Source organism: Pungitius pungitius, chromosome 20 (genome assembly GCF_949316345.1).
Source record: "Pungitius pungitius chromosome 20, fPunPun2.1, whole genome shotgun sequence".
In the NCBI taxonomy this organism is placed as follows: domain Eukaryota; kingdom Metazoa; phylum Chordata; class Actinopteri; order Perciformes; family Gasterosteidae; genus Pungitius; species Pungitius pungitius.
In genome coordinates this window covers 13723400-13795036 of record NC_084919.1, presented here as the reverse complement: position 1 = coordinate 13795036, position 71637 = coordinate 13723400, and the positions used below count along the sequence as shown (strand labels likewise).

General features: G+C 42.7%; 4 protein-coding genes across 4 annotated transcripts; 3 read left to right on the top strand and 1 right to left on the bottom strand.

Moving 5' to 3' along the window:
- The first annotated feature begins 36440 nt into the window (after positions 1-36440).
- zgc:153383 (uncharacterized protein LOC751751 homolog) lies at positions 36441-39372 on the top strand. The gene is made up of 5 exons (XM_037450228.2): positions 36441-36642; positions 36841-36990; positions 37089-37155; positions 37978-38075; positions 38154-39372. The coding sequence occupies exons 1-5, from the start codon at positions 36574-36576 to the stop codon at positions 38364-38366; spliced, it is 597 nt and encodes a 198-aa protein (XP_037306125.2). The 5' UTR covers positions 36441-36573; the 3' UTR covers positions 38367-39372.
- A 10294-nt stretch (positions 39373-49666) lies between these two features.
- LOC119195271 (proteasome subunit alpha type-6) lies at positions 49667-54209 on the top strand. Its single transcript, XM_037450089.2, has 7 exons — positions 49667-49836; positions 50571-50665; positions 51286-51367; positions 51887-52042; positions 52136-52314; positions 52491-52585; positions 54054-54209. The coding sequence occupies exons 1-7, from the start codon at positions 49761-49763 to the stop codon at positions 54109-54111; spliced, it is 741 nt and encodes a 246-aa protein (XP_037305986.1). The 5' UTR covers positions 49667-49760; the 3' UTR covers positions 54112-54209.
- A 1007-nt stretch (positions 54210-55216) lies between these two features.
- On the bottom strand, positions 55217-57513 carry LOC119195336 (NF-kappa-B inhibitor alpha). The gene is made up of 6 exons (XM_037450175.2): positions 57204-57513; positions 56554-56659; positions 56251-56458; positions 56052-56140; positions 55685-55945; positions 55217-55592 (listed from the first exon to the last, which is right to left on the bottom strand). Exons 1-6 carry the CDS (start codon positions 57434-57436, stop codon positions 55563-55565), a joined length of 927 nt encoding a protein of 308 aa, XP_037306072.1. The 5' UTR covers positions 57437-57513; the 3' UTR covers positions 55217-55562.
- A 7996-nt stretch (positions 57514-65509) lies between these two features.
- Positions 65510-71359, top strand: LOC119195226 (breast cancer metastasis-suppressor 1-like protein-A). The gene is made up of 10 exons (XM_037449997.2): positions 65510-65782; positions 65992-66082; positions 66736-66863; positions 67129-67208; positions 67308-67404; positions 67711-67800; positions 67910-67974; positions 68064-68103; positions 68274-68394; positions 69427-71359. The coding sequence occupies exons 1-10, from the start codon at positions 65647-65649 to the stop codon at positions 69542-69544; spliced, it is 966 nt and encodes a 321-aa protein (XP_037305894.1). The 5' UTR covers positions 65510-65646; the 3' UTR covers positions 69545-71359.
- Positions 71360-71637: the final 278 nt, after the last annotated feature.

The window sequence follows — 71637 nt, the reverse complement described above, 5'->3', positions numbered from 1 at the left end:
ATGTTATAATGTATCATTCAATGTTTTTTGTGGCAAAAAAGGACAATTGTATGACAGGCTTTACAATTGATTAACTATTTTGTAGCAAGCCAAGAGTCCCTGTTTGTTTTTTTCTCCCTGCATGGAATTTTCACGATCATAAATGAAAGTGACTTTCAGAGCAAACAAACAAACAAAGCTTAAGTGAATCAAGAGAAAGAGGCATGTGGCAGGCAGGCAGTTGATGGATGGTGGCGCTTAGGAGCTGTGACATTGGGGTAAGTGACAATGACACACATAAAAGGCCACCATTACCCATTTTAAGATGTGGTTAAAATCCTTATCGACCAACCTGCCTCGCTTGCCAATATGCCAGAGCAGGACGCCAGCTGGAGCTGGATGGAAGGCAGGGAACGATTTGCATTGACAAGAACAGGCCCCATCCTTTCCCTATAGCATTAACACACACGCACGTACACATTCTCATGTCAGCAGGCTTTAAAACCAAAAGAGAAAGGCCCCAGTAGTAGCAAATTGTTGCTTGATTTCAAATGCATCAGTCTGCAATTTACCACAGATGCACTATAGACTGAAGTGTGATGCAGGGTCAAATTAATGCCTGACACCAATTTGGATGAGGACACCTTCTTTCATGTCTCCTAATACTGCCTGAGCCACTCACCTGTGCCAAATAATTGCATGAAATCATAGCTCCTTCCTCACTTTTAGAATTTTCCCTGGAGTGAAGTTCAAACATTATGAAAGAAATGGCCATAGCCGACTAAGTTCAATTAGGTCTGGACCTTGGTAATTTCATAGAAAGCCCACTCTTTCTGCGTTTTAAACTATGTGGAACCAGTTGAGGGGCACATCCATAATAAGAAAGCGATCTGTGGGGAAGGACTGGAGGAGGTAGCTTGTGTGACAACAAAAGGCATGTGTTGACTGCAGTACTTTTACACAAAATGAACCCAAAAGCAAGACTCAGACACAGATGAAAGAGACAGATAGCACAAGGACAGTGAGGGTTGGAACAAGGATGAGACTAAGGCAGGTGTGACGAAGCTTTAGGGAAGAAACCAACAACGCCACCTGGCGACTTACACCCCAAGAAATCGGGAGCCTTCCAGCATTGGTCAGAGTTGTCTTTCCGGGTGCGGCTTCTTTGTTGCCCAGGAAGGCCTCAACCGTATGGATTGGATTGGCCCGGTGCCAACGTAATGGTGGCCCAAATACCTCTGGTTGGGTTGTTTGAAGAGCGGCAGGAGAAAGCAGAGTTGAGGAAACAACATGTTCAGGAACCAGCACAAACCATTCACCACCCAGAAAGGCCTCATCCACAAGAAGGGGTTCAGTCTCTTGGGTTGCCTCACTAGGACAGTTAGTTACATGAGTAAAAACAATGGACATGGTTTACCTTGTGAGGGTCGTTGATCGGGCAATGGTGTACATTGATCTTCTAACTGCTGTGGCCCTCAGCACTTTGTACTCTACAAAGCTCCAGATGTCTTGGATCTTGTAGCGGCCTCTGACGCCAACATCCTTAAGGTCGACCAACTGACCTTCTGGCAGAGGAACATCTCTCACAGGTTTGTCGTAGTGTGTCTTACGAAGAGCAACTGTAGCCTCAAGGTGCTTGGTAGTGCCCTCAAAAGCATGTCGTAACCGGGTTTGGTGTTCCAGAATCCGGTTACAGGTTCCTTAACTCTGCCCAGAAAGGAAATCTACAGGTTACTGAGGATCTTGCCCAAACAGCAAGAAAAATGGAAACTCACCGGTGGACTGGTGTGCTGTGGTAACACAACCAATCTCTATTCTTGGTGATTGGCAGAGTGTGTAGGGTACGGTTAAACCCCTTGCATTGGCCATTACCAGCTGGATGATAGAGAGTGGTGTGGCTTTTTTCAATGTTATACATACCGCAAAGCTGTTGGATGAGCTGGTTCTCAAAGTTCCTGCCCTGGTCAGAGTGGATACGACATGGCGCTCAAAATTTGAAAAAACACTCCTTGACCAGCACTTTGGGCACTGTTGAAGCCCATTGGAACTGCCTGAGTAGTTCAAAAATATATTCGTGATAACTGGCAGTGTAAAGTTGTTGATTTTGGCAAGAAGCCAAAGCTAGCTACCTGACAACGTTCACACTCCAGACACTATTGCTTAATGTCATGGTGCATTCCAGGCAGGTAGCACCGGTGATGGACCAAATCAGTAGTCCGCTCTACACCTTGATGTCGATGTTCATGATGTAGTTTGTACAGTAACTTGCTCTTGAGAGACATGGGTAACATAAGATGTAAAACGTCTTCTCCCTTAGGGCAGCAGATGTTGCGATAAAGCACTCCATCTCTTTCCACTATCCTGTCCCACTGCCTTAGAGCTTACAAGAACTTCCTTTGAGGCCTGGTGTCTGCTGCATCGGGCCCCTTCCCTTAAGTAATGGTAGTTATTTTGCCTCATTCGCGTCCCATTTTTTTTGTTTCATTCTTGCCTGAAAGGGGGGTGTGGCTTATCTCTGGCTTATTTTTCCATAGACACCGTTATGGTTTCCCCTATCCACCATGGAATTAAATAACCACTACTTCTCCACTTTCTTCAGTCAGGCCCGCAAACGGTGTTGTTTTCGGGTTCACAACATCAAACGTTGCCGCACACAACTTCAATATATATATATATTTCAGTATTCAACTGTATTTATTAACAGTTGAGAATTTTTCTGTAATTTTATAGCAATTTGTTAGTGATATGCAAGACACAAAACTCAAATTGCCTCTTTTTTAGTTTCCGCAACAGGTAGTCTGCGCTTTTACCGCAGTTCGTTGTACATACCTCGCCATGCTTTTACGCGCAATATAGCAACTATAGCAATTAGATGACTCCTCACTTTTTTATAGGATGACAAATAAAATGTTTTAGTGGATCCAAGATATCCTACAGTTGAACATTGTTAAAAATAATGAGAACAATTACAACTATTCCATCTTTTGAAGCGTGAGATTTGGTGCTACTCTACTCTTTCACCTTATATTACCAGCCAACATTATTGCTGGCTCCTGAAAGCTTAAATTTCTGCAAATGGCCTACATAGCAACCTGCACTTTGGCTGAGACTATGAATAGAGTCATCTTACCCCAAATGAGGACACAAACAAAGCTATGAGAAAAATCAATAAATGAAAATAATGTGTTTATGTGGTAGTTGCTAAACAATAGAATCTTCATATTGAAGTACAATAAGCTGACTCCTAATGCACAGTCTAGAGGGTTTCAAAATTGATTTCTAAAACATGCCCTTGTAGCTGATGTTCTCTGCTTTTAGGTATTTGCCTACACATACAACTTCATATAAAATAGTTATTTATTTGATTTCCTCTTATTTGACACCTATTCTGAATAATAAATATATCTAACTTATAAAATTCATTAGAACATGTTTGCTTGTGTGTTATGTTATACCTGTAAATAATTGGTGTGCTAGTCATTGATGATGTTGCAGTCAGCTTACTCGCTCTTATACAAGCAATGTTCTATCTCTCAACTGTGTTTTATGTAATGCATCATCAGTGACATAATAGTGGTTGATGAGCTGATTAGGCACTAGTGCAGTTTTTCTACCATATGACGGAATTTGTCATTTTTGTGTATTTAGTTAACACTTTTAATAGGTGAAATCAATACCAAACAAAAACAACTTAATATCTCCTGTGATTCGCTTTAAGAAAATGAAATCAATGTGTCTGCAGCTTAGAAATGTGGAAAAGAGGTGCTCAGGCAAATGTAAATTCTTCGAAAAGTATATACAGTATGTGTGAGTATATCCATTCAACAACACAGTCATGAATTAAGAACCATTTATTATCACACTATATGAAAAACATTTAGAACCATCTATTAGATAAACTGGTTCTTTAGCAGGTGATGGTTATTTGTAACCTTTTTTTACTGTGTGTGGGTTGGAAAACACCAAAGTAGCAATGACGTGCGGTGATGTAAGAGGGTAGGCACTGAGCTATTAAAGCCAGATTACCCGATTAGTTGTAAAATCAGCAGAGGTGGAAAGAGTTTTGTACTCAAAGTACTGTTACTTAAGTAAAATTTTACTGAAGTACAGGTAAAGTTACCAGTCTAAAAATTTACTCAGGTTAAAGTAAAAAGTAGCTCATTAAAATTGTACTCGGAGTAAAAGTTACTGAGTTACTTTTTTAACAGCTGGGTGGGGTGTGGGATTCTAGTATAGTTAAAAAAAGACAAGGGAAAATAAATCTCAATCTAGTTGTTTTTAATTGAAGGAAGACCTTTACAAATTAAAGTGTAATAGCAAAAATAATAAAATAAAAATAAGAGATGATTTTAGTGCATCATCATCCAATAAAACATTAAACATTACTACAAGCACTAAACATGGCATGAACTGTGAATTCAGTAAAGCAAGCAAACTCATTTCAGGTCCGGGCCAGATACTGCCGATTTTGGCCGAACGCGGGCCACTGACGATCGGGGGGTAGCGTCGCTGACGGAGGGTGGCTTCGCTGACGGGGTGGGGGGATGGCGCTGGCGGTCCGACCGACGGTTCGGGACGTATGCACTCCAGTGGCGGACCGCTTACTCTGCGATCTCCTTAAACTGTCTCTGCTCTGCTCACTGAAGCAAAACAATACGTGGACAATAAATATCAGAGCCAAGAGCAGCGAGTGTAGTCACCTACTGCTGCTAACACATCCCGTCAGAACAGCATTATTTATTTATATCTGTTAATAAACTTTTCTCCTCTTGTTACCCTGGTAACCGCTGTCATTACAGACGGTTGTGTCGATTCTTACTGTGAAAATCTACGTACCTCCGGTTTAGCGGCTACGCTTCGTATTTTCATTCGATTTCAGCTGGGTTTGCATCTGTTTTGTCCGTCTCGATCATTTCTGTTTAGGGCATTCGTTCTCCCGCTCATCACTCAATCAGTCCAGTAACCTGGGCTCGATTTGCTTTTTTCTTTGCATAATTTTTTACTCAGTAACAGATAAGATTTAAAATGTAGCGAAGTACAATACTTCAAACAAAAAAACTACTCAATTACAGTAACGTGAGTAAATGTAATTCGTTACTTTCCACCTCTGAAAAATAGTAAACGTTACACACAAGCGTGACACACACACACGCTACTGCTTACACCGTAGAGGATGTAGAAACGTCAGCTGCGCAAATCTCCAGTAATATCTCAATTTCAATTTCAATGTTTTACACGTAAAGCAGATGATTACTGGCATAACCTATTTACGTGCAAGCTGTAGAAAGAGAACGTTGCCCAAACCTCAAACCGAAACACAACCTTCATCACATTCCTCCATGCAGTAACTCCCAGCGCAGGCCCATTTCTTTGGACAAGAGGGAAAAGAAACTGCTATCAAGAGGTGAGTGACCTTGTGCTGAAAACCAAACTACAACAGCATGCCAGCGCCGTTCATCTGATTTACTGACTCAAGATCCATCAATATTGATCAACAATGCTTTGATGTATGACAGCACCTCATGCCGGAAACCTTGGGTTGCTTGAGTTATAACTGCATCCAGTAGTGGTTCTAAGATAGTTACCCCAAAATTGATAGGACGGAATTGAGATCTGAAGGCAAGCGCACACACTCTCACAAAAATATTTGCACCCTCATTTTTTCTCTCTTGACTTTCTTATGAAGAGAAGTCCATGTAGGTCTGTCAATAACATAGCTACCAGCATTGTAAGAGACTACACTTTGGGCTACTACTGAATAGCAGTTTATGAAGACAAAACATTACTTTACGTTTTGCAAAATGGATTATCATGAGTGGGAGCGTGAGCAAAACCAGATGTAAAAATCCTGAACCAGTTTAATACATTTTGGGTTTTCACCCTGACACTTAAATTTAACTGAATGTTTTTCATTTAAATCAGAAGAAGAATGAAAAAATAAAATAAAACATTTGAGACACACATAGAGGTTACGCTTTGACAAAATAATGGCAAGTATGCCAAAATAATGGCATACTTTCAATCAAATAATTTTCCTTAATTTTTAAAACCACAATATCAACATGAATCTCAAAATTTCTCAAATTTACAGAGTTCATTATTTGTTGCTTTTTTCTCTCCCAGATCCAATTATGTCATAATACAAATTACCACCGGGGGACAGTGTTCAAAATGTGTCTCAAATTTAGGTATTCCATAAAGGGTACGTTTTTAGAACCACTAATGGCGCGTTTCCACCGAGCGGTACGGTACGGGTCGGTACCCTTTTGTTTGTGTCTCCACTGCCAAAAGTTGAGAAAAGTACTAAAAATCCGAACAGTACCGTACACCGTTGGGGTACCTGACACAGTTGTTTGGTACTAAAGGGTGGAGCTAGACTCACTGCAGAACGTTGATTGGTTGAAAGAGTGTCATCATTTGCACGTGCCGCAAGGGGAAAGACAACACACGAGGTGCCATTTTTAAACTACAACACCGTCGCAACAATGTCGCCGGGCAGCATTTACTTTTAACAGCCACAGAAGCAAGAACAGGATCGGCTGTATGTCCTTCATTGTTGTTTGCGGTTAATTTCAGTTTTCGCGCAATCAAATGACGTCAATCTACTTTCCGTCCAATACCACGCCTATCAAGTGACGTTACCACTACTTTCTGGAATACACCGTTGGAGGTGGAAACGCTCGCCAAATCGTGGTTAACAGACCCGACCCGTACCGACCCGACCCGACCCGCACCGTACCGCTCGGTGGAAACACACTATAAGAAGTTTTTATTTTTTAGAAACCCATACTTTATACCAGTGTTTCTCAACTGGTGGGTCCCGACCCACTAGTGGGTCGCGGGCCTTGCATGCATCGGGTTTTTTTCGGCTCGCCCATCCATGTTTTCAGTCAGCGCGGCAATTAGAACGCGAAGGCACCACCCGTCAACGTCGCTAGCCCCCCCCGCTAGAGATTTGGGTCGCGGCTTGTCACTAAGGGGTGATGGGTGGGTCCCGGAGCCAGACAAGTTGAGAACCACTGCTTTATATGGTCACCATTAAATGTTGTAAACCTAAATGCTAAAATTTTATTTACCTAAAATTTGTGTTTATATTATACTGGGCCTAGTGCCATGTATCAGAATAGCGACCCTGTTATTGTGCATTCAATACTAAGATATTCAAATAATACACAGGTCCATATATTCATTAACATTTTAACATGTTCATGGTACAGGGTGGCAGTGCCACTACCATTTATTAACATACATCTTGCATTCAACACTGAACCAACAACTTATTAAAATAACTCAGATTTATTCATATATTTTTATCGGATTTTGAAAATTAAATTTGTGGAAAAGAGATTGGTTGAAAAAAAAATTAAATAAATATTTAAAAAATGTCTTATCAACTAAAAATGTTGCGTCCTCCCCCTGCAGTACCACCCCTGCTGAAGACCCAGGCTCTACATAATATTTCAATACTCAACTGTCTAGGGCCTGAAAATGTTTGTGTCTCAAATATTTAACAAAGGAATATATGTATATTGCATTAAATATCATTTAGCTGACGCTTTTATCCAAAGCGACTTACAATAAGTGCATTTCCACTGTCCTTCCACCAAACTCAGAAGAACAAGTAAAATTTTCATCAAATAAGCAGTTTTCAAAACATGTTATTGAAAAGTGCCATGATTTGTTAGTGCTACAGTTTGTTGCCGGTGAGGTCCTCATTTTAGTCCCCACGGTGACACAAGTCCCCACAGTTTTGTGTGCATTCAGGTTAAAATGCAGAATATAAGAACAAGAGCACACATTCTCACATGACCACTACATGGGAGCCCTGGTAGCCACGGAAAGGTACCTGTGGCTAAGTCAATCCAGCCTGAGGGGAGGGACCCTTGGTTCTTATCCCAAGGGCCTGTGTTAGGAGCGATCTGTCGCCGAGTCACACTCTCCACAGACGCTTCCCTCACGGGCTGGGGAGCGATCGTGAGCGGTCGCTCAGCCTGGGGGCTGTGGCAACATCATCACCAGTCCTGGCATATAAATTGTCTGGAGATGTTGGCAGTGTTTTAGGCATTGAAACACTTCTGCCCAGCCTTGATGTACCAGCATGTTCTTGTCCAATCAGACAACACATGGGTGGTCTCGTACATCAATCATCAGGCCTGCGCTCACGGCAGCTATACAAGCTAGCCCGCCAGATCCTCCTGTGGTCCCTCGGGAAACTCCGCTCAGTGAGAGTAGTATATATCCCAGGGTACCAAAACCAGGGGGCAGACGCCCTGTCGAGACAGGGGCCGAGGCCCGGGGACTGGAGACTCCGGCCCGGGGACTGGAGACTCCATCCCGAGGTGGAGTTCCTGTGGAGACACTTTGGTTGTGCCGAGGTAGACCTGATTGCCTCTAGAGAGACGACACACTGTCCTCTCTGGTTCCCCCAGACCCATCCCGCCCCGCTAGGGGTGGATGCAATGGTGCAAGCGTGGCCGAGGTCACGCCTGTACGCCTTTCCCCCAGTTGCTCTGCTCCCAGGGGTTCTTGAGAGGGTCCGTCAGGACGGTGTCAGTCTGTTAGTAGCCCCGTGCTGGCCGGCCCGAGAATGGTTTGCGGACTTGTTATCACTGCTCGTAGATCCTCCCTTGGAGATTCCTATCAGGGCGGACTTACTGTCGCAGGCGTCGGGGTCCATCGTTCACCTCCACCCGGAGCTATGGAAACTATGGGCGTGGCCCGAGGGGGCCCACCTCTTATAATCTGGTCTCTCGACAGAGGTCGTTGAGACCATCTTCCACTCCAGAGCCCCCGCTACCAGGAAGGCGTACGCCGGTAGGTCGATGCTCTTTGTCACTTGGTGTGGGGAACGGAAGCTAGACCCAGTTAACTGCCCGGTGGTTTCAGTACTGGAGTTCCTGCAGGAACGATTCTCTGCAGGTTTATCCCCGTCTACGATCAAAGTATACGTGGCGGCCCTGTCGGCAACTCATGCCCCACTGGATGGGCGTTCTCTGGGGAAACACCCACTAGTATCTTGCTTCCTTCGTGGCACCCTGAGGCTGAGGCCAGCAGCCCGCACAAGAGTACTGTCTTGGGACCTTGCCATCGTGCTAGTACAGTGTTTCTCAACTTGTCTGGCTCCGGGACCCACATTGAGTAAGTTCTTCACATTACATTGTACAACGTCTGTTTCCTTCTCCTACAGCCAGATTGGTAGCCCGTAACTTAAATGCTAAATCATATGCATTCCTACGTATATTTTCCATGACGAGTGTTTGAATATAATGCGCCAAATTATCATTAGCGGCACCATTGTATAAGCCGCAGGGTTCAAAGCATGAGGAGTCGCACTAACGAGCCAAGAGACCAATCCGTTGAGAGGATTCATAAAGGACAACATATATATTTTACATATTTTCCGGGAATTGGTATTTTCTCAATTTTGGGGGGGGACAAGACCCCTGGAGACTGGAGGGATGTGATCAACTTTCTTGGTCTTAGTGAGGAATTTTTACAGAACTCTTTGAATAAACCGTTACCAAAGTCCTGGCTACTCATGATGAATGCTTTGACAGGTTTTTCCAAATCCTCTTCAGACATAAGGCCTCAGATTTTTGATATATTCTTTAGGTGATTTTGTACTGGTTTTACGAGAGGGAGGTCTGAATCAATAACTATGCTTAGATTTCTGCCTTAGTTTGCAGTTTCTAACATCAGTGATTGAAGCTGACTGTCAACCGCTGATTGTCAATCGTTTGCCCAAAAATAATTATTTCTGTTTTTAGATGTTAAATTTGTAGATTTGTGTAATTTGTTTCTTTCCATAATCAGATCTAGTGGAAGTATGAAGATTGAACTAGACCCATTGTTGCCTTATTACAAATAGTCATGCTTTTTTTAGTGTTTCACTGAAGACTTTTGTCTTTGCTACAGCTCTTAAACCAAATAAACTGTTTACATGTTGGATTAAGTTATTTTAGTAAATGGTAAACACTCTGCTGTTTGTGCCCCAACGTTCCATCCGTCTTTCTGTTTTACTGTCTTATCTACTGTAGATCAAAAACAAAAGGAACCACAAACTCTTTGGAAAGGTAATCAGGATTTCTGTACTGATTGTCTAATTTCATTTTATTTTCAAAGGGCCAGCTCTACAGCACCTTGATTCAGTAATTGTTACCCTCGGAGAGCTGCCAAGAGGTTTGATGGTGTGCCAGATTAGCTGTGTGTGGTTTGTGTCTAACTCAAGCTCACCTTGTATCCGGCCTCTCGCTCAGGCCTACGCTGGCACTGGCCCCTACCATCTGTCGGAACCCAGGCTTTGAACCGCTCGCCCCTCTGCCATGAATAAAAAATAAACTCTTCCAGCACATAGATGTCACAGGAGATTGCTGGTGCAGGAGGAAGGCAGGACTCAGATGCAGGATTCTCCCAACTGTGCTCTTTATTCGGAACAGAACTCAAACGGAACGTGCACCAACGAGGACTGACAAGGACAATGACGCGACAAAGGACAACAGGCACACAGGGCTTAAATACACAAGGCATGTGCAGGTGATTGGACACAGGTGGAGACAATCACAAGACAAGGCAGGAAGTGAAGTGGACACAGGTGGAGACAATCACAAGACAAGGCAGGAAGTGAAGTTAACCCAGGACCACAAGGAACATGAAACTTCAAACTAAAACAGGAAGAGGTACCAAACCGTGACAGAACCCCCCCTTAAGGACCGAATTGCAGACGGTCCTAAAGGAGGGTGGAACCTAGAAAAACAGACATGGAGGGCGGGGAACCCGACAACCCCCGGCCGCCCAGGGGACTCCAAGAGTCGGCGGCACGGTGTCTGGTCCCTCCGGCCGGGATGACGGCCGGACCTCAGGAGCTCGGGGGGCCGGCCGCTACGGCGGCCCGAACTTTGTGGCGGGGGGCGCCGGGCGGTGCGGCTCCGTCGTGGCGGGGGGCGCCGAGCTTTGCGGCTTCGGCGGGGGCCGCCGGGCTCTGCGGCGGACCAGCCCCTGCCCCCACCCCCCCCTCAAGGGCCGGATCCCAGACGGGGCCGTGGGGACGGGGCTGGAGACGGGACGGGCGGAGACAGGCGTCTGGGGGCTGGAGACTGGAGTCTTGGGACGGGCGGAGACTGGAGTCTTGGGGCAGGGACGGGCGGAGACTGGAGTCTTGGGGCAGGGACGGGCGGAGGCGAGACTCTGGGGGCCGGAACGGGCGGAGGCGAGACTCTGGGGGCCCACTAGGGCTGGGACGGGCGTCTGGGGACCGAGTCAGGTGCCGGGACGGGCGTCTGGGGACCGAGTAAGGTGCCGGGACTGGGGGGGCTTGTCGTGTCCTCCCTCCCGGGCTCCTTCTCCTCGGATTGAGGAGATCCCGGAGCCTGAAGCATTCCTCCTGGTAGCTCCTGGGGCCAACAACGACATTTGTTTTCCATTGAAAAAATGGGCTTCTCAAGTCGAGGCAGTCGGGCCCCAGGTCGCTCCAGGAGTCCGCTGGCCAGCCGGTGTTGGTGTTGCACCGGGCAGCCTGCTGCACATTGCGTGGACCCCCACGTGCCAGGCGAGTTCCCCAAAAAGGGCTGTCAGAACCGAAACCTGCTGAGTCCTTCTGTGGTCGCGTCATTCTGTCACAGGAGATTGCTGGTGCAGGCGGAAGGCAGGACTCAGATGCAGGATTCTCCCAACTCTTTATTCGGAACAGAACTCAAACAGAACGTGCACCAACGAGGACTGACAATGACGGGACAAAGGACAACAGGCACACAGGGCTTAAATACACAAGGGAGGTGCAGGTGATTGGACACAGGTGGAGACAATCACGCAATCACAAGACAAGGCAGGAAGTGAAGTTAACCCAGGACCACAAGGAACATGAAACTTCAAACTAAAACAGGAAGAGGGACCAAACCGTGACAATAGAAATGTTAAAAGACCCAAACCAGACATTCAGCTACAATGTGCTCTGGCTATCTTGGAGGATCTCAGAATGTAAGAATGCAAAAACGCAGAATATTGTTTATATATATACTGAAACTGATTGGCTTAAAGTATCTTTTAAAACTAAACTAAAAATCAACACTAAACCGGCCAGCAGTGGACCTTTGCTAACCTGTTTTTACATCGCTCAGAAGCTTTTATCAGAACTTCTAATTTTCAAATGTGCCAAAGTACTTAAAGTATTTAGTCTGTGTGAATAGCATGCTACAGACAAATCAAGAAAAAAATGGTGTTTGTATGTATTAGTTTGTTTGTATAAGTCTACCATTAAAATGTGTCATTGTACAATGTAATACAATAGAAAAATGGATGGAGTTTTTTGGCTTTTTAACAAATAAATCTTGTTAATTCAATATTCAATACATCATGGCTGTTAACCTATTTACTTTCAGCCTAACACTGACTTTGTCTCTGGTCAGCAGTCTGGAGCCAGAGTTCTCCGGGGGGGTTCAAAAGTGTCAATAATACCCCCCACAACAGCCACACACACACACACGCACACACACACTTCAATAGATACTCAACCTCCTACCCACATCTCCTACAATTCACAAAAAGAGCACTTTTCAAAAGGAGCCACATCTGGTTGTCAAAGCCTTGGAATTTTGAAACCACCTGATCACTGCTTGGTAAAAGGGAGAAAGAAAGCAGAGTGAAGCAGAGATGGGTGAGAGAGTGTCCTGATGTAAATGCTGTAGCTCCGCCCCTCAGAGGACTATGTCACACCTTGGTTCTACAGCAAGAGCCACACCTAACAAAGCCTGGTTGATATGATTCATTTAATTTGCCATGCACTCTCACAGCTACCCCAGCTCCTAATTGTGTGCATCAAATCCAGGATTGTTTTTGTTATCCATGTCTAACCAATAGTTAACCATGTGACTTGTGTGTTTGTGCATTAAAAGCAGAAATAAACGGCACCTTTTTGCTTTTTGCACCTTTTCAACTCTTATATCAGAGACATGTGCCTGTATTTACTGATTGTTTTGCCTGCTTACCATTCATTTTTACTATTCTACTCATTTTATGACTCTTGACATTTTTAAAGAATGAAATGTGCTTCTGCTCCTGTTTCTACCAAAGTATGTGTAAAAACAGTTGAGTTCCCCTTTAAATTATTGGTGGTAATTATTTATGTTTTTAAATATGTTATATTTAACATGAAAATTAAATATATATAATATGTAGGTTAGGTGTCAACCAGCAAAAGTCACCACCAATGATTGAAATGCACCACACACTAATCATCTGGTATTTTTTAATTTATTTAAGAAAAAATTAAAAGAGACAGATAATCTACCAGCCGGCTGCTGTAACAAACACTTTTGTCAGTGTTTTCTTCTACTTTCTGCATCATGTACACACCCAAACAGAGATGTCTTAACGGTGATAATAAGTCTACAGCTACATTGGTGAATTTAGATTATGAAAATTGATGAATTAAGCATTGTTGAATTCAACACATTCCTAGAGGCGAATGTTTTTTGTAATATTATTTATTCCACTGCCAGAGATGACCACCAGTGTATTTGTCTTTTTTTGTATTTTATGAACAGACTATCAACTCTTACTTTTATTCTCTGGCATTTGAAAGATATTGATGTCCTGTGTTTGCTTATGGTGGCTTAAAACAACTACAGATTCCCCTTGATTTGTTTGCCATGTTGTTGGGTGTGTGTGAGAGGAAGGAAAAATAAAGACACTCCAACTTGCATAGGGTGACATTTGCTTTCTTTTCGATTAACAGCCGCCCATAAAAAGTTTACTGGGAGTCCATCCTTCTGCTTTCATCAGCATGTCACTTTGCACTCCTATTATGCAAATTAAATCACAGCTCTATAAACCATATGCAAATGGGAAAACACAGGCATGTCCAGACAAAATTACTGTAATAAATTTGATCAACAGCGCTCTAATAATCAGAACAGTGAGTTAAGCCTTCTTGCTCTGCACTGTATGGTAAGATCCCTTCCATTCATCAGTGAGATGGGCCAGCGGAGACGTGTCAAATTGCCAGAATTTGAAAGGCTCATTGTGAGGAAATTTGCTCACAGCTTCAATAGTTGTGTGCTGCATTTTCAAACATATTTTTTCAAGCACTAGAATACACTCCTGCAGATAAAATGGCAGAGAACTCATGTCCATAAAGTCATTTGACCACACACAATCAAATCTAAATGCATCTTGGGAAAACTGTCTCATGATAAGTTGGATGCAAAATCTAACTTAAATCACCACACAACATTTTCATAATTGTGAGAGACCAGAGTAAGATTGAAAGACAGATGTAAAGGCAATGTGGACCTCATAAGCTTTCAGATGCCCAAAGACATCAATAATTAATTGCACCACAAGCAGCCTGTAGAGCAAACGGTTTGACAGTGGGAGAATGAAACTGATTCATCATTGTTATAACCCTAGTGCAGGAATTCCCAAAGTGTGGTGTGCGCACCGATAGGACAGATTTATTAGCGGTCTTATGGTTTAATAATTATCATCAAATCAAATTTCCAAAAATGTAAGTGGGATTTTTCACAAAATAAAGACATGAAGTAGAAAAATTCTACTATTCTTCTAATTTGTAAGATTTACATTTAAAATTAAAAACTAATGCATACTGTATATGTCGTACACACTAGCTAACATTAGCCTAGTTGGTGCAGTTAATGTCAGCAGAGACTCATTCAGCAATATTCATTCAGATGTCCATCAGCTGCAGCCGTCAAACAAAGCGTCCTGGGTCTTTTCTGACAACATTTTAGAGCGATCTGATTAATCTGCGAGGAGAAGGGTGTAAAGTAAAATTGAAGTAGGCCATTGCAAAATGTTTTGAAAAATTCTAACTTAACAGTTAATTTGCTGTGATAAGATTGGCTGAAAAAAACAGTATGATTAAAAGAAATTTCCATTGTAACGTATGAAAAACACTTTCTTAGTCTCAATGTCAGACTTAGAAAAGCACTACATTTATTGGCGTTCTGAGTGACATTTACAAGGCGCAGGAGCAGGGTGTTCTCCCACAAAACAACAGCCGAAATTCAACTGTTTTGATGTAGCTGCCCAGCATGACTGGTTACTTAGCTCCTACTTTCTACAGCTGCTTCCCAAGCGATGGCTCACACCAACATGTCTCTTTTGTTATCCCCTCACAATACATTTTGCTGTGAACCATTGCCTCCAAGTAGGAAAGTAAAAAGAAAGATGTGAACACTTCCCTCTATTTGCAGACAATTTTGTGTTATTTAAGCCGACAGGCGGTAGCTGTTTTCAGTGAGAAGGCTGAAGGATAGAGACTGGAATGTTATTTATGATTGGTGAAATATGTTTATGACTGGTGGAGACCCAAAATTGAGCTACAATGAAAGAGAATACAGTAGGTCTTAAAACCTGCAGTGAATATTTTTACTCTTTTTACTGTATTTTATGAATGTGTTTTTGTTTAGATAACATAAGCTAAAGGGATTTCAACATTTGGATGTTAAATAATGTAAAATATGTCTGTAAATATTCCCATCATACATTTGTTTGTACACTTGTTTTTCACACAACAGAGCTTCTATTCTTTTCTGTTTTCACTCATGATTCGTCCATTAAATATCCATTAATAATATAATCATCCTTCAACAAGCACCTTTTTAATGTTTAGCGCTTTAATTATTTTATTTTATTTGAAAACTGTTGATGGACTTTTTATTAATAACTTATACACCTTAAATGAAAAAGAGATTATTTCCCCTTGTAAAAATAATCCTACCCAGATTCTTTCCTGTGTATGTGAATGATATGCTGACAAGAAGAGAAATTGAAACCGTCTGCACCAAATGCATGTATTAAATAGAGAAAGTCTAAAAAATCCAGTTAATTTCTTCAAAATAATTAAAAATATGGACATTTTTGTTTCCCACGAAGATTTTTTTGCAGATTCAATTATATTCTAAAAGTATGTTCAAAAGGTAACTGCTGAAACATAAAAAGGGGACTTCAAATAAGGTCCATTTCAGAGCAACTTGGGGAGTGTTACAATGATTTAACAGTTTTTTCAGGTCTTCTGTCGTTGTCCCTTATGTGGTTTTGAGACTCATTGACAAAGCAATGGTGGGGTTGAGCTGTGAGAACTGATGTCCCCTTTGGGGCAAGAGTTGCTATATTGCTTTTATAAATATATAAAAAGATTTTCCATATAATTGTATTCATGAAGCACTGCAGCAATTTATGGATGTATCACTATCCCTTTAGTTTCATTAAAAAGAACATCCCTGGTCTGTCATCTCCTGGTCTCTGAGCACAGGCGGGCAGGTCTGAACCTTTGAACCCGACACTTTAGTGGGCTTGAGTCCGCGACAGACGTCTGACCCGGTTGTGCCAGGAACGCAGACTCCCAGACAGACAAGCCAGAGTGCTCGGGGACATGGCAACGTGTCAGGCTCTCACACACAACATGCATGCAGGGGCTTCTACAACCTGCAGACTAATTCCACACATATGAGCATAAATGTACACACATGTAATTATTTCATACACTCCCTCATATTTTAAGTTTCTGCATAGAACTCTGCGTCTGAGTCCTCCCTGCCTCTACCTGCACCAGCCGTTCTGACAAAATCTCAATACCACTTTACTGAGCTCAGAAATTGTCCCTGTAACCAAAGTAAGATATTAGAGTTTAAAAGTTTAATCTTAGGTTAGGTTTAATAAGGTTTTTGAATATTTCCTGTAGTTCCTCCAATAGAGACTCCATCACCCAGTTATATTTTCATTTTAGGGACTACTATAGTGTCTCCCCTAACCTTCCAAATATACTCACTGTTTGAAGGAAGTACATTTAGTCATACATTCAGTATATTAGCTAAAAGCAAGAACCCAGTCCAAGGTTATTTGGCAGCCATCCTTATGCAATCGCAACCACATCATTCTGTACACAGAGGACCATTTTGGACAAAAAGGACAGGGCACCCAATTTCAGGTCCTGTACACATCGGACAGAAAGACACTGAATATATTGCATTATTTTGTGAGAACATGGATTCAAGAGAAATCTAATTTTCCAAAATAAGCTCCACTCTTAAACTGTATGTAAATGAACAAGATTCCGAATTATTTGAATTCAAAGTGGTTATAACTACATTTGCAAATGATCAACTGGATTGTTAATTTTAGCCTTTTGAGAAAATGAAGTTGGACGAGGCCTTAATGTAACAAGGTTAGAGCTCAGACTCAATCCATCCTTTGAATGAGCCTTGGTCTCCTCTTGTGACTTTTGATTTTTCTTTGAAATATACTCTTAAACTGACTCCTGACTAACGGTCCTGGCTTGCACCTACAAATGTATGTACAGATAAATCCATTGTCTCGTCCAACCACGGGTAAGTCGAGCAACACACAAACAAATCCCTCGCACTCGGGCGTGAGGAACAGTATACAAATATATAAGTGGCCTGTTCACTTGAAGTTTTGGATTCATCCCCCCTGCCCCAATCCAGTTGCATTTGACAGTAAGTGCACCCTATGGACAGGGGTAAAAATAAAGCACTCTCAGCTGAAGTGGTCAAACCTGTGGCTAACACTGAAAACAGATGCCTAAATGCATTCCTCTCTTGCCGCGGCTCACGTCAGCTTATGACAGCATGTCTTAGAGATAATCATAGCCGCAGATCAGCTGGTGTACAAGTGGAGAAACCTTCAAGTGGCAGAGACCAAGGGGGGAAGGAGCCGCTGCTGGAAGGATAGAACGACAAATAGTGCCTTCTAATGAATGGATTACCAGACCAGTTCTTCTTTCATTTATGCCCGGTAAAATCATCTCCTCACTGCAAACTCTTAATGTTCCAAAGGCTAAAGTTGTCTTATTGATTTAACATTTCCAATTTCAGAACTACCACAGTTTGATCCACAAATGTCGAAAAATGATTTTATTTCCAAGCACCTCGACCCCCCGCCCCTTTGCTCCTCCACCCTCTCAATTTGCTCTGCGCTACTGGTGCACCTTCTTGCTTGCGTTTCTAAAATTTGCAGTTTTTCTTAACACAAAGCTTAATTGCAGGCACATGCTCCACTGGTCACGGTGCCCATCAGAGGCCAAATGAGCCACAGCAGCGCAGCATAGATTATTCTAGAATCAGCAGCCAGTTTCTGCCATGCTCCCACTCACCCCCCCCCCCCCCCCCCCTCCCCCTCCTGTTGCAAACCAATGCCGAGTCCCTCTCTTGGGCACTATCACTAGATGATGGAGCCAGTAACAGAGCTGGCGGACAAAAATGGCAAAGAGGAATGCGGAATAGAAAGAAGAAATGAGAGGCAAAAAAGTTAGAGATTGCAAAAAAGAAAGCAGGAATGGAAAGCACTTGGGTTGGGTCTTATCGTTAGATTTCTAAACTCAGATGCACAGATTTGCATAGCCTAGGGTTGGCAGTGGCCCACTTTCCCCTCGCTGTCTTCTGAAAGTCTGCCAGTGCATTCCATTATTTGTGTCAAGGCTGATTCTGTGATGAAGAAAATAACAGCACTGGCACATAGTCAGAGTTTACCCCCCCACCGCCCTCCCATCCTGCTCACTGTGACTGACTGGTTCCTGAATGCATCCCAGATATCTGCTCGTGAGGGAGGGCCGACACTGAGCGGAGGAAGGCAGAGAACGAGGATTACAGCGAGTGAGACAAAGTGCGAGGAAGCTGGGGGGAAAGAAAGTGTTGGAGAATGAAAGCGATAGAGAGATCAGTGAAGGACACATATTTTCTACAGGCAGAGTTGGAGGCCTGGCTCGCTGTGGAGACTGAGGGAGCCGGCTGCCGCTCAGCTCCCACTGTTTAGATGGCTGCCAGACATGACCTTGCTATTTGATGCCTGTGCTAATGGAGACATGCATGCACACCAGAGATGATGAAGTTATTCATTCATACATATTTACTGCGCATAACTCTAACTGTACACCCAAACGAACTCTGCAGTGCTCTTTTAACTGTTGAACAACTTGACAATGGTTACAAAATTACATAACTGCAGCAAAGTCCTCCTTATGTATACTTTGAAGTTCATGTCTAGACGAAGGACGTGTCAGATTTTATTTTTTGTATCCACCATTTAAAAATGTATAATGATCTTGTTATTTACTGCCGGACAAAGCCCCTCCTAATTAGATCTCACAGGCTCTTGTTATTCATGGTCACGGTGTTTTCAATTTCTCTGCATACATGTTGAGATTTCAATCTGCTGACCCAATGAGCCACCCTGTCCTCACTGACACAAGAGACCATGAGAGGAGCCATTCATCATCTCCTCTGACTAAACGCTGTCTTTTTCATCCCAATGGATGCTTTATAATGGATCATTTCAATCCGGTTTGAAAATTAAATCCTATACAAACTGCCAAAAATGTGCCTGATCCCAGTCCTACCTCTTCAATCTACACAATGAGAGTTTTAGAGGCTGTCAAGATTTTAAAATATGAAATGATAATTACTTTTTTAGGTTCACAAAAGAGCTCATTCTACTGGTGGCAATACAAATTGAAGTAGGGAAAATGTTTCTTTCTTTCAAAGTAATTTAAGTTGACAAGTTTGAGAAGCCGTCTTTAGCAGAGCGATGAGATTCAGCACAGGAATGACAATGTTGAGAGTGTAATGCACTGAATGCTTTTTTATAATCGTCACTTTGGTATTCAGAGGCGCGAGTCAAGCTGTCACTTAGCAAGGTTCTTGTTGAAGTCACTGCTTTTGTGGATAGACCCAGACTGTCTCTATCTGGTATTATCTTGTCAAAATGAAGATTTGTGTGATGTGCGTAGACCTGTTTTCTTTGAATGTTTTTGCAAATGCTAAATAACAATGAATCAGAATGAATTATTGGAAAATTAAATTCAAAGCTGAGGGGGTGAATAGCATCAAAGTTGTGCAAGTTATTAAACAAATATCAAACCCGCTGAAGTACCATTTCAGGGTTCAATGTATAGAAATGCAGCAATTTGTGTTTTCCCTCAAAGTGCTGTGATTAAACTAGTACTTAAGTAGAGGTAACTATATTTACATTGTAGCCAAGTCAATGTGGAAAGAAGAAATCTGCCAGCTGGTGTGATTTAAAGTTGTATATGTTGTTTTACCCAAGGACAGAGCCAGGCTGCTCTGTGTACCAACTATTTTATTAATAGTATATATTATTAACAAAAAACTACAGTTTGTGTAATGTTGACAGGAATGTCAGAGGGAAGTTGAGTCCAGTATTAAGTCCTAAGAGGGCCTCGGTTGATTGTTCTGCTACAGCTCTGATTTTGCTAAGAGGTTTAGCACAGAGGCTTGAGATAAATTACATGTAATAGTGGTTTGATGAAGAGGTCATCGAAAGTCCTCTTCCCTTCCCCCTAAACACCAGTATTTGCCCTTGTATTTACAGTGCAACAGAATGATGCCTCTTACAGATAAGTGTCAATCATCTGTCAGCAGAGAAATTATGGTTTAATGAACTGTACACAGCGTGGAAACTGTGTAGACTGGAAAACATGCAGTTAACCCGCCTTTTATATCTGTGGAAGTTTCATCCTAAAATGCCCGAAGGAAGCGCAATGGTAAGTGACAATTCATGGAGCACCTTCACAAGGAACCCTTCCACAGATTTGGAAACAATCCGTCATCCCCGAAACACCAAAAGTCCAGCCACTTTGTGCGTTAGGCCGCCTCATTTTCATGCATGGGGAGAATGGCAGCCATCAGCCATCTGAGTGACAGCAGAGCGCTTCGGACGGCAAGGTGTCCAGAAAAGGAGAGTTCTCATTCTGACTGGAGGTCAGATGGCTGATAGTTTTTTCTATTCCCCTAGGGGACCTCACACAGAAAACTTGCATGCTCTGTGTTAACGACTGCTCTGGAGAACATATGTTCAGGAGGAGTTATTTGGATAGAGGAAACAGCAAGTTAGTTTCCTTTTCAGTCCGCTGAGTCTATTACATCAATTGTGTGCTACTTTATGACTTTTTCGTCTGGCTGTCTTTTTTTGGTTATATATATTTGGTTTTGTCAAAAACGTTTTTTTTACTTTTTTTTATCAGTGAATGTTGTTAGCTATCATAAGAATAAAAACAGCTAATTTCATGATAATAATTTTCATTTTATTATGCTAAATGGAACCACCAAAAATAACTAATACTGTACTGCATTAAACAAAAAGTTAATTGATGCTCTGAGCACAGAGCATGAATTTACACAGTGTACATGCCGATGCATTTCATAGTCCTAGAATCCTAGAAGTGACCTCATTTCAGAAATTGCAGAGTGGTTTTCATGTGGTGACGGGGATATTTATCTGTCTTTCTTCATTAGTAAATGAAACACGCTCTGATAGATCGCGACACTCCGAACCGCCCTTCATGCATCGCTGAACCGGTGTCAATATTAGATTTCAAGCATTGAGCTTGAGTTGTTAAGGTGAACAGGGAGAAATTAGAATCATTGATCTAGAAGTGCACACTCGCTGCTGAAGAACATTTCTGAAAACAGGAGATGAAATCAACAATGGAGTTACATTATGATTCGGGACACAACCTAGAAGCAAATTGATTGTCAGGTTGATATTTTCATCCCTGTCTCTGGAGTAATACATTTTCCACTCTGGACTGGTATTGATGCCCCTCAGAAGAGGTGCAGTAGGTGAACATAGGGGAGAGAAATAGAGGCAGAGAGAGAAAGACCTTCACATGGAGGTACATGGATTTTTGACAAGTACCAAAAACAGAAAGAAAAAGACAATGGCTCTACACCACCAGCAGAAGAAGTAGACTTCAGTGCTGTGAAAACGTTAACCTTTTACACCATTTGTCTTTATCAATGCAAATAAACATAGAAGAAGCCCACTCAGCCAACTGGAAAACTCAACCCTTTGATTTTGCTCCTTATTGTGATATTTTACGGAGTTTCTGCATGCAGTCGCTCAAACTAGTCATAACAGAACACAGTAGGACGCTTGGTAAATGATTGTAGAAAGAAATGAGATGAAATACAGTGTTTTCATTGTATAGTCATTAGGATTCCGGAAGAAAATGAAGGGACTATGTTGACACTCAAACCAATCATATAACTCATATTACATCTAAGAAATCCAATACATGACAGATCAGACTGTTAATTTACTATTAAGGGCAAGGTTTCAAGCTCTCCAGGGTCTCAATGGAACCTTTCACGATTGAATCCAAATTTGAATTGAATTCAAATAATTATGTTAAGGTATTATTTAGTAAGATGCTGAATGTTTTCCATTTTGTCCTGTTGTCACAAGTTGCAAATAATGATTTTTATAATATAATTAAATAAAATGCATGGCCATTTGACATAATTGACTATATATGAACAATTTGAACTATGAAAGTCAGCCGCTGCCTTGGACACCCATCTAAAACTGTAATAACCTTTTATCACCACCAGCAGGATCATGCAAAATGCAGAATGCACTTGGCCCCAGAGGAAAATAAACATAGCTGTGAGTTGTGTAAGGGAACGGAAACGAGATTGAGGAATTTATCAGGCCTTATTCAGATCTTGAGATTTAAATGTAATTAAGATTTAAAATCTATTTCTGGTCGACTGATATTGGGAAAGAAACGTCCGAAAACCTGCAGGTTATCTTATTCAACGTAGATTGACTTAGATCGACACATGAAAATCTTTAATTCCTTGCAATCTTTGAAGTGTAAAATGAACTAAAAGCCTTGTTAATTAAGTTGCCCCCCCCTGATTTCGATATGTGTATTTGCCATAGCCAATGAACCAACACAGGTCAATAGAGCGAAAACAAGCAGTTTTAACAGCCACACACACTCTGCATATATCTTATAAGAATATGATATTGTGGCTTTTTTGTGTAACCCTTCACACCTTAATGAACTAAAGTTAAAGTTGAAGAGCAGTTTCATTTTTATTCATTATTATTAAGGCATGTTTTATTTATACTTCTTCCTGTTTAATTGGAAAACTGGCAGTAAATATTGGTGAGGTATTTTTAAATGTACTTGTCTGTTGTCTTTGATGTCTTCATACAGATGTTAATACAACTTCAACATGTATGCCACTAAACCATAGCACACGTTAGCCATTATGCTCGAGACCTTTGAATGAGTAAATTCTCTATATGGATCTCGCTGAATAATAAACAGTGGTCACCACCCAACGGGTTGCAGAGCGTTATCTGTTGTATTAGTCTTGTTTATCCGTCACCAAAGTGTAGCACATAATTTACATTTTCAACTAATGATGGCGCTAAATGAAAAGTCAGAGTAAAACTAAATCATCACAATTCATCCGGAGGGACACGTGAAGCTCACAATTTATTCGGAGGGACACGTGAAGCTCTGCGCCAAATTTCTCAAATCGAAAGTTTATCAAATATCAAAACCCATGTCAGACACACAAAGGTTAATTAGCACACTCAAATGGTTCTGCTTCCTGTTACGATACAAACAAGCAGGGGACTGTGGTGTGGCGGTTGAGGACAATTGTAATTACTTTGGATTGATCATCACCTTGGAAATTACTCTGTTTTTCAAAAAAGAAAAGATCTAGTCAAATTGGACCTACAACCTGATTCAGTGAGCATGATAGCGCTAGCCAAGCCCTGTAACCGAAACCAGTGATTCTCAAATCACAAAAAAATCACACAAAAATTCATCCTGTGATTTTATTTTGAAGGGACTTTTTTCATGCAACGGGAGTGTCGTTATTTTTGCTGGCTCGTCTGTCCATGTTTTCAGCAGCGTGTGACAGGTTGGGTCAAACCATTCTGATATGGGGGAGACATTGGGTTTTTAGGATAATTAAACATCCTGAATTTAAAATATAAAATTCAGCCTATGAACTTGATTTTGAATAAATTTGAGAAGAATGTTCCTCGATTTGGGTCGCGGCTTGTCATTAAGGGGTGATGGTGGGTCCCGGAGCCAGACCAGTTGAGAACCACTGACCTAAACTATACCCATATGACCAAAATAAATCTAATATTGGAGAAAAAAAGTTATATGGGACCTTTATGCTGACCCAAAAAGCAACAGTGTCAGCTTCTATCAGTCTGTGAAGGGCACCTTAATATCTCACAACACCAAAATGCTAACTAAGAGTCAATGCCAAAACCTGCCAAACATTTAAAATTCCCTATTAAATCACAAATCAAAGCCTTCATCAAAGCACAAGGACTTGTGATTGCAGGAGTGGCATATGACATCGGAATTGGCTTCCTCGGATTAATTACCCTTCAGATGCTTACTGCATATAGCCCGGGCTTTGACTTGAGGACAGCCATCTGGTGTCTGCAGTGCGCCGTGAAGAGAGCTGCCTGCTCATCACGGTTTGATCCTGCAAGCGCCAGCAAACCGGTGTTTTATCACGACGGCCAATTATAGGCAGAGAGGGATGTGGAAAACGTATCCTCCCTCCAGAGGAACACAGCGTGCCCACACATTCATTTGTGCAGACTGAGGTTGCATGCGAGGATCGGCACAAGGCACCGTCGTCATCAGGGAGTGCACGTGCCTCCACGCGCAGATGTCAGAATGTCCTTCCTTTCCATCCATCAAGGTAACAGGAGAATGACACGGCTAGCTGCGCTGCTATTGTTGGTCAGCGACAGAAAATGTGGGCCCTTTTTAACTCTGCAGTCTTTGTTTGTATCTTCTTGTCACTGGGCTTCGGTGGTGCATGCAGGGGCGTCATTGGTTCAAATGTTCTTCAGCCCCACCAAATAATTTGCCATTATTGGCTTTAAAGAAAAATGCACATGAACATGGAAGTTATTTATAAGTCTAACATGCTACATATGTCCTTGCCTTCTGGTGTGTATGTTTTCTACCCCTTCAAATTACCATCCAATAGCCCAGTGGTTCTCAAATGGCGGTACGTGTACCCCTGAGGTGATATGAAGGCACTCAAGGGGTACGTAAATTTAAAATTGGCATTCAATCAAAATCCTTTTCAAAAGTTAGTTAATACATATTCAGTAAGCTATTCTTTTTAATTGTATTGTCCTGAAAAAAGCGTATCAGTACTGCTGCTGTAAACACTCACACGAGGTGCATCCCACCCCAAGCACATTTAAAGAAATCAAACACAGCGCTGTATATTACATCTTTTTCATCGAAAAATGGTTTGCACTGCTTAAGGGGTACTTGAATGAAATATTTCAAGGGGGTGCACCACTAAAAAAAGGTTGAGAACCAATGCAATAGCCTGTCATTATACTTCACAATAATGCACCAGGTACCAGAACCTTGGGGAGGCTGCTGCGCTGGCTTCCTAAATCTGGCAGGTAAAGTCTCTCATCAACGACAGCCAGGATTAATATAATCAACGTTTAACTGAAAGTAAATTATAAGTTGGATATTTGTTACCTGCTTACATTTAGGTTTGCTTGAGGCAAATGAAAGGGAATAATATGGTGGCCAATGTTACCACAAAGCTGGATGGCTATCTTGCTATTTTGTTAAAAACTCCAGCGAGCAAGAGTGTGAACGAGCAAATAACCATCGACACCTGTCCATTCTTTGCATTGATATCTCTCTAGTGTTTAAAAACAAGTTTGTAATTCCCTATAGAATGTTGGTGTTCATAATCAGTTAATGCTAGTTAAAACTAAATCGCGTAGTGTCCCTCCAAACGCTATTGTACCGGTATATCATCCATTCATGGATATGACGCAAATATGAACTAGTGTCTATGTTATCGTATAGTGAATGCAAGCAAAACTACAGATGGAAATAACACTTGAACCAATCTAGGAGCTGTCTGAAACAGTAGATGTCCGCTGCCCCAAACAGGCACCAAAAAATATCTTCAGCACTTAAACACAGTGCTCCCAAAGGGGCTAAGGCCCCCAACCCCTTTCTTTGAGTCCCAGAAACGCCCCCGGTGCTGAGATCACTTGTTGTTGTAAAAAAGAGAAAGCTCAGGTCAAAAGAGAAAGGAAAAATCTTTTATTTTGATATTATTCAAAATTATAACATTCTGGGGAGAAAACTAATTTACATGCTAGACAAATACAAGTCCAATAATTAATAACAGCCTAATTATTTTCCTATTATTTATAAGCCTTCTATCTAAAACAACAGAGCTAATTCAAATTTTTTGGCGAGAAGGTCAGTAAAAGTGAGGCTGTGCTCTCATTGGAGTATATGAGACAAATCCTTGGCATAATTACCCAGACTCCAGGGCAAGAAGCATACAATTGCTAATTCAACATTCAAACTACCTCCACCGGCCTTAAGCATTTCTTACCATGTTTCCTCCTTGCCAATTATCTATCATTTTAAAGAACCCCACAGTCACCTAATATGAATTATTCTAAGTCCTTTTCATGGTCATGATAGAGCCAGGTGAGGGGAACTTGGTCCTCTTTGCAGCAGACGTCTCCCTGTATAGTGGCAGGTGATAGAAACATTGATGTAGGGCATTAATCTTCATGTCGACCTCTCTGTCTATCTGCGCATATGTGTGTTGTGTTCTCTGAGTGTGTGTGTGTGTGTGTGTGTGTAATGTATTTTATGGATAGATGTTCTGACAGCCAGTCGTCGTCCGACCTGTCTGAGGGAAAAGAGGCCGCCTGCTGTGATTTGTGAGAGGCTCAGAAGCTGCAGATGTCCGACGGGTCGTCCTCCCTCTTCCTTCTCCATCGTGTACGTGAGCATGCACACACAGAGAGGTCCACTTTGACTAACTTGGTTTTTCTAGCTCGGTGGAAACACTAAATTAATGATCTAAGAAGGAAAATATTATAATTCCAATTTAGAATCTCTAAAGAAAGGAAAATAAGTTCATACAGTTGGAAAATTCTGGGGAACAAGCAGAAACCAAGGCCAGGAAGATCAGCATGTAAAACCTATTTTGTCACCCCACATGGATATTTGGCAAAGATTAGCTCACAATCCCCACTGTCTCCTTGTCATCCTGCCAATGTGTCAATCTGCAGTCGAATATCACTTTATACTCACAATGTGATTTTTCTTTGTGAGTCCTTGTTCACACCGAGAATCACAAATGCACTTATCAGAAGTATTATAGTGCCGCATTAAATTCAACCATTTGGGCCCAAGCATGAGGTGAAGCCCAGTGACTCCATCCTGCGTTGTGCTAACAACAAAGATGTGCTGCAAGAGACAAACAACAGCTGGATCGGGCAGGTGAAATTCATTATGTTTACTCAACGTCTGATCTCTTCCATCTTCTGCACAGTTTCTCCTCTTATTTGATGAAATGAATCAAGACCAGCTTAGTCCTTCTCCAACAACAACACACAGAGAGAAGAACCTTCTCCAGCCCAGCTGGTTTAAAACCTAATGAAACAACAGGTAAAACCTTTGGTATGTAGAGAGGGATGCCGCTGGGAAGCAAGTTGTGTTAGTGGAGATTTCTGGGTCAAAGTCTGAGAAAAAGTGATTTAGAGGAGACAGTCGTTGAAGATACGGATTGTAAAATGACAAGACTGAAAATAATCATGACACTTCCACAGCTGATTACTCCGCTTAGAATACAATGATCTGTTGTATTACAAGATTTGTGAACTCTGTTGTGTGTTTCAATGTAGAAATGAGACATTACCTAATAGTAACATTTGTTGAATGTATGAGACATCTTCAGACTGATGGGTATTTAGGATGTTTTCTCTCTAGTAGTTAGAAAGATGGGATGCGTTTAAGGCAAAATAGCCCAGAATCTCTAAACCAACCAGTGCATGAAAAACGTTGCTTTGGCCTGTCAACGTGTCGCCTTCAGCCCTGCGTTTTAAAGTTATGAAGCAATTTGCCTTCTCAGTATCCTGTACACTGCATCTATATAATTACTGAGGCCCTCTGGCAGTAAGTCCAAATCAATCAAATTGATTTGAATGCGTGATTACTTTGTTTGAGCAACAGTCATGTGGGTAGCGGAGTGTGTAGGACCACTGCCGTCCGGTCTGAAACTAAAAACCTCAATGTAATCGCTTCTAAAAATATGTTTTCTTAAAAGTATCCCTCTTTTATAAGTTCACTCTGAAATATTGAATACCTTAAGGTAATTCAGCACTGAGAGCATATTATATCGAGATATAAATTCATTAAAAAAACACTAAAATCTCTCTCTCTCTCTCGTGGCTTCCTGTGAACATGGAGATTAGTATTATATCTTTACCCTTTTGTTTTAATGAGCTGCTCCATTATGGACTTAACAACACAACGGCCCTGAGTTCACTGGATGTTTTGACGTCAGCGTTAGACATTTTCCTCTGGTGGAGGTGAATCTATGCAGGAGGATTGTCTTTTTCTTCACTTGTTATGGAGAGCACGGCTGTCATTAAATCACGTGATCAGCTGTTTGATCCCCAGCTCCACTTGTGTCCATGTTGATGTGGCCCAGACGGTTAACCCCAACATAGCTCCCGTAGCTATGACTACTGTGTGGGAATGTTAGTTACTTACGGACAGGTGTCTGTGTGAATGGGTGAACGATGATGTGTAGGTTTAACAAGCTTTGAGTGGTCAGAAGACTAGAAAATAGAAACAGTAAAGTTTAGTTAGCAGTTAGAATGTACTGCATATTAATGTGATACATGTTCTGTAGAGAAATAAAATCTAGACAGGTCAAACATGAGATTTATGTGATCTACAGAGGAAAAATTCGCAATTTGAAATGATTTGCAAACCAGAAACACACTTATGTACACTGTATGTTTGTATTGTTGGGTACTCGAGAATTCCGTTCCAATCTACACACAAATAGGAAGAAATATGTGAAATGAATATTTAAGACTTACATAGAGACTTTGTCTTCACAGATCTGAAGTGTCTAAAACATATTCATATATTTGCAAAGTTCCTTTGTATTAACAGATTGTTAAATGTGAGAAAGGAGCGCATGACACACATGCATCAAGTATGGGTTGTTTTGTATCTCTGTACCATGGTTGGTGCTTTATTTACTATTCAGATGTTGAAGCAGGCACGTACTGTGGTGGAATGTTGTTGCACAGACATCGTTAAATAAGAACAAAGGCTCTGAGTCAAATATGTCTTTCTCCGTTTATTTCCTTGCAAAGGAAGACAGGTCACTGCAGCTACGTGCTCAGTAGATTGCCAAGAACCTTCACAACAGGACCAGGCGGTTCTTATACCTCAGTTCAGTTACAGGAGGCATCAAGAGAAAACTTACATCCAACACATGTGAACCAACTTGATGATTCTCTACAGCCAGGACCCTGGGGACATCTTATCAGTGTGAGACACTTCTGCTCTTTTCCCATGGCCACGCCATCCCGGCACTTCATTAAATTGGTTTTACAATGAAGCGTTTGGAGGAGTTACACATATTTCTGCCATTACAGTACTCCGCCAAACTGTAAAAGGCGTATAAGGCCCTGATACTCTTGTGTTCTTTTCAAGCTCGTTCTACTGTTGTGGTAACAGTTGCTTCTAAAAATCCACCGAAGAGCAGAGAACGTGGAGAAAGCCTTTCATCAGCACAGCTAGTGCCCAAATATCCTGTCAAATGCTATTTAATATTCTCTCAGTCATCAAGAGATGTCACCTCATTTCCTTTGTGTGGCTGCGTAGCGTGATGCAGAAAGTCAGGCCGCCTTTGCTTACCTTGAAGGCTCCCGCTGCCTGTCACATGCTGCTCTGACATGGCTTTTGAAGGCTCTCTTCATTTGCATATGATCCCTCCGTTTTAGCAACCGGAATGTTGAAACATTTGAAATGACGCAGGTGACGCACGGCTGCAGGTGTGGGAGAGAGGGGGAGTGGCTCAGGGAACAGTGCCAGGTGAGAACGCCTTGCAATCAGCTGGCGGTAATTGATGTGTGTGTCCTCTCCTCCCTATTTGAACAGTGAGGCGAGCGAGCGAGGGGGTGTGTGTGCGAACGGAACGCCAGCGCGTTATACTGCGAACGGGAAAAATAAAAACCCATTTTGAACTCTTCACCCTGTTGTCACGTTCCTTTGTCCGGAGCCAGAACAACCCACAACGTACAAACACAAGTAAGGATGTGTTATGTTCTGTAGGCCCCTACGATGAATCAAAAGAGTCAACTCAAATGTAAAAATCTAAATCAAAAAATCAAAGTATTTAATAATTAAACAAAGTGATACGGAATACAATTTACTAAGTGAAATACACTGTGAACAGTGAAATATTTAGCAAAATAGAGGATTCTCCGACCAAGTCAAAGTTGACTTATCAAAGTGGCTGCAGGAAAATTCTACCAGTTCTTCTCCCGGTTTAGTCCTTTGAAAACTCCCGGGGGGCCTTTCAGGTGCATTTGAATGTCATTGGCTTCTCCTCCTGGTTCATCCTCTTCTGCTGCAGTAACCTGAAACCTCTCTTTCTCTGTAAATTTAATCATTTCATGGTACTTTTATTTCATAAGTACACATTTATTTATTCCATGGTACATTTATTTCATAATGGCACTTTTATTTCATAATGCCACTTTATTTCATTTCATGTTCTTATATGCAAATCAGGGGGTGTGGCTATCTCTCACATTCAGAACAGACAAAAGAGCCATGTGAAAAAAAAAGGCTGGCAGTGAAAGGGCTAGAAATAGGCTTGGTTAGTTGTAGCCTTCTTATATAGCTACTGTCTATGGTTGTAGTAGCAGATAAGGTACTGGTTCATTCATTACCAGTACAATGTCTGAGAAAAGTATCTCAGACTTATTGAGGGCGGCTATCAACCGCCTCGATGGGATGGAAACCACCACCACCTACAACCAAACACCACCTAGAGATGCCGAAATGGGAACCGCAAGCCCTAGTATTTCCAAAAAACCCTCAACATGTGTCAAAATAGTATCTGCAGATAACCCATGTTGATCGATCTGATCTGCTAATGCTAGCATGCTATCTCGGAGCCCACCGATGTCTTCCATTATGTCAACACTCTCACGGCCAGCCTTTTTTGCACACGGCTCTGTTGTCTGTTCTGAATGTGAGATAGCCACGCCCCCTGATTTGCATATAAGAACGTGAAATGAAATAAAGTGGCATTATGAAATAAAAGTGCCATGAAATGATTCAATTTATTTATGTATTCATTGCCTCATTTATTTATTTCACGATGTATTTCCAATGCATATTTCATTTATTTATGTATTTGTTCATCTATTTAATTTTGAATAAAACAGCATTCCATACTGGAGTGCATAGGTCCCACCCCCCCCCCCTGTCAGCGCCCCCCCCCCCCCCCCCCCCCCCCCGTCTTCCTTCCATTAAAAACAACTAGATTGAGATTTATTTTCCCTTGTCTCTTTTTAACTACACTAGAATCCCGCACCCCACCCAGCTGTTAAAAAAGTAACTCAGTAACTTTTACTCTGAGTACATTTTTAATGAGCTACTTTTTACTTGAGTAAATTTTTAGACTGGTAACTTTACTTGTACTTCAGTCAATTTTACTTGAGTACAAAATTGTGTTACTCTTTCCACCTCTGGCTAACAGCTGTAATTTCTGTAGGCAAGGTCGCCAGGCTGGTTCTGTCTGCCTCTGTCTGAAATTAAGTGCACACGGTAAATCTGCCATTACCATTGGATATAAACCATAACACGTACCACCACGTGGGAATGGAAGCTTAAATGATGTGACTTTCTACAGTCTATGCCCCTGCAGAGCTAAGCCTGTTGGATGTATGCCCCACTCCTCCCCGCCCTCCCAACGCATGCACAGATGGCCAACACCTCGGGCAGCAAAGAGGTCCATCCCAGCTCCAGTCAGAGCAGACAAACCCCTCCGCCCAGTCTGTAAATGAATCGCGCATAACCAGACCCGCGACCCAGAGGCAGGACCCCAATCCACTGAAAAAAAGGTCCCGCGACCCACCAGCTGAGATCGACTGAGCTATGCACAGGAGAGCACACTAACTTTTGGGGATCTCAGTGCTGAGACATTTGTGAAAGTGTGTGAGGAGTTAAAGGAGTAGTGCGTGGGACATAGAGGCCCCTAGAGGGGAGGTTGCAGATTGCAACCAACCAAATCTATATGCCGGATGACCCTGTGAAATGAATCGAATCTGAAAATGAAGATGTTCTTCATGACTAGTGTGTTGTTTTAATAAACATTGAGTTCATTTATTACTTGGATGTAACCATGGGAAATTGACATGTTTTACATTTTTCTCTTTAATTTGTTTTGCTGCCGGCGAAAGCCCGACCTCCTGTGATGGTTTGGCAAAGCTCTAATCAACTGCCTTACATTCTTGGTAAAAAAGGCTTTTCTGTGGCAATAAAGTTGTACTACTATCTGTAGTTAAATGGGCTGATTCACGCCCACAGCAGTGTAAAAAACACGGGCAGTGAATGTTTCATAAAACATTTGCTATCACTAAAAGGTAGGAGAGCCCTCAGCTTACCATGAAGCAGAGACTCAACACACATTCTGGACAAAGCCATGCATGAAACCGACGTGTATTGGACACATCCAATTTGCAGGGACACCTCAAGTAATTTGGCTCAAGGTTAAGGAATAATAGCTCCAAGAAATCCTAATATTTGCATCCTACTTCTGTCATTTTAAAGGCTTTATATTTCAACCACTTTTATAAATACGCCCTGCAGCGGTTGAATCCGTCTGTTTATTTAAACATGTCTCCCTTTCTGGGAAAGCCAGAAAAAATGTACACCTTCACAAATTGGTTACCACATTGGCTGCTTTTTTACGCCTTATTAGGTGCTGTTTAATTAAATCCTGGACTATTCATCCTTTTGGTTTTGGCTCCTGTTAGGGGTAAAGAATGCCTAGATCATCTCCCATTTCCATAAAAATATCTTCCTGGCCACCACGACACAGGTGATTTCATGCCAATTTCAAATACATTTTCGGAGGGAGCAATTTAAGGTGAGGATCCAATTAAAACAGGGCTCCCTCACAAAACCCATGATGAACATGATTTACTGAGCCTTTTAGCTGCTTCCAATGCACCTGTCTAAATACCTCCTAGATATATCCCGTCCATCACTTTTTATTTATAGTACTTCATGGAAAAGCGCTGGCACATGAATCGATTGATCACCGCAAAAAAACGATTCCAGGACCTGCAGCTTCTCAAAGCTCAGTGATTCGCAAGATCATCTGATACTGAAACCTCTTCCCAAGACGCAACAGATGCATCCCAAGGCTTCTCGTTCGACCCTTTTGTAAAATCCATATGTTTTGACCGTTTAAGATTAACAATGTTTTGTCAAATAAACAGCTGACCCGAACAATCAGGTGACTGATTACAAATAGCCTCCTTACAGGCTGCTGTCAGTGTATAATGGGAAAGAGGATGAAGCCAATGAGGAGCCACAACACAATTTCTCATATGGAATAGCCCAAGTACACTAAAGGGGAGAAGAGTTGAAGCTATATGTACATACATATAAATGTTAATGGAGAGGTTTCCAACAGCTGGCCCACGGACCCGTACCGGGCCGTGGGGCATCTCGTACAGAGCCGCACCACAGAAAGAATAAAAAACTTTTTTGATTGACTTTTTATTTTGAAAATGTACTGTATTTTCTCCTAATATACGTGCGCTCTTCCCTTTTGACATATTCCCCAAATATTGAAAACAGTCCATGAAGCAAATAAGGACTCCTGTGTTAAAGTATAAATGTATCTCTATTTAGGTAATCCAAGTATATTCTAGAGATGAGGGAGCATATTGACTTAATAATACCTTTTTGATGTGAAGCACAATTACTGTTGTTCTGAGTGTTCTTGTGAGTTCTGGCATGTATTCTACACCCGATGATGTCATAGGTCTGAGAGTTTTCTCTTCCTGATCAGGTTCCTTTGCAGCTCTCCAGGGTGAGCGCATAGCTAAAGAGTTGTAATTGATTGTAGAACATTTCCAGAGATTTATGAGGCACAGGTTGCCGAAACAAACCATTTGCTGCTCATTGCAAGACACAGCGGCCTCAGAGGAGCTCATTACAGTGTGTAATGGATCTCTACTCACATCTAGTGGTCTTATGACGTAAACTCATCTTTGGGACGATTCACAAGTTCTTTTGGTCTAAATACAGTGATGACATTTAAAGAATATCTTACTATTTCTGTGACAATATTTGTCCCATTGCCAATTATTCTGCCAATTAAAGTCTAAATCAAAGCCCAAAATACTCCTAGAGGCAGAGGTACAGCTCTACACTTCTTAATGCATTCAAAGATCAAGATCTTTGCAACCAAAGATCATGAAACAATACTACATATTGTTGGTGAAATTGTAACTGGAAATGAGTTCATTAAAGCATTTCTTTGAACAATGCACACGCTCTTTCCTCCAACAACAAAAACAGATCTTATCTATTGTCAGAAAAGTTGTACTCGACACGTTGTGAAATCATTGAACAGAACATGTATTAAATGCTTGCGAGCATCGAGCAGAGTTGGAACACATACAAGTCATGCTTTTCTTCTATAGTTTCCAGTTATATAGTCTAAGGTGAAAAACATTTGTGCCCCCATCTCATTTATTTTTATATTTCAGTGGGCGATGATGGGGCTGCTAGGTCTGGATGCTCCCTCAGCTTTCCATCCGTCTCTCATCAGCCGTATATTGAATGTTTTTGTTGTTTGCTGAATTGCATTAAAGTTCTTCAAAATTCTTCATTTGTATCATGTAACTGTGGTCTCCACACGGATAGCATTCCCTCACACGTAACATTCCCCAAGTGGTAAATTAACAGATTTGTTCAAGTTCACTCTCAAACCACCAGACCCAAACATCATTACCACCGCTATTTGTGTTAATCACTTTGTGTCTGATAGATAAGACGGTTGTGTCATCTGCCCGTTGAAATCATTTATTTTCATTACTAAGGTCACTTTACTTCCAAATTGACTTTCTTAATCTACAGCCATAACGTGTCAAACCAGTATAAATGAGAATGGGGATGAGAGGACAACCTTGTATTATCCAACAACAAATTTCAAATATAGCGTACCATATGTTAACCTACGAAATAGAATATTTGATTTATTCCTAACATTTGCTAAATTATTTAGTTGTCTCCCATCATTTTTGGGTGTCATCCTCCTGAATAATAGTGTTTTAAATCATTTCCAGTAATCATCATGACTGTGATCATATGGACGTGGATGACTTACGGCACTTGATGAAACATAAATTTTATTTATGAAACATAAATAAACGGTGTCGGGAAACCGGACATGACTTTCAACCTACGGCTTCTCCTTCATTTATTTTTTTAACCCCTCATCCCAAGGCGGGGACTGCTTTTACCTCTACAGCAACACTGAAGGGACATTCCATCTCAAAGGCAAAACACTAAACACGGGACAGTGTGTTCAATAGCAAACGTCCCTTGCGTCACTTTTTTCACTACCAGGTGATTCATCGGTGCTGCATTCTGGGAGAAATCCCTCACACACATCTAGTACTATGAGTATAGGCCCACAAAGACTGACTTTAGATGGGTGCCCTGGGATTAATAAAAGTTGGGAAAAAAAACACATGAAATCAGACAATATTTATTCATGAAATATAAAGGTCACCAAAGCAAAAAACACGTAAAACACAAAATTACCTCTCATGTTATGAGGAAAGAGCCTGAAAGACGTTCAAATCAGAGAATAACAAGTATTTTAAAAGATATTTCTTAATGTCTTATATGCTCAAAACCCGTTGAACGTCACCCTGAGGCACAATGAGCTCCTCCAGGTGAGGAGGAGAACGGCCCTGATGCATTTAGGTACAGGATTAAAATCCTGGCAGGAAAAACTAGATCTTAATGCTCCCACTTCAAAACATATAGTGGATATATATTATTAAACTGTTCAATTGTTAAAAGGTGTTTAGATAGAGCATGAAGGAGGGAATTCATGCTTTTCTTCCCGTTATTTTGTTTTTTCTGAATTGAAGCACTTTATTTGAACATGCAACATCACATGTTATTCTTTTTAAATGCAGCCCTACGTTTATTTAGTTAATTGAGGAAACATTATTTATATTTGCAGTCATAAATGGACCGATTTTATTTACCCTTTATATGCTTCCTTTGGGCGACGTTATCGGAAAACACTGCATAAACTTCCATTGTTATGCAGATGATACTCAACTGTATCTGTCTATCAAGCCAGAAGACACCAACCAGCTTGTTAGACTTCAGGATTGTCTTGGAGACATCAAAACTTGGATGACCTGCAACCTGCAACTGATGCTAAACTGAAGCTAAAAACGGAAGTTATCATGATAGGCCCAAAGCGCCTTCAAAGTCAGCTGTCACGTGATACAGTCTCTATGGATGGAATTGGGACCGAGGATGTTGCATGTGTACAGACTGCAAAGCCTTTACAAAATGAAATTAATTGAATACAGTTTTAGAATCGTACTAAATTCATTTAATTTGTTAGTCGTGTATTGACTAAACGCAAACGCTATTTAATCACACTAAACAGTCACCTTATGACCTTTGCTTCGAAAAACGTTCTCTAACTGGACCTGTTCACATTTGAGCTGAATAGCCCTGGTTCGGGGAAAAGATCACATGCACTTTATTAGCCCGCATCATTCCGTGCGCGCCGCGGCACTTCCGGGTCTGTCCTGCGGAGGAGGCGCGTCGTTGTGGGCGCAGCAGCATCCAAAGATACAAAGAAGAAGAAGAAGAAGACGGCAACGATGGCCGAAATGTCTCTGTACCTGACTAACGTCAGTGTGTCCGTCGGGCCGAGCGTGGACGTGGAGCAGGTGGGTTACACGTGGTCTCGTGGGTCTCGTTACTGACGTGGCGGTTTGTAATGTCCGCCCGCATCTCGCTAATAGATGTTCATCTCCCCGCTGCCCCCCCCCCCCCAGGTCTCGCAGCCCGGTTTCTATTGACCGCCTCATAAAATAGAAAAGCAGAACAGTCCCATAATAACATCACGCATTCATTGGTCCTTCCAGGCTCCGCAGCAGAGGGAGAAGGTCCCCCGCAGGATCATCCACTTCTCCAGCGGGGAGACCATGGAGGAGTACAGCACCGACGAGGAGGAGGGCGAGGGCAGCGAGCCGGAGAGGAAAGACCTGCTGTCCTCCCCGGTGGATGCGGCTAGGGTGAGGAACGCGTGTGTGTATGTGTGTGGGGGGGGGGGGGGGACAATGTGTAAGCCTCCATCCCAAGTGTAAAACCTCTCTTCCCTGTTGTGTTGCAGTCCAAGTTGACCTGGGGTCCATACTTCTGGTTTCACATGTGGAGGGCTGCAACGTCCACCATCTCAGGTTGGTGAGGATCATTATTCTGAACTCAACTCAGCTGACATCATCACCATGGCAACCTCTCCTGCACCGTAGCGGGTTAACTTGAGAGGAGCAAAACATGTGGAATTCTGAGCAGCAACAACAAAATGATCTCATGTAAATATAAGCGAGGGAAATATTCTCAACAATTTGACAGAAATGCACAGTAAAAACACAGACTTTCTGAATTCAAGTTCACTGCCTATAACCGGCTTATGTTGACTCACTTCATTCCAACCAGACAAAACAATCAGTCTTCACACGGTTCCACAATCGGCAAGTCTGGTTTGGTGAAAACAAATCGATGTGACTAGGATGTGAAAATATGCCGACATAACAGCGCTCTCCCACTGCAGCAGCTCACAGCAACAGACCGTGACATTGGGACGATCCAGTGACAAAGGTCTTTTCAAATCCATTGGAAGCGTACACTTTAATACAATCCTCTAACATCTGCTGCACTCATATTTTGGGATGCGATTGTCGCTGTTAGAGACATGACACAGTGAATAAGCAAAGCTGATGTAGCTCTCTGCTTCTCTTTATACTACGTTGTGTGATGAGGGAGAACAGGACACAAGGAGCCCGATTTTTAATTCCTAACCCCAGAAAGGTGGAGAAAATCAGCCAAAATTTGCTGAATGCAGAGGAAAAAAGACAAAGCAAAGTATTTGAGCCAGACTGTGTAATGTCTATAAATAGTGCTTATTTCTTGTTGATTTCATAGATTTGTCCAAAAGGCGATGCATCATTAGCTGGAACATTTTACTATATTCAATCCTATTATTGTTTATCATTTTCCAGCCTGTGACTACCTGGGGGAAAGGATGGCCTCGCTCTTCGGGATAACATCAGCCAAATATCAGTACGCTATAGATGAATACCACCGGATGAAGAAGGAGGTATGGCGCCCACAGGTTCCGTAGAGTCCACACCGTTGTGATTTTGTTTGCTGATGCTCTCTGGTGTCTGTGTGTCAGAGGGAGGAAGACAAAGAGGAAGACCGCCTGTCAGAAGAAGCGCAGCGATCCTTTGACCAGCTGCCGTCTCAGGAAGGTGAGGACGAGCCAATCGCCACCAAAGGCCGGCTGGAGGCGGACCCCGCTCACCGTGATGTGACCTGTCAGATCGAGAATGAAAATCGGGTGTTTTCGAGCACCATCAGGGTTCCTGCTATCGTCACGGCAACCTAGCTGACCCTGATTATGGAAGTTGGCACTCCTATGCTTTGTCTGTCGGTTAAAGAAGGAACACGGTCTGGTTTCACAGTGCCCCGTTTAGTTGGTGCCGTAGGTGGCCGTGCTGCTGTGTTTTGGGTGTTTGGCGAGGACAGTAGGGGTGGACGAGTGTCCCTATGCGACAGAGTAGCAGCTGGATATTGGAGCAACATAGGATCTTTGAATATATTTTGTTATTTGCATGTTATGAGAGCAAGTATCCTATTATGTTCTAATTCATCAACGAACGCATTGTTTTGTTAACATGTTTTAATTGTTTAAAACAACAGATTTGGCTTAGTTACTTCATCCAGCTGTTGTAATATCAGTTATGAATCTTTTCTGTGGAGTGAAGGTTCCATGTTGCTCCCCTGGGCCTAAATCACTACTACACCCGAGTCAGGGACAGATCTGGACAAAGCCTACCATCGCAAATGATTCCCAATTGTGTGAAGACGTCAAAAAGCCTCTGTTGCCGTAACGACATGTTGACTTCTTCAAGTAGTTGGTGAATGTCCAACAGCTGTTGTTTGGTCCAGATCCGATTCAACTGGTGCATTCTTGGTACAGCTGGCTGCATCAAAGAGCAGGTCCTTCAGACACCCCCTCGCAGGTTGATTTACGCTCTGTGTTTTCTATCAATGTGCATTAAGCTTGTGTTGCACTCACTGTCTATGTGAAAACACTGAGCAGATTCAGCCTTGGTTATCAAATCATCTGTGGACCACCAACGGGTTGCTCTCATCCGACTGATTAACCATGGACATAAGAATAATAAGAATAAAGCCTGTGGTGTGTGAGCCTTTGTAATGGCAGAGAGCAACGTTACACTAAGGATGTACAAAAACATGCAAACTTACATTTTTAACTGTTTTTAGTACTATTTTTGTATTTATTTGACCACTTCATTTAAATATATTTTCTATTGATCTGGTAAGTAACACTGTCATGAACTATTAATGAAATAAAACATAGAAAATGATATTCTTTGTCCTTTTATGCAGTGGTGTGGAGCTCCTGAACCAGCTCGTTCTGGGTTTCGGTGAAAAATAGACCAATTCCTATTTCCTTCACACAGATGAATGGGAAGTCACTGTTTGTGTTCACAGCACCTTTCAGTAACCAACAATTCGAATATTTCCACAATTAGACTCATTATGAAGGGGAAGAAAATGGAACAGCTTGCAAGGCTCCAAAGGAGTGGAGAGAATGTAAATGAGTTGTTGGACGATTTGCAGAATCAGAAGTCTGTTTTTAGTCACAGACAGATCAGAGAAAACAGGCTGCTCCTCTATTTGTCTTAAATGGATTGATTATTTTGGGGTTTTGACAATGTACCTGTAAGAATCATGCAGTGGTTTTACTGGTCTGGGCAGTATGTGGTCAATGGACTAAACGAGTTGGATTCCTCTACTTGAAATACTAACTAAACCAGTAAAACCAATGTATACACATATTTAGTGATGTTGTTGATTCAGGGCCAAAAAAAGTCTCAATTGACACTAGTGTAAAATCATAAAAACAGGACATTTATTACATTTAATATGACTTGCAATTAGGAATTTGTACAGAATAATACACACTCTATGCAATTTTGTCGTTTTTCAATAAAGGGGAGAAATTGCCCTTTAATTATGTGTTCATCTTTAATGTACCCAATCCACATAGCTTTAGTTTATTTCCACCTCAAAGACATCTGTAAAATGATGTAATTCATACTTAAATAAATGCTAGCTATGTAGTCATATATATTGATACAGACAATGGGCCTACATAGCTGTGTATTATCAATGTTTTTTTACCATGTCGTTTTCATCTTGCTGTGGGCTAATACTAATATGAATGCCAAGTGTTCAAAAAGCTGGGCAGGAACAGGCTGGGAAAAGGGAACCATACAGATGATTTATTTATTACTATCATAGATAAATATTTCAGTATCTTATTTGTAGTATCGTATAGAAAAGTATTGAGTATCGAAATATTTTGCCAGGTACAGTATCGAAGTCAGAATTTTGGGAGTCCACTGCAGTGTCAGCGGCTGCTGAGCTCCAATCCATCCCGGCATGCAATCAATTTGCTTCCTTTTTTACTGATAACATTCAGACAATGACAACAGTCAGTGTGTTCACACCAAGCGCAGGAGATGTTGTATTCCCATCTCAGAACAGCATCCGTTCAAACACCATGACACTATTCAATTGAACCGACCATACAGGCCTGGATGACCTTATACATTAACTTAATCCTCCTAATGCTTAGACATTCTTTCAAAACACTTGTTTTTGGAAACAAGGGTGAAAGATTGAAAGTCAGCGCTGTGCAATCACTGATCATAAGTTCTCAGGTCTTTACACGCGCTTCCAGTCCAACAAAGAATTTACTTCAAAATCCTGCCGTTAGTTTATAAAGCACTGAATGGTTTAGGGCCAAAGAACATTTCTGATCTGCTTTTGATACCTTACGAAGCACCACAAAACTTGTACGTTGACTGGGACGGGTCTACTTTACGTTCCCACACTTTATTTAGTCTCTGTTTCAAAGGATTAAATCTACTCAGGTAAAAAAGGACTTATCATCTATTTTCTGTGCATGTGTTTGTTCTTCATCCCTGGATCACACCTTAATAAGTAATCATTGGTTTTCAGTCAAATTTCGTCATGTTTGGCAGTGATTCTTTGGAGCGTGCCCCGAATGACAAGTTTACCGTCCAGTGTGATTAGGGACGCTTTCACTGTCCATGTGGACCATAAACTAACAGACGAGAGCTAAAAAGCAGGGCCTGTTGGTGGACGATGCTCCATTTGGTGGCTCGTCTCTAACAGACATAGAAGCACGAGGCGGACACACACAACGGGCCGACTGAGAGACGACGCCAGTCAGTGACAGCGCGCATTGAACACTGCCCTTGATTCTTCATGCTCAAAGAACGGTCTGAGATACAAACACATTGATGCCCGTAGTTTCTCAGGGTGAACTTAGATGTGAAGCTCAAGTTGGACTCTTCAAAAACTGCACCTAACTGCACCGAACAAACTGCATCCCTGCAGTTTGTTCGGTGCGAGGATCAATAGAGCCTACATTTGAGATGATGCCCACAAATTTAGGGCTCTAGCGAGCTACAATGAAGATGAATTTTGCTAATAGTTAGTTGCTAATAAACTATTAGAGAGATCATTTCAGCTGACACAGCAGCAGGTAGATGAGAACCAATGTGAGTCGTCAGTCCACTAGAGAGCAGCACTGCCTTTAACAAATGACTCCACCATCCCAGTTCCAACCATTTATGGCATTAAACTATGATTTAAAGTATGATTTAAGGAATAATTCTGCTGGAAATTGAATATATAGAAGCTTTTAAAATATTGATTCATAGAAAACGAAAGAAAGAATATTATTCCAGTGGAATGTGTTTGTTTGTGCAGATTCTAAATCTGGTCTTTTTGGACGGAGGTCATTTGTCTTTATAAGCAGCATAGAGGAAGTGGACTTTTTCTGTGTCAGTGACTTTCTTCTGGGAGACATGAGACACGCGGCAGTCACCAGCAATCGAGGATGAAGAGGGAAAACCCAGAGAGCAGAATTCAGTGGTGCAGCCGTGAATGTGTCTGCCTGCACACACGCAGCGCACGAGTCTCTGTCGCAATGCCTGCGCCGGCCTCGGGCTGCCTGCTTGTTCAAACATACCTGACATTTTTTGGTGCGCCGTGAGGTGTAGGGGTGGGCACAGTAGGTGTCTAACCACGCGCCCCAAAATATACTACACCACAGCGGACTGCAGTGTGTGCTGCTGCTTCTCTGGGGTTCACTGGGTCGCCCTTCAGTCACACTAATACCTTAAATAGATTAGTAACATGATTCAGTATCCGGTTCATTTGTGCAACAAAATCTCCCAGGTAGGTTACCGGTGCAGCTGTTCCTCAGTGGTGTGAACGCATATAAATGGAAGCAGACACAGACAAAAAAAGGCAGTGAGACATATAGAAAGACAGAAGGGACGATGATGAGAACAGCAGCAGCCGTTTTGATGTGGGCTTCAGCGGGGCCCCGTGTGTCTAAGTCGAGGCAGGCCTGCTGGGGGAAGGGGATTTCCACCACTGTCTCTCCCCCTTAGCCTTTGCTTCTTTCGTGGGCTGCAGCCTAAAAAAAAACACAGAGCCCATTCAACCCCCGGACAGAATCCACAAGGCCAACTGTCACCGCGCCTCACGGCAGGCGTGGTTTGTTCCTGCATTGCTCCGGGGGAGAGTGGAGTAGAATAGTAGAGGTTGTGGTTCGCCTTTGCTGTGAAGCATCAGATCCTTTTCATTGGGTTTGTAGGATTCATGATGCTAGTGAGATGCATCGGTTTGCCATCCACACAACAACAAAACCGGCAAACCCTCATACTCTCGCACTCACTCAAACACACGCACATAATCATTGTCACATGCACAGGAAACCTCTTATGTGCACGGTTCTGTTCTGTGCATGCCATTAAACACTTGCAGCTTACACTAGTCTCCCACACGGTCTGTATGAATGCACACACCCAAATGCAGGAACACGCACTTGACTGTCAAAAAAGTACTTTACACACACACACACACACACACACACCACACCCAGACTCAGTAAGTTGTGGTACGGTTGGCTGGGACAATGCTCAGACAGTTTGACCCGTGGAGCCATGCTGCAAGAGTCACACTGACTGACTGACCTGCTGTGGAAGACGTTAACACCAGCCACCAGCTAACTCTGGCTGACGGACCTCAAGATCAGGAATGCACTTCGAAAGGTTTCCCAGTGTGTAGCAGGAAAATAAATATGTTATAAATGTGCTAAAAACTGTTTCACCTCACAATAAATGTTAAACTGTAATACCTTGGTATAGAAGTGCATATAGCTGCAGAAAATAAAAAAGCAACATGTCCACTGGGTAAATGGAATGTGAGACAGTTCCTCCCATTTATCGACACAAGATCTCGTCCTTATCAGGTTTTCCTTGATGAGCGTCACGCACATTGTGACTCAAAGCACCGTGTGTCCTTGATCACATTCTCTGGACTTCCGCTCACATCGACGGGTCACGGCTGATGGATGTTAGTGGTTTGTGAGAAAGCTGTGCAGAGGCCTTAGTGACAACGGCGGAGGAGGACTCCTGTCTGGAGATGGGCACGCTGCAGTGTGTCACATGTACAGAATGAACAACAGGAAGATGTACGTTCACGTCATGGCAGAGATGATTCAAATATCCATATGATGGCTCCTCATGTGCGTTCATGCTCATCCCCTCCTCGTCTTCCTTTGAGTTTATTTGCCGTTGCACTGTTGGAGATGCATGGTTTTGGTGATCAACTCTTCTCTCAATTATCCTGTTTACTCACGTCTGGTTCGAATTAACGAGACAGTTTGAGCGTGGATCAGACTTCGAGGAAGCGAGAAGACTTCAACCATCGGGTTACTATCTCGCTGGCTAATGGGACATTTGATAGACCGCTGTGCCCTGATCCCTTCTTACCCTCATACCTCGGGATTGACCCTGGATTGTTTGGTCATAGAGGCTAATTACTCGGATCCACTGTGGGAGGATGTTACACAGACCGTATCAACGTATCGGTGGAGAGTTAAATTTCTTCTTAAAATTGGTCTCCCACTCGAGTTGAAGTGAAGGGCACATTCTATTGATTGAGCCTGCTGTTTACCTTTGGTGGATTACCAAAGGGAGATTAAAGCGGATTCAAATGTTCCTGTAGATTAAAACACTACGGAGACTGCATTTGAAACCAGTTCAACTGTATTTATATGAATGATTCTCCTGTCTGGAGGAACAATGTGGGGCTTTTTTTATGATGTAAGATTGGTTCCAGCTTTTCTTCATTATTTCGCTTCATCTTTCTCCTGATAAAAAAGGCTTTGCTATCGTAAAACAAAAAGTGTCTTTTAAACAGTAGCAAAAACTATGCCTCGAACATGTCTTGTGTCAGCCAGCTGACATGTGGCAAAACACATTGGTTTCTAAAAGATGATATATTGTTTGAGGGGGATATTCAAACATAAATGGTCATTTAAATTTTTAGATTCATGTGAATTCTTTAACACGTTCAGATGGTGGTACCTCTGCCACTCACCTGTGACTGTTGGTCAGAGCCATCCAAACCAGTAGTAGTAAAATCAGAACAGTACTGCTGTTAAGAGCTGTGAGTGGTCGGATGACTAAAAAAGTGCTGTACTATTACATTACTACCCTCTGTAATATGGATAATGCTGAGGTCATTAGTGCAGACAGAAGTGCATGTATAGGACAAAATGCCAACATCAGGAGAAAATAACCAGTCTAACAGATCCTGTTATAATGTGCCCTTATGAACACACACCGTAACAGGATATATACGTTCATGTAGCGCATGAGCTTTGACTCGTGCAGCACAAAAAGTCACCTGGAAGTTAAATACTTTTCTTTGCTATATTTAGACCGTTAGACTCTAGAGAACATCCACCCCACTGTCAGGGGAGGGGGCGGGGGGGTTATGTCATACAAAAGTAATGTCAAAGGCACAATAGGAAGGTATCACTTGCATATCCATGCACACCCAGAACATGAGTTCATAGAAAGTTCATAGAAATGCTGCAGTTTCATCGTGCTTCTGTTCTGGACTAAAGGGAGGAGCTTGTGTCCCATATGAGGTCGTCTCATCTTGGACATCTTGTCCCCAAATCTTGAAGCGCTAATACAAGGAAATCGCCCCACTTCCTGGAGGAGAGGAAACTCCCTGTTCTCGTTTTGCTCTGGCCAACCCATGCAGCAAAACAATGCATTTGTTCAGCCCCGTAGTTCGATTTAACCCAATTAACCAGCACAGTTTAAAATAAATTGCAGCTTTTGGGCAAGCAAGAGCCTGTCTCCTGATCGCTGACATCTTTTTCTTTTGTCAACACATGTGTGGTGAGGTGCGTTCAAAGCCCATGCCATTAAATCCGGCGTTATGTTCAGTGCTTGTTGTTTCTGGGCCTCATACAAAGCTGCATATTTACAGAAAGGCTTTTATTTCCCCTTTAAATGTCCCCAACACAAAGTGATCCCAGGCCTCCTGGAGCTGCCACCAGACCGGTTTGTCTGTCTGAGGGGGAAACGGCCCGTGACACATGAGAGGAAGAACAGAGGGAGGCAGTCGAGCCACTCATTGTCCCGGATTGAGGATTCAGAAGGAGAAAACACACGTAGTGAGGGAGGAATTCCCCCTGTAAGTTAGAACAATTGCAGATGTGCGCCTGGCCGACTGCTACTGTACACATCTGAGCCCGCTCCCCTCCCATCGTCTGTGTCTTCATAACAGCCTCCCTCCGCTCTGCCCTGGAAAAACAATTACGTGGGCACGCGGCCGGTGTTTGACCACTGCTCAGCAGGCAGCTGCTTTACCGGCTGCAGCGGATCATGGGAGGCCTGAAGAAGAAAAAAAAAGCATTATCTTGGCAGGAAGAAGGAAAGATTTTGGCGGAGGGAAATTTTGGGGGATTTCAAAAGGAAGAGATGCGACCTCAAAAGAACAGGGTCAGCAGCAGTCAAAAGGTAACGCAGGTTGTGCACGTGGTCTAAGCGTCATTTTAATTTCCTTATACCGCTGCAGGTAAAGCACCTATCCAACATGCATGTGCATTTGTACTCTTAATGCACAAGGCCTTCAATGGACCTAGCTCCAGCATGTCTGAGTGGTTTGATGCTGGAGAACGGCGTATACTTCTGAACATATAAACTACCCTGGTAATGGTTCCTAATTGATAGCCCACCAAACCGCCGCCGACTTGAAAACACTCCTTGAAGGGTCTGTGAGACTTGTTCATCCTCGCTCAGAAAAACAGCTGCTCCACCGAGGCTGCATGCATAGTATGTGCATGTGCATGTACACACACTAGTGGGAAATTCCCAGCAGAAATTCCACTCCAGCCGTCCCCTGTGACCACATTCCTGGATGTTGCATGTAAGTTTTTATCCCGTTTGCCGGGTGCAGTGATGTGGTTCAGCATTAAAGAACACGCCGAGAGGACCGGAGGAGGAAGACTCAAAAGGGTTAAAGAGAAAAGGCATTAATTCTAATGATTTAGCCTTTTTTTTCCTTCCAAATCTGCCCGATAGGACTTCACCCCTCGATGTAAAAATAATTCCTAATCCTGTTTGACTGTCTAACCTAACCAGATATGGGTGATGACAGCATGTTTCCATTTACATACAATTTGGACACTCAATCAATGAATGAAAGTATGTGTGAGGGTTTTTTACTCATGTCAAATGACTCATTTTGTAGTTGGATGGGGGGAAAAATCTAAAAGCTGTGGGTTGGTGCAAATCATTCATAAACCTCCTTGTAGCCGAGATAGGGACAAACGTACGCACACTTGGAGCTGGCCAAACAGAATGTCCATCAGGGCATCGTTCCCTGGAACCAACCCCCCCCCCACCCCCCTCTGCAGCTGAGCCAACCACACCCTGCCACCACAGTGCTGTTCAACCCTAAAGTGCACCACTGGTTGGGGAGCCTGTTCTTGTTGAGGCTCTGACACTTACTCTATTCTAGTCATGAAGTGGATGTAATTGCAGCTTTGGATCCAGAGGTCAGCATCAGTGAGTGAAATGCAGGCCTTAAACAACAACGGCTGACTCATCGCTCCCTAAAAACAAAGTGTGCCATTTGAAGTTGACCCAGCTGGCGTTCTACCAGCTCGTTCATGGGCTAAACACAGAAGGACCAAGCAGCACAAGGAGCTGGAGACAATCCAAGCCGGTGCTTTACTGTCTGTGTGCCAATACTATTTTTAAAAGAACTGACAGTTGGCGCAGAGTCAACGTCCAATAATCGAGGACAATAAAACGTAAGATCATGCAAGCGTATTTTTCTGAATAAACCAACATATAAAGACACATCAGGTGTATGTTTATTTCGGAAGCTCGGCCTGTGAAACGCGTGCGGGTACCCTGGACATGTCTCACCGACAACCGAACCTTCTTAAGAATCAGGTGAAACCACTAATTGCGCCACACCTTGAGGCTTCTATGCAACCGTTGGAGTTGCAAAGAACCACTAGATAGTTTACAAGTAATTCTGTGCAAGTTTGAAGTAAAAAGGAAGCGAGCACAGAGCAGTTATCACCCAGACGCACGGCCTACTTCCCTTTGGCCTCAGGCTGCGTCTTAGTCCACTTTAGATAAGATATTCTAAGAAACTGTGTTCTGCAAAACAAGATGAATCGATAAATGAGATGTCCTGTTCTTTTACGATTAAGATTCATGTTTCATAGAAATGTCGGAAAAAACTCAACTAATTATTCAAAATGACTAATGGCTCATTTTTTTGTGCTTGAAAACAGAAAAAATGATTTTACCATAGAGAGTCAGAGATCCCCCCAATAACTCCAGAAGTTAGTCCCACGCCGCTTCTCTTTCAGTCATTTATTTAACTCAGAAAGCATATTAGACCGTATATATAAAATATATACTTTTATCAAAATAAACTAAACTTTAAACTAAACTCACTGGCTCATGCAATGAATGTAGGAGGTGTTAAAATTGATTGATCTACTCGTGCTAATAGAAACATTCCTGTGTAATCATAGAGTTCTTCAAAGAGGATAATGAGGAGGAAACCAAACAGGGACTTTTTTAACACGAACAGAACACTTGATAGAAGATAAATGCTGTTGGCATTGCAGACCAATTGGGCAAATTAGTTTTAACTGCTGATTCCACCTTGAGTAGCCTTGTGAGTCATTATCTAAATGTGAGTAACTTATGAAGAGGAAGCAAACACACCGTGTGCAGCTGCAGCAGTTAGCTGGGGACGCAGGGAAAATCCCATTGACACATGTACATTTGCATTTTCTTTTTTGCAGGAACAAGGAAATGGGAATTGTATGCTCATCGGGTGATTTCATTCCAAGAATTGAAGAAAAAAGAAAGTAATCAAGCTCATGTTTTATTTTAAAGATTCGATTAGATTCAACTTCATTGTTAGGGTGCAAGTACTGAGGCAAAGAAATGTAGTTAAAGTTAAAGACGGCATTATTTTCGCTTGTCTTGTCATGCGATAGAGAAAAGTAAACTCGCAGTATCATGAGAGAATCTGATTTGTCTTTGAGGCTTACGCAGAAATCATGTTGGAAAAGCTGATTAACCTTAACCATTACTGATATAAGAGTTTGTGTATAACTAATGTTAAAAGTTAAATTACAAAATAAAGAACAGGAGAAACAAATATTTACAAAATGATCTTCCTGGCTTCAATACTAAAAGAAAACATTGTTTAAGACTTGCAAAGTTACTTCTCCACAGCAGAAAAGTTGCCTTGTCATCGCAGGGGAAGCACAGGTGTGACTAATGACATCTACGATGGCACCTTTCCAAGTTAGAGTTCCGCTGAATCATGTCGGTGGGTGATATTCCACTGTAGGAGAAGTCCGGGTGCTAATGATCAAATGAAGGACTTGTTTCAGCCAGACGAAATGTCCGCTAATTTCCTAAATGTAATAATAAATGCATTTATCTTCAGTAGACTCGACTTCTGTAACGGTGTTGTTACATGTCTCTCTAAAAGATGAATATGAAAGCTACAGCTGATCCAGAACGCTGCAGCTCGAGTCGTCAACTAGGACGTTTATTTTCTTTCTGTTCCACATATATGGAACAAAGTAGGAGAGATGCACAGACTATTGAGGTACTTAAAGGGCTTCACGTGGATGTGAGACACATGGAGGACGAAGGAGCATCAATGTGAAAGTCACCTTTTGAGAGGTGGTTTCCAGCTGTGGGACCATTAAATGAATGTTTAGTAAGTGATTTAAATACAATGTTCAACTTCATGAACACCATCTCAACCTTTCTGTCCTGCAGACAGCCATCTCTTGTCTGTGAACTATTCTTTTCATTGACTTCAAGCCGTCTGTTCGCTGCTGCCTTTAATTAACCATTTCTGCATTAAGAATTGTGGTACACTGCAAATTTGATTGTATTTTTAATATATATTTTTAATGACTGTATTTCTTTTATGTTTGAATCAATGTTCTTAATTGTTTTTATATCTGTTTTCTTTATGTTCGGATTTGTTTTATGTCATTTATGTTTTGAATTGTTCATTGTTGTTGACATTTTCTATACAAATAAAATGACCTTCCCACCCCAAGTTAAGCCAGTACAAGAAACTTTACCGATGATGTAACTTTTTTTAAAATCACTGAGATGTAAATTATGTTGAAGATCCAGCGTGTTATTATTATATCACCATGGAAACGAAGCAGGCCTCTCACACCGGATGAAGTTCCGAGCTCATAATTCAACTTCCGGGTTAAATATTAAATCTTGCAAATAAATTTGGACGAACTTCTGGGCCAATTAAAGCCCGTAAAATGTCCCGAGGCTCAAGTGCAGGGTTTGATCGACACATCACCATCTTCTCCCCCGAAGGAAGACTATATCAAGTCGGTCAGTATGCGGACCTGTGCACGCGAAAGCCGGCCGGCAAGCTCACTTGTTTGCTAGCTAGCGTTAGCTAAATGCTCTGTCATGGTTCGTGTAACTTGGCTACTCGTGAGCTGATTAATGAAACGCCGTCAAAGTGAAAGTAGTATCATATAAAGACGAGCGAGCTGGTTTTGTGCCAGTTGTTATTTGACGCCCAGGCTGCTCATTATCACTCTGAACAGAAAGCGCGTCTCACGAAAGCTAGCTGGCTGGCTTGTTAGCATAGTTAGCATTGGAGTCAAACGAGCTGATTCGCAGCTACTGCAGTCAGCTTGCCTTATTGCGATTAAGTTTAAGCAACTACTTTTTGTTTTTTGAAAAAATTCAGTCAAGATATGAAACCCATGTTTTGTCCCTGAACTGCATCTGTAGCCTTAACTTAGTGTGTGGAACTGGTCAGGACTTTTGTTCTGATATCTGATCAACATTCAGGAGAACCTTTAACAGCTAAACATATATTTGTGTTCCATGATGTGCAATCATAAACCCCACAAGTGACGTCGGCACTCAATTTGAGGCAGCAGCTACTGCACGATTATGTTAAACTAACTAATCCGATGTCCCAGATACCGACTGCACAAACAATACTTGTACATATTGAGTTGTGCTTGTTCCCTATACTCCTACTTTACATACTCCGGTTTTCAGATGAGCATGTGAGCTCAGAAGCAGCGTCTCGTCTGTTTTATTTACAGAGTATGCGTTCAAGGCCGTAAACCAAGGTGGACTCACGTCAGTAGCCGTCAGAGGGAACGACTGTGCGATTGTTGTAACTCAAAAGAAAGTACCGGTGAGTTTCCACTCCTGTGAGAGAAAAAGGACTGTTGCCTAGAAACGGAAAGCTGTTGTGGAATCGTCATGACAACTTGATAGGTTCCATGATAAATGTACCCTTGGTGTTCATATTTACATTGCATTTGTCTCTTCCACTTGCGACAACGTAAACTACTGGTAAAGACATTTGAATATCAAGTGTGAATGAATGTTAAAATGGTGACTATTTCAGACCCCAAAGTGGTGTCTTCAATTGTTTACCAGCAGTAAAAAATGCTACATGTGTGTTTATGTTCATACAAATATTTGAGGCAATACTTGGATTTGGTTTTAGTTTTTTTAACCTACTTTTTTTTGTTGAAAACCCCTAATTCTGTTGACACTTATTTTGCCGGATCTACAGTACCAGTCAAAAGTTGGACACAATTTCTCATTCAATTAAATGAGAAAAGTGTGTCCAAACTTTTGACTGGTACAGTTTGTCCGCTGCTACTGCCTTTTATTTCATTTCGGATTAAATCAATACCCATGGCATTTCTTTCTTCTATTAGATCGTTTGGATGCAGTAATGCCCTAAGAAGGGGAAGCTGTCCTTTTTTATGACACATTCATGAATGTTTTATGAAATCCTTCCAGGACAAGCTTCTGGATTCGGCCACAGTGACCCACCTCTTCAGAATAACAGATAGTATTGGATGTGTAATGTCGGGAATGACGGGTAAGCTTTGGCGAGTACGTCACAATACAGCCACACAATCTCCATATTCCATTAAATTAATTTTCTTTTGTACAGCCCTAAATCAGAAATGACATATTTGCCTCCGGGGGCTTTACGGTCTGTACACAAGCAACTTCTTCTCCTCTGGAACCCTCACATGGGCACATGGAAAAACGTGTAGATCAAAAACCAGGTCTTCTGGAGAAGGGTAATGTGAAAGGGGCGTGACTTATCTGAAAGGACAGTTAGTGCAAATAGTGCAGTTTAGTTTTCTGGATACGACCCCTAAAAAACAAGAAAACCCTCTGCTTTAAAAAGACAGCAGTTTCCCTTTTAAAATTGAAAATGTTTATTCTTCTCAGCCACAGCGTTACCTGTAGCCGGCAGTTCCTCTTTCCACACAAATGTTTTTTTTCTTCAATGAGAACCGCTTCCTCTTGGTTACCATTGGGACTTTACATCAGAGATTCCCGGTAAAGGTGCCATTTAACCAGGTGCTTCTCCCCCCTCCTCGCCCAGCTGACAGCAGGTCCCAAGTCCAGCGGGCTCGCTACGAGGCAGCCAACTGGAAGTACAAGTACGGTTATGACATTCCAGTGGACATGCTGTGTAAGAGGATTGCTGACCTATCACAAGTCTACACGCAGAATGCCGAGATGAGACCACTAGGCTGCTGTAAGTCTCTTCCTTCCTTTTACTCATGGCGGTAAGGCAGCCAACTTCCCGGCTCCAAATGACACGCTGCTTTCGGTTCACTGTGTTCTCAAGGTATGATCATGATCGCCATAGACGAGGAGCACGGCCCCCAGGTGTACAAATGCGACCCCGCAGGCTACTACTGCGGCTTCAAGGCCACCGCCGCCGGAGTGAAGCAGACCGAAGCCACCAGCTTCTTGGAGAAGAAAGTGAAAAAGAAACATGACTGGACCTTTGCACAGACTATTGAGGTACTTAAAGGGCTTCACGTGAATGTGAGACACATGGAGGACGAAGGAGCATCAATGTGAAAGTCACCTTTTGAGAGGTGGTTTCCAGCTGTGGGACCATAAAATGAATGTTTAGTAAGTGATTTAAATACAATGTTCAACTTCATGAACACCATCTCAACCTTTCTGCCCTGCAGACAGCCATCTCTTGTCTGTCAACTATTCTTTCCATTGACTTCAAGCCCTCTGAGATCGAGGTGGGCGTTGTCACTACGCAGGACCCAAAGTTCAGGTAAACTACCCACAATACATGGTGATTGATCTACTCTCAGTACAACAATGTTGATGTTACGAATGCAGAATGTGAGCTAAACAACACCATCCCCACCGTCTTGGTGCATTGATTAGTGCGTTTTCTGTTTTAGTTTCTGTGTCTCACAGTAAAAAAAAAAAACTACCATTCCAGTTATAGACATTTCATGTTTTTGTCTGTGGGCAAACTTTCAAAATCAGCAAAGGATAAAGTTATGATTTCCCCCCCACTGTACAGCCGTGGCCAAAGGTTTTGAGAATGACACATGTATTGGTTTTCAAAAAGTGTGTTACTACAGTGTTCTTAGATATTCTTGTACAATGTTTCTATGGTATACTGAAGTATTATTACAAGCATGTAATAAGTGTCAAAAGATTTTATTGACAATTACATAGTTTATGCAAAGAGTCAATATTTGCAGTGTTGACCCTTCTTTTTCAAGACCTCTGCAATTCACCCTGGCATGCTGTCAATCAACTTCTGGGCCACATCCTGACTGATGGCAGCCCATTCCTGCATAATCAATGCTTGGAGTTTGTCAGAATTTGTGGGTCTTTGTTTTTCTACAAACCACTTGAGGATTGATCACAACTTCTCAATGTGATTAAGGTCTGGGGGGTTTCCTGGCCATGGACCCAAAATTCCGATGTTTTGTTCCCCGAGCCACTTAGTTATCACGTATGCCTTTATGGCAAGGTGCTCCATGCTGGAAAAGGCAATGTTGGTCACCAAACTGTTCTTGGATGGTTGGGAGAAGTTGCTCTTGCAGTCGTTTTGGTACCATTCTTTATTCATGGCAGTGTTCTTATGCAAAATTGTGAGTGAGCCCACTCCTTTTGGCTGAGAAGCAACCCCACACACGAATAGTTTCAGGATGCTTCACTGTTGGCACGACACAGGACCGATGGTAGCGCTCACCTTTTCTTCTCCGGACAAGCCTGCTTCCAGATGCCCTAAACCATCTGAAAGGGGATTCATCAGAGAAAAATACTTTACCCCAGTCCTCAGCAGTCCAATCCCTACCTTTTGCAGAATATCAGTCTTTCCTTGATACTTACCTGCAGAGAAGTGGCTTCCTTGCTGCCCTTCTGGCCACCAGGCCATCCTCCAAAAGTCTTCGCCTCACTGTGTGTGCAGATGCACTCACTCTGTTCTTGGGCGACCTGAAGCCTTCACAACAATTGAACCACATTCCTTGAAGTTCTTAATGGTCCGATAAATAGTAGATTAAGCTAATTAATTAATTGCAATTCATCTGATCACTCTTCATAACATTCTGGACTATATGCAAATTGCGATCATAAAAACTGAGCCAGCAGAATTTGTGAAAATGAATATTTGTGCCATTCTCAAAACGTTTGGCCACGGCTGTATACGTCAGAAGGTCCAGAAGCACCCTTATTGTGTATGAATGATTGCAGTGTGTACTGTCCTCTCTCTCACTCAGGATTCTGACAGAGACTGAAGTGGACGTTCACCTGGTGTCCCTGGCAGAGCGGGACTGAGCCCAGCAGACGCGTCCAATCGGAGCATCCCTTTGTTTGCTGTGCATTCTGCCACACTGTTTCATTCAGTAATAAAAAGGTTTTTCAAGTAAAATAACCTCCTGTCTCTCTACCTGTTCCCGATTTATTGTAAAGGTATTGGTTATTTTGGCACGTGGGACTATGCAGGCGAGCTTTAGCTGCTGGTCTGTTTTTGTCTTGAACTTGGCACCAGGGGAAGTGTTTCTCAGAACAAGTGTGTGCAGAGCTCAACCTCCGAGCTTCCTGTTGTGGCTCTTAACTAAACTCGCATGACCTACCAAGGTGCTGCAGCGAGCTGGTTTTACTACACTGATGTAGACGTCTCAACATTTTAGCTCGTATTCATTCTCATGTATCATGCCAGAAATGGGCTGCTTGCACCCACAGCATTTGTATCCTCAGTAGTTTCTCTATGCAAAAGTTTGTTTCACTATCAAAATAGTTGCGATAAAGCTGACATGTGGCCTCTGTTATGTGTGTAGTGAGGAAATGCATGTCAGTCTTTCTGCAGCTATAACAGAATTAGAAATGTAGCTAAAAAAAGTCTGACATTCTCAATGCTTTAATAGTGTTTAATTTATTTAAATATATATATAAACACACACCTCTCTTGGGTAATTTCCACTTTCCTTAAAAGGTAACAAAAAAACCCTGCTGTTTCCAGCCATGAGGTCTATCACAAGCTCCATTTTCTCAGAGATGCCTTCTGATTGGCTCCATTCTGAGACTACTGGTTATTTCAGGTCATTTCTCCGGAGAGGATTTTTGACAAATTCGTCCCGAGAGGAACATCTTCTACAAAGTTCCCATGTCACAGTAATATTTCAGATATTGGCACTTCCTCTTCCTTGAACATCCAGCTGCAGCACGGCCAAATGCTTAAGTACATGTTCCTCTTGTGTGGCGCAGGGACTTTTTCGTGGAGGTGACTCAGAGACCCGCTGACCTCGCCCCAACAAGGAAATCCCACACTGTTCCAAGAGACATTTGGTCTGGGCGATGACAGGCTTCCTCGTCACTTTGTTTTAGTCAGAAATGTGGCTCAGTTTTAAAAAGTACAAAGGCTGTCAAGGGCAGAAGGAAATAAGTAATAGCTGTGATATTTTATAAACTTCCTTTTATTCAGAACACATTTTTCATAATAGTGTTTAAATTCACACATATGTACAAGTACAAAAATAATATCTCTGCATTTACAATATATTACACACGTCTGGTGTACACATCAGTGTACATTACAGCAAACAGATGGTCGTTCCGGATCGCTCTGATCCGGACCGGGCCAGACCGGACACAGTCACTGTCCACGTTCCTCTGGTCCCAGGACCAGCACTGGCCCGTGGACAGAAGTGTCCCTCGCTGGGGGTTGTGCCCCACAGCAGCAGCAGCTTCACAGTCGTTCACACCACCGGTAGACGGGATGCTTCCGTTTACTTCCCGAACCTGATGTCATCGTACAGCTGCAGGAGACAACGAACAGACGTTAGCGACCCCCGGCTTTAAAGACGTCCCGTGAAATCTCCAGGGCCTTTGGCCTTTTGAGAAAACGTACCTCGTCCTCCGATGAATCCATATCCTCCACGTCGCTCTCGTCTGATTCGCTGTCGGGCAGCTGCCTCAGCTCCTGGGCCGTCCGCTCGTACAGCTGCCGGCGGATCTCCTCGCTCGGGCGCCCGTACGTCAGGTGGTACGGCGTGAAGCCGCCGTAGTTTGAGCAGTTCACGTCGGCGCCGAGCTCGAGGAGGCGACGGACCAGCGCGGGGTTCTGGAGGTCCACGGCCAGGTGGAGCGACGTCCGCCCGCTGCACTGTTCCTGCGAGCGACAAGGTGAAGACACAACGTTAGCGTGCTGCGGCGCCGGGGGGAGGGGGGGTCACACCCGTCAGACGGGCCTTTTGTTTCGGGCCGGTGACACATACCTGTGCGTTGAGGTCTGCGCCCAGCCGAACGAGGCTCTCGACCAATGAGATGAAGCCGTTGATGGACGCCAAGTGGAGACAGTTGTGTCCTGTGGAGATACGGAAAAGCACAGTTTACTAAACAAATTCAAGAACCTCCTCCTTGACACATGAAACGCCGTGGAGTGTCACGGGGGTTCCACTCGAGCTGCGCTCTCACCGCTGTAGTTGCAGAAGGACGCCATGGAGGCCACGTGGCGCTGGCAGTTCTGGACGATGACCCCGAAGCAGGCGAGGGAGCCCCTCTTGCAGGCGATGTGGAGAGCCGTGTTGCCGCTGTCGTCGGCTAGACGCGGGTCACAGCCGGCCTTCAGGAGCCTCTCCACCAACCAGGGCTGCTCCGTGATCACCGCCAGGTGGAGGGCAGTCTGCGGGAGGAAACATAGAGGAAACGTGTTAAATGACCATCGGTGACCTGGAAGGTCATTTGTGTGAGTGCGAGGAGGAAGGAGCGGGCCTTCACCTGTCTCTGGTGGTTCTGTGCATTGAGGAAGGGGTGATTGTGAGAATGTTTGATCATCTGAGACGCATGTTCCGTGGCTTCATGGATGACGGCCAAGTGGAGGAGCCTGTGGGGGGCAGGAGGGGAGAGAAAAGGAGAGCAGGGTCACTTAAAAGTTACTCAAAAATTTAAAAAAAAAAGGATTTACGCAAGGAAGACGTGGTTCCAGCTAAGTATGAAGCAGCAGAGGCCCGGAGGAGGAGCGTTTCGCAAGAGCAGACTTTTGTGGGGTTATTTCCACCAGTGGCATCTGACGCTTTATCAGTTCCTGGCAGCGGGCCAGGGACTTTCCTGAACGCGCCGAGCGCACCTAAGCCCCGCCCACACTGCGCTCTCAGCCAAAGCACACACGCACGCACGCGCGCGCGCACACACTTGGCCGAGGACGTGCACACACACTTTTTTAAAGGCCTCGAGTTTTCGTGCAACTTTGGCCATTTCCGCGGGTGCCGTTGCAGCTTCTGAACAGCGTTTCTGTGCATTCACTTGGTATTTTGGACGCTGCGCTCGAGCGCAAACACTCCCGTTTCATTTGCGCACATCTGGTTTGTGCCAAACGGAGAATCGTCCAATCGAGTCGTACATCATTAGGAATCTAGAACGAAACTTACGTGTCACCGTCGTCGGTCACTGCAGATCTCCACGGCTCGTAATCCGGTGTGATATCGTCACACATTTTCACATTGAGGTCCTCGAAAGCGTTCACGAGCTCGTCCTCCTTCATGGAGTCCACGCCGCTGTCGAGGCGCTCGTCCTGGCAAGGGACCGCTTTCCCGTGTTTGGGCTCCATGCCGTCCAGGTTATAATCCATCTGGTTGCGGTTAGACACTCGGCGGACGTCCATGGCGACTTTGTCAGGAGAAAAAGGGCTGAGTGTTTATCCAAAGGTCGGGGACTGAGTGGCGCAGCTCGGGGAGGCGCACTCGGTTTTGTGCTCTCAGTGGGCGGGGCTTCGGCGGGGAATTCCGATTGACTTATCTAAGGGCCGCCGAGGGAAATCACACCGAGCTTGTGCTTTTGTGAGAAAATCCCCCCCCCCCCCCCCCCTCCTCCTAAACAGACTCAGAATGAAAACTTGTAGTTTCCTATGGGACATCTATTTTCATACAACATGTGATCATTTATGTCAATGAATGAGACACCATGGGTGTGACTGAGAGGGAGACAGCCACAAATAATTCCCTTTCTGCTCTGGGGAAATTATTCATTTCAAGTGGCTAACAAATACATACATACATTAACACATTTACACTCTGCTTGCTTTCTTTTGGCAGTATGTAAATCCGTTGGAAAAGAGCGTGTTATATGTCATATCCGTGCAATAACCAAGCACCTTGATATTGTTTCTGCATGCTTCAGCCAGTGTGTAGATACGTAGAAGAGTTAGCAGCATTATGCACCTCTCCAGCTTGCACTGAGCAGGATGAAACTACATAAAATAGGTGTGTATGTTTCTGCATGTAACTAGTGTTTATTAGGTATGGGTTTATTCAATTTGCATTCATTTCTGTCAACATCAAACAATGTTACACTCCAAAGTGCTGACAAGTTTAGTTGGTGATGGTTTTGTTATTGTGTTCAGACTTCCCTTTTGTAACCTGCTATGGGATTGGAGTACACTCGGCTCCGTGTAGGTTACACTACAAAGTGGATCTACGCAGGACAAAGAGTACAGAGGAAGGAGACAGACTGAAGTTTCCTCGTGGAGACTCCCTTATGAAATCAACACAGGATGTTCTGGACTTACCCGTCTAACATTGCACATGCTTCACACACGGCTCCTGCACAAATTAGCTTAGATTTTTGGAAAAAATGGACTTTTGTTAAAGATTTTTTTTCTGCACACTGTATGGTTGTAAGTCTTCAAGAAGAAATCCCTTTCTGTTTCGCAACATGGTGTCAAAGTGCGTGACACGTACCCGTCTCTGCTCCCTTGACATTCAAGATAACTCCGAGCTGTTTACATTTCATTGTGATAGGTAGGCTTGGTGAAAACATAGCAACGGTATCCAAGAGCGGCATTCACACCCATTGCGCAACACTCACACTCGTACATTCCACGTATGGTTATGATGTCATTTGATGTGTCTGTGGGTGCATCCCGTGAGACAAATCCCCCGTACTGACAGCCATGGTGTCCCATGTTTCAGACTTGAATTCCACACATTCTTTAATCTCTGCCAAGTTTCACCCCGCGGCAAATGGGGACAAACTGTTCTTGCCGCTCTGTGCTGTTTCTCCTGATGTCAATATTGCGGGGCCCGTGTTTACATGGCCAAATATTTACCTTCCGTGGGAAATACTGGGACTTCCGCTTTACATCCACGAGAATTCTTAATTCTCTTCTGTGAAGCTGTGCAAGTGCTCTTGTCTCTAGTGTTTACCACAGGTTACTATGGAAACCAACCGCTGAAAAAGCACTGACGCCAGTTTAATGTCAGGAGCTGACATTGCCCTCTGTCTGTTAGTTGGAAAAGCACCACTTATCTGAGTCAGTACAGTGCCCCAGGGGCCTCTCAGCCGGTTGGGGAAGTTCTAAAGTCATGAAACTATCCCCTTTTCTTTATTAACCGACTAATACCAACCTCACCCTAAATACTTTTAAAATGCGCTGTTACCTGTGTAGCTACACTTAGTTACAGCCTAAGTCCTACCCTCACCAGGCTTGTAATGTCAGTGTTCTGTTTGTGTTGCTGTGAGGTGAAGTGGGGTTCATAGGGAACCCAAACTCAGTCTGTGCATAAACTTTGTGTGTAATACGGTGGCCCGAAAATTGGTGTTGCGTTTGGTCTTAAAGCACCTTAAATGGTAAATGTTTACATATTAGCATAACGTCTGCTGGGCAAATGCTAACGCTACTCGCATGCTTGCTTCTTGTGGCATGAACACTTGGAAACTGTCCGGTATTCAGAGGCTGGGCACCGCAACAGTTAGTGCTCATTATTCCTGTTCAGTATTGGCAGTATGCTGATATTTCTTTGTTTCTGCTTTCTTACAGAACTTCACCCTCAACAATACTAAATAAAAAAGTTTGGAATCTATTGGGTCAAAACCTCCAAAAAACCAGAGCCAGCTAAAGCTTTTCACTACTCCTCTCATTATGAAACAATAATACATCTTAAATCATCACATTTCATATGTTTAACTCATTTCATATGGACCAAAACAGTTGACACAGAGCCCTTCAATCTGTACACATGCAACAACCCCTGTCCCAAAACTCATGCTCAGCACAGACAAAACTCCCCTTCAATCTGAGAAGAAGCCTGAGGAAGGATGTCCTTCCAGGACTTGTTTACAGTATTGAATGACTTATAAGATATACCATGTGTTTAATTCATACTGAAATTCAATAATATCTAACAACACAAAAACTATGATTCTACTAGTAGTCATGATCACACATATTCTAATATCTACCTCTGCTCCAACAAATCACATCTTCCTCAGCGTTCTGATTGATGCTTACAGTCCAGCTATCAAGCCCTCATTACAAACAGGATACCGTATTTTTTTGTGGTGGTGGAAATATACATCTTTACGAAATATTTGTATAATGTAAACTGACTGCTCCTGATCGTGTTACAGAGCACATTTCATGATTTCAACGTGGAGGTACGCATTGCCTCGCCTCTTGAAGTAACGTTACACTTTGCATTTGGTATGAGAAGCGTATTTTGTCTTCACGATGAAACTCATCATTAACTGCTCAAATCTTTGATAATGTTTCACTTGGTCTGTTTCGTTACAATGGGTTATTAATGTTAAAATGTTTGTGTATTGTTTTTCTAATGCGCAGAGCCAACAATCAAATGTTCCTGCCTGGATCCCGTCTTTAAGCTAACCTAAAGCTAATGTAGCTTCCTAGCTGCATTTCCATTTGCAATACAGATACACCATTTTCTCACTCATACCTGTATCTGTACAGATACAAGTTACAATTATTCATAGTTATAATGATAATGTAGTAACAAAGCTTAGGAGGGGCTGGCTTTTGTCCTCGTTTCACCCTGCAAACAGCTCGCTAGCTGCTACTTCTGCTTCCTGTCCTTCAGCTAATGGCCTCCTGGCTCGAGCTTTACAAAGTCGTATCAATGACAAAGTGATGTTGATCTGCTCATCTAAATTGTGGCATAAAAGCCAATAAGCCGAATTTCCGAGATGTTAAACTACAGGTGAAACTCGAAAAATTAGAATATCGTGCAAAAGCTCATTACTTTCAGAAATTCAACTTAAATGGGGAAACTAATATGCATATATATATATATATATATATATATATATATTATATAGCCATAATCATCAAAATTCTATCAAATAAAGGCTTGAAATATCTCACTTTGCATGTAATGATTCTATATAATATATTAGTTTCACCTTTTAATTTGAATTACTGAAAGTAATGAGCTTTTGCACGATATTCTAATTTTTCGAGTTTCACCTCTATTTGTTTGATTCGCTTTCTTATCTATGAAAGATGATTTCCTTTGGAATATGTGACGTCGGCAGTTTGCAGCGATGCTCTGCCTCCAGATATGCGTATGCGATGCATGACAACGTTCCTCCTGTTTCAGAAGGAAGCCGTCACTGCTTTGTTACAGTCATTACTCCACGGCTGGTCAGCCAGAAGCAGCGCATTTCTCGTGTGGGCTCGCTGACACAGCAGCTTTAGAGTTAAAACTGCACCCACTTTGTGTTTTCACAATGTGTGAGGCCAAAAGAGTATTTTAGTATCACTAGCCCAACGCGCTTGCTGTCTAATGATGTGTCAGACGGTTTCTTAGTCAGAGGGACTTAACCACAACCTTGCCAGCTGGTATATGCCTCATCTCATATCTCATATACCTCATATAATAACAAAATGTCCGTCATTCTGCATTTAGTACAAGAAGATTAGTTATGTGTTATGTAAAAACAAAAATGCTGTTAAAAAAGAGTGTTGGTGCGGAAACATTTTTTTTGGGGTTAAAGCTTCAGTCGAGTGTGAAACATCCAAAATGCAGGCAATTGAAACTTTTTGATGGTGAGAGCCTCCCCTCTGTTTCACACTGAATCTGCAAATGCTTCTTTTTTCGAGGAACCGTGGGTGTTTTCAGAGAAGGGGTTATACCTTTACTTCCCTCCCCAGGCATTCCCACGGTGTGAGAGGCCAGTCATTTCCACCGACTGGGCCCGGCTCCACAGGTGGGTCACAAGAGATTTTACCCGATTCTTCGCAGGATATCTTCCCTGGTCTTAGAATTGATTATTAGTGTAATTATTAATTACCTCCTCCTAGATCAATCTTAAATATTTCACTTTTCATATGATCTAAGGTATTTTAACTTCACCTCCTGGTGTCGGCTCCTAAAAAGGCAGAAACCAGAAAGCAGCCAACGAGGGTCCCTCTATTTGGATGGCCGCAGTGCAATAGGTCAACAATGCATTGTTCAATGCATATGAGATCAATGTAGGGCTGTGTGTGTTATACCGGTTCAACGTGCATGTTAAACAGATGTAACAGTGTAAAAGCATCAGAGGCCTACTTCAAGGCGCTGGCTTTTTGTGTACACAGGTATAACTTGAGGTACATTTCAAGCTCTACTGTATTTCTTTTTTACGATATCTTGCCGCATACCGTGTTATGGTATCTGAAAGTAGGATTACTGTGTAAGGTCATTTTACGGGCATATGCCAGGATGCTACCATTTATTTAGGAAGGGTAATACCACATAAAGACAAGAATACAAATAAATTACATTATTATTTCAGGTTAATATATGCCTTCAAGACAATGGGGCCATTTGTAATATTTTCAAAATGACCAACCCTCTGATTCCAAACAAATGTGTGAATATCTTGCAAACTTTTGTCCACTCGGACGCCATTGAATGGCTGCTGCGTTCTATAATGGAAAATGTCTACTAAGAATATCTCTAAATATATTGTGTAAATGCTTAAATGCGGCATTTTTAATCTGGAGTCTTTAGATCTTCACCCTTAAATGACGTATATACTTCCAAATATCTTTCAATTTTCCATTAATCAAAGTTTTTATATTCTTACAAAATAAGACTTGTGTTACATCATATGCTTGCAGCGTGATCCATGCAGCTGGCTGCCTATACACAGGTCCTCTTCTTCTCCACAGATAACAAGTACTTATTGTATGTTCACATGTTGCGCGCCCTGAGGAAGGTTCAGACACAGGCCTCCACCCTGAATCCCTTTCTTTATTACTCTGTGTGCAGTGCACACTTCTGCAGACTCTTTGTGACTCTGTATAACTGTGCCTCTTCTTGCAACAATACAATATTATAAAGACACATGTTCTGTTTGACGGTGTTCTTCATTTCAGTTCATCATGTCACACCTGTATGTCAAGTTGGGTTTTCGTCCTGTCTCCACGTTTGTTTTGTGACTTCCTGTTTTATTTTGGAAATGAACTCTCCTCTCGTTTCAGGTTCCAAGTTGGCCTTTTGCCGTTTATTGCTCCACAGCTCGAATTATTTCAGAGTCTTTTTGTTAGTGATTGATTATTCTCTTATTTCCAAAATCTTAGCTTTTGATTTTGCATTTTTGACTATTCAACTCTTCAAGTTAGTTTTAGCATTTTTTTAGCATTTTTTTTTATTCCATTGTACTTTAATACCTCCCTTGATAAGAGATTTTTGGTTTGGCTTTTGCCGCGTTGACTTTGCAGTTCTTAAATCGGAGCACTTTTAGTTCTACTTTGTTATTTTCTCCTTTCCTCGCTAAGAGAGGCTTTTGTTTGCTTCCTGTCATTCAGTATTGCCCGGCTCTATTAGTTTAGCCAGAGCATTTCCCCGTTTTTGTTATCAGGGATTTCCCAGTGTATTTTTCGTTGCGAAATAAAATATTATCAGCTGAACCTCTACTCTGTGTTCGGGTTCAAAAATTTAACATCCAATCAAAAAATAATTTATAGAAAGTATTGATTTTTAAGTCTGGCGGTGCTACGTTTCCCGAAGGAAGATTTCCCTCCTCATTTGTTGAGCTTTCACTCTCAGTTAATGCCACGCCACATCATGGCCAAAAGTCTGAGTCTGAACAAACCAAAAATATAATACCGTAGTATGGATGTAAATGAAAAATGAAAAAAAATACTGAGTCAAAACTATATTCAACAGAAAAATACTACTACTACACTACTAATACTGAATATATTGTATTTTTCAATGTTCAAACCAAACCTTTTTTTTCTTTAAATGATCAAAACCTTTGGCCTGGATTTGGCTCCATACAATGTTCCCCACATACTGTATATTAACATGTCGGTGCACTGGGATAACACACACATAATGTCACTGTTGGCGTTACTATAAACGTTACATTTCAATTCATTTAGCTGATGTTATCTCAATTATTCAAACGTTTAAACGTTTAAAAATGATTCAAACGTTTAAACATTTATCAAGGGGGAGCCCTTCTGCAGTCACTCCGGCTCATGTTCATATTAGTGGTAATTGGTGTTCTTTGCTGTTAGCTAGCTAACCTTTCTAAGGCTAATTGAGCCCTTCAGCTTTGCGCGCCAATATCATTAACCTGATGTAAGGAAACAGACAAAATTATTAAAATTATTATCGACATTATCTGAGTTCAATAAGCATGAACATAAAGCAATACTCGTCATTAGAAATGCACGAAAATTTACAGCAATTTACAGTGTTGATATCAAAATGCGGACTCTTTTGTGAGTGCACAAAGCAGTAAGTCAGTCAGTAACATTGTGTGAAAAACTGCAGAAAGCACAGTTTTGAATTATTCAATTGGAAGAGACTTGTATAACATGTTGAACATAAAACTGGTTCCTATTTGGTTTTCTGATGATTCTTGAGTTTCTCATACATTCCTTTTTCTGCAGCTTTATTGATCATCCATTTAGTCAGAAATCCCTTCTCAACTGGACTGTTTGAGACCACAACTGGGAAAAAAAGCAGTTTTATGAAATAAAGCAGCAACTGACTTTCTATTGCACGCTCTACTGCCCCAGATAAAAATTAAAGCAGCAACGCTTCCTGAAACACAGCAATGTAAGAATGGATCTGACTCTTTAATAACCTCATGTAGAATTTTTTATTCTGAGGTTTGAGCTTGAATCTTGTCTGTTCTTCTGATTTAAAGAAACAGCTGCCTTTTTTGTTGGGGCACTTAATGTTCATTTTTAAATTAAACAACATATCAATCGTGGCCTTAGGCCTTTGTGTAGCATACACATATATTGGTAGAAATGGATTCTTATGTTTTCATCAATGTACAAATCTGTATTTTTATTAATCCACTTATCTATATATCTAATCATCAGTTATTACTTGTATTTCTTTTATCAATGTTATTCGTTCATTCCAGTTTGAGTGTGAGAACAGGAAGGGATCTCACTCTCCAGGAAGGGATCATGACTGAAAACCTGATCAATTACTGTATGACCATTTAACAACAAAGGGCTTTATCGCCCTCCTGTGGTTCTCATGGGGATAGCAGAGGACGGACTCAAGTCCAGTATAAAAACCTAAAAAGCACGGAAAGGGAGATAAACAAATAGTAGTTTATTATGTGGATAAAATCATATATATATATATATATATATATAAATAAACGTGTCATGGTAAGCTTAGAACAAACAAGGAACAAAATACAATTTCCATGTATGTACAACAATTCCATGTATGTACAACATATTATGGCAATAAAGGTTTCCTGATTCCTGATATAATAGTTTACCAAAATGCAAAGTATTATAAAAATATAATAATAATGTTTCCAAACACCTCGATGTTGTGGGAGACATCGCTGCGCAAACAGATACCAGGGAAAAGTTTTAGAAACTACAAGACCCTCAAGTCTTTGGCTATTGATACGTCTCCCATAGCAACATCTCATTGGCCAAATCACAGTAAGGACCTTTTTGATTGGCCGACGCTGGCCATGTTTGCTTTCCCAGCTGTCTAGATGCGGACTGGCTAATGCTAACCGGTTAGCTGCTTGAGGTACATTTGCCTCTTTATTCGGGTTGAACTTAACGAACAGCCCCTTCACTCCCAGCTGGGAGTCACAATGCCGGTTCACTCCCGGGAGAAGAAAGAAAGTAACCACGAAGAAATGGAGGTGGATTTCCCCGAGCAGGACGCCAGCAGCACGGACGAGGAGGACACCGTTAGCTCGTCGGTGTCCGAAGATGGAGACAGCTCGGGTAGGAAACACGTCGTTAGGCCTTAAATATCTCCCCAGCCTCCGTTAAATGTGCCCGTCTGTCTCACAAGGGCCCTGTGTGCTATCCTCAATGCTGTTAAAGTAGCTGGCATCGCTTTGATGTTGATGAGGATGAGGATGGTGGTGATGGTGGGGGATGAACATTTGATTTTGGAGGTGAAGTCCGACCTGTCATGTCTTTGTGAACAGAGATGGACAATGAGGACTGTGAGAGGAGGAGGATGGAGTGCCTGGACGAGATGACTACCCTGGAGAAACAATTCACTGACTTGAAGGAGCAGTAGGTCCCTTCCCATGTTATTCCCACCTGATGACAGCCCCTCTCCCCCCGCCCACCCCCCCTCCCTGCTGCTGTCTGGTTCCGGTCAACAGTGGACTTCATGTTAGAGTTGAAGTCCGTGTGAGATGCTTGTCAGTCCATCTGTGATTTAGATACGTGAGAACTTTGCTGGAGTGTGACACCTGACAGATTCTGTCCCCTGTACAGGTTCTGTGCATACTGGTACATAAAGGAGGTCCCAGGGGCCACCTGGGCTTCACTGTTTCGTTTGAGGGCCCTTTTGACAGTGGCCCGGGACTGAAACACCAACTCTGTGTTAAAAGAACGGTGCCCTGCATCCACTGAGGGGATCAACCTAATGCCACTTTATAAGGTTATTATGAGAGGACAATGTCTCCTAATAATGAGCTCAGTATGCCTGTTTGAGACTACATCCAGCATACTGGCAACTGCCTCCTGCTGTAGATGTTCTGCAGAGACAAGGACACTACATTACTGCTCTGAACACCAGTGAGAAGTTACTCTCCTTTATCCTGCTCTTGAACCCCTGTTGAGATTTCTCATGTATTACCACAGTCTCTAAGATATTTGGTTTGGCCTACTAACATGCACCTAGGGCAACTTCAGCAAATGGTCATTTCTTTGCTGTTCAGATTGTACAAAGAGCGCCTGAGCCAGGTGGACATCAAGCTGCAGGAGGTAATGGCCGGCTGTGCCCAGGAGTACTTGGAACCTTTGGCCAACCTGCAGGAGAACATGCAGATCAGGACCAAAGTAGCCGGTGGGTCAACTTGACATTACAGGCTGTGCTGTTTTGTAATTAAATATGTATGTTGGAGTCAAAAGGTGGTCAGCAATGCTGGAGAAGGATTGTTAGTATAATCTGAGCAAACAGTTTGTTTGAATTCTTTACTTCCACATTTCACACCTATACTGGAAGAGCGAGCAGATTTCTTCAAACCAATTTCTGCAATCCATCCAAATACTTTCTCCCGCAGTTCAAAAGGGATCTAGTGCCTTTGATTAAAGTGTCGTGCTTGTCACAGGCATCTACAGGGAGCTTTGCTTGGAGTCAGTGAAGAACAAGTACGAGTGTGAGATCCAGGCGGCCTGCCAACACTGGGAGGTGAGAGGTCAACGAATGAGTCAGGGCAGGTTTGTGTTGTTATGTCAAAATATGCTGAGTAATCATGTTGTGTCTTGCCGCCTTGTTTCTATCTCCCAGAGTGAGAAGCTGCTGCTGCTGGACACTGTGCAGAGTGAACTGGAGGAGAAGATAAGACGTCTGGAGGAGGACAGGCACAGCATTGACATTACCTCAGGTACCTCCAGCCTGGCCACACTATTCCCTTTATACAGTCGTCAAATAAAGAAACGCATTCCTCACGCCCATTTGGGTTAACGGCAGTTAATTGGTGCTTTTGTTTAACAGCAAATAAAACAATTCATAGATTTAAAAAAAAAAAAAACCTAACCCTAAATCTGCAACCTGACCACATCAATAAAATGTTTGGATTGGTCTCATTAAAGAATAGTCACAGAATATACCGAGGACTTTTGATAAAGAATGTATAACACAGGAACATGAGGGTTTCTCCTCTCTATGATCTGTCCTGTCTGCTCTCCAGAGTTGTGGAATGATGGATTGCACTCACGGAAAAACAAGAAGAAAGACCCGTTCTGCCCCGCCAAGAAGAAGAAGCCTGTCGTTGTTGCTGATATCCTTTTCCCTCATTCCTCATCATTCATCTGCACCACATTTCACCTCAGCGACATGCTGCTCACACACATGTTTCCGGCCACAGTTGTCCTTAACCGCTCCATTACGGCCTTATATCGTTTACATGCTGCAGGATCTTGATATTCTGGAGGACTGGACCGCCATAAGAAAGGTACTTTGGAATGGCACAACGTGGTGGCCCGGTTAAGGCCATTTTGTGATTTGACTTTTCACTCGTGTCTGCTACACTCTCACCCACAGGCGATGGCATCGCTGGGGCCGCACAGGGTGAAGGTGGATGGTAAGAGTCTCTCCTTGTCCTTGGTTACAGTCGATACCTGACACCCACCCCCCCCCCCCCCCCACCCCCGTTGTCCAGGAGCCGCTGATTCAATGCTTTTTGTCTCCAACTACTCAACTACGGCTGTTGTGTTTCTCTTAAACATTGATCTCCCTGTTGTGTCCCTCCAGTGAAGCCTGAACGACATCACCATGTGGCGCGCTTCGAGGACGGCCGGCTATTCTACGACAACCAGTGGTACTGCAGGGGCCAGGCCATCTGCATCCACAGGAGGGAGGAATCCCCGGCCAGGTGGGTTTGTGTGTGAGTCCGGGTCACAAGGTGGATTCCTCGGTAATGGCCGGTGGCGGTTTGGGTCGGGTCTTCTTGGAAGGACACTGCCGGTGGTCGCTCTATTATGTTGTTAAATGGCGGGTCAGAGACCCAGATCTCAATAGGACACTAAAATTATAATGTGACTCATTTACTTTGTCAGTGATTGGCTAACTGCTTCTTAGACCCGCCTCTTTGGGACCCGGCCCGAGCCCAGCTGAGACAAGCGGAGAGGACGTGCAGGAAAAGCAGATATTTCTTTTTGTCGCTCGTGGTGGGGCCACGCCCCATTGCCCTCTGTGGACCAGCCCCCACTGGTAACCAGTGTTGGGCTGATCCACATTGGGCCCTGTGTGTGAATGTATTGATGTTTCCACAGTATCTGCTGCATTCCATTCACTAATCTGGCGTAGCTTTAAGTCCCTTCGCACTGGCCTTCACCTCACCCCAGAATGGTACAAAAAGCTTCAATATCTCCTTTACAGTGCAAAGGTGCACTGCCTCCTCACCTGAATACAGGAGAATAGTTCCTTTTGATCACAGCGACCTTAGTAGGAAGATAACGAAAGGCTGTGTTCACAGTGGAGCGAATAGATCCAGGCTTGGTTTTGTCCGTCGGATGATCTCTAGCTTCTGGAGTCCAGCTGTGGCCGCTCTAGGGAAACAGGGTTTGCATGGCTTGAAGTACATTAGGTAAACAACAGTAGGTACTGCTGTGAATGAAATGGGGTGTTCATGGTTGTCATTGTCTGGTCCACCGTTAGTGCTGAGGAATGAAATCGCTTTGCCACTTGAGCAGAATATTTATAGTTTCATTGTCCCTATAAATACATGTTGATTATGCATAAGGGGTCACCCCCCTCCCCCCTTAGACTTTTCCCCAATTTCTTTGGTGTCTTCTCCACCAGCTTGGCACATCTAGAGATGCAAACGTTCAGCGATGCCACGTGTTTGTTGTGTGGACGGGGAAATGGCGTCGAGCTAGCGTTGCTGTGTGTTTGTGTCACGCAGCGCCGTCATCGCCACCATCAACAGCGACGAGGTGTGGTTCAAACGACTGGACGGCACCAAGTCCAAGCTGTTCATCTCCCAGCTGCTCAAAGGCAAATACACCATCAAGCACTCGTAGGAACACCCACCCGAACCACAGCGGCCGGCGCCTCCTCTGCTGAGTTCCTCTCTGGGTCCGTTCCGTCTACATCCCTGCTGTGTGTGCACATACCTGCACACTTTTAAATCAAAATGGCCCCTGTCTGAATTGTATAGATCCAATGTTTTTATTTGAGGGGGGTGGGGTTGGGCGTTTTCTGAGGTTGGAGTGAGACAAGGAAATGTTTGCAATAAAACATTTGACCAGACGTGTGGAGTCTTGGCCAATCAGCGTTACAGCTGATACCAGATTATTATTATTATTATTACTGTGCATTACTCTGTGATCTTAATCGGATCAGTTTGGACTTTTGGTCAGAACAGTCAACAGGCCCTGGTTCTAAAAGCTTGACAAGGTTGGTCTCAAGTTGTTTTAATATTTTGTATGATAGATTAGTCTACATTGGCCCCCCTCATGGATTACACCTGAATCTTTCAAACCCCCAACCCTCCGTTTTCACCTTTTTCTCCCCTTATGAGTTTGCAGGTATGTGTACAGTCCCACACACTCAGTGCATACTACATAAAGACGAGCAAACCAACATCACCTGACGATCTTCTCTGTAAATATGTATGTGTATATTATTGACAATGTCACAAAGTGTCGTTTTCTCTGCAATGGAGATCTATGCTGCTAAAAACCACCGAAGGCCGAGGAAACGGAGCGGCGGTGTACTGTGAAGTCTCGTGCCTTTCTGAGGCCCAACCTTCCCGTACCACCAGTATCAAAGCAGCAAAGCCTTACTCTGGGAGGGAGGGGGGGTCGGGTCCATGGCGCCTGTGATTGGCCTCTCGGGACGGTTGAACTTTCATGCTCCGTAGATCCTAATGAATCATTTAGTAAAAGCAAAGTAAAAATGGTGACGCCGAGGCCCGCCTCATTAGCAGCCATGCAGTGACGGCAGGTGCCCTGTATATAAAGATGGCCGTGTGATTGGTCTCTTCTCATGTTGCCATTTGTCCGATGGGGCCTGTTGTAGAATGTGGTAATAAAGGCAGCGTCGGGCTGAACCTCAACGTTTGTAAATCTTGTGCCATTTCTCCATTTCTTAATTCATGTCTTGTGTCTGCTATGAATGCTGCAATTTTAATGTTCCACACAAACAATCTGAAGTATCTCCCCGAGGTGCCTCCCTGTCCGGTTGTCTCAATCGTCACCCCTACAGTGCATCCGCACTTCACTTTTTCCACATTTTGTTATGTTACAGCTTTATTCCAAAATGGATTAAATTCATTATTTTCCTCAACATTCTACACACAACAACCCATAATGACAAAGTAAAAACTGTTTTTTGAAATTTTTTTGCAAATCTGTTAAAAATAAAGAATGAAAACATACAACATGGGTTGTTGTGTGTAGCATGTTGAGGAAAATAATGAATTTAATCCATTTTGGAATAAAGCTGTAACATAACAAAATGTGGAAAAAGTGAAGCGCTGTGAATACTTTCCGGATGCACTGTGTGTCCCTGTCTCCTGTTGTCTTTGTCCTTGCTCTCGGTTCAAAGCAGGACTGAAGAGTTCTTCTGCACAATCTGCAATCCAACCTTCAACAATGTGCACATGATGCTTGTCTCTGTTTGTGTTTATATGGTGCTGTATAATGTCAGCATTACAAAAACATCTTCCTACAGTATTGTAAAGGGAGGGAACATTACATCCAATGAGAAGAACATCTCATTGCTCTGCTTTTACCTTTTTTTCATGCTTCTTACCCATCAAGGTAACAAAAAGAAGAATATGTGACATTGTGCCAATGCCTGTACAACTGATTAAATATTTTGTTTGTATCATTTGAAGAGTCAGCCCTGCACATAATCAGTGTTTTTTCTGTACTTTATAATCACATTCTGCATTTAGGTGTTTGCTGTGACAACCGACGCTACGCAGCTTGAGTCAAGCTAATTTCCTTTCCTCTGATTTAAGAGCTTTGGAAATATATATCTATAAATAGTTTTGCATGGTGTAAGTGTGCTTTGGATTTGGCCTAGCAGGCACACAAAAAGGACAGACACAGTCTTCATTAATACTCCAGTTTAACCCAAAGAGCTTTGCTGAACTCTGGCTCCACTC

Coding starts and splice junctions, on each gene's coding strand:
- LOC119195271 (XM_037450089.2), top strand. CDS start 49,761: ATGTCCCGAGGCTCAAGTGCAGGGTTTGATCGACACATCACCATCTTC. Junction 50,666..51,285: donor TAACTCAAAAGAAAGTACCG/GTGAGTTTCCAC, acceptor AAATCCTTCCAG/GACAAGCTTCTGGATTCGGC. Junction 52,043..52,135: donor GATGAGACCACTAGGCTGCT/GTAAGTCTCTTC, acceptor TGTGTTCTCAAG/GTATGATCATGATCGCCATA.
- LOC119195226 (XM_037449997.2), top strand. CDS start 65,647: ATGCCGGTTCACTCCCGGGAGAAGAAAGAAAGTAACCACGAAGAAATG. Junction 66,083..66,735: donor TTCACTGACTTGAAGGAGCA/GTAGGTCCCTTC, acceptor TTTGCTGTTCAG/ATTGTACAAAGAGCGCCTGA. Junction 68,104..68,273: donor GCACAGGGTGAAGGTGGATG/GTAAGAGTCTCT, acceptor GTGTCCCTCCAG/TGAAGCCTGAACGACATCAC.
- LOC119195336 (XM_037450175.2), bottom strand. CDS start 57,436: ATGGACGTCCGCCGAGTGTCTAACCGCAACCAGATGGATTATAACCTG. Junction 56,660..57,203: donor GTGACCGACGACGGTGACAC/GTAAGTTTCGTT, acceptor TGCCCCCCACAG/GCTCCTCCACTTGGCCGTCA. Junction 56,459..56,553: donor CACAGAACCACCAGAGACAG/GTGAAGGCCCGC, acceptor TTCCTCCCGCAG/ACTGCCCTCCACCTGGCGGT.
- zgc:153383 (XM_037450228.2), top strand. CDS start 36,574: ATGGCCGAAATGTCTCTGTACCTGACTAACGTCAGTGTGTCCGTCGGG. Junction 36,643..36,840: donor CGAGCGTGGACGTGGAGCAG/GTGGGTTACACG, acceptor TGGTCCTTCCAG/GCTCCGCAGCAGAGGGAGAA. Junction 38,076..38,153: donor ACCACCGGATGAAGAAGGAG/GTATGGCGCCCA, acceptor TCTGTGTGTCAG/AGGGAGGAAGACAAAGAGGA.